Source organism: Lissotriton helveticus, chromosome 6, assembly GCF_964261635.1.
Source record: "Lissotriton helveticus chromosome 6, aLisHel1.1, whole genome shotgun sequence".
In the NCBI taxonomy this organism is placed as follows: Eukaryota; Metazoa; Chordata; class Amphibia; order Caudata; family Salamandridae; genus Lissotriton; species Lissotriton helveticus.
This window is the reverse complement of record NC_136067.1, coordinates 337,717,858-337,789,946: the sequence shown is the minus strand read 5'-3', so window position 1 is coordinate 337,789,946 and position 72,089 is coordinate 337,717,858.

Genomic DNA, 72,089 nt, shown 5'->3' with positions numbered 1-72,089 from the left:
GATGCGCATGTGAATAACCCCCCCACGTTAGAAACCACGCTAATGGCCATGCAACACACATTACAATCCATTGAGGGTACGATGGCGGGTTGAACCATCGGCTTAATCATATGTCGTCGCAAACTAGAAAAAAAGACGGCACACGTGGGGGAAGTGGAACAGAAGTTGTCGGCGGCGGAGGACAGCTTGAGCACGGTGGCGGACAAAACCGTCAATATGGAAAAGGTTCTGGCTCTAATTCAAGATAAAAATGAGGATTTGCAAGCGCACTCTCGGCGCAACAACCTTCGAATTACTGGGCTGCCAGAATCAACCAACGTTGGGAAAATGGAGACATTTGTTGGACACCTGATTTCAGACATTTTTGGAAAGGAACAATTATCCAGCATGTTTATTATAGAGCGTGCCCAGCGTTCATTAGCAACTAGGCCGGTTCCGGGGGCACCTCCTCGCCCTATAATAGCCCGTGTGCTCAATTATAGGGATAGAGGTACTATCTTGCGCCTGGCCAGGAAGAAAGACACCATTGTACATTTGGGTAACACACTGGTTCTTTCCCGGACTTCACGGTGGCAGTCCAGGAAGCCCGGAGAGAGTTTGGAGCAGTGAAACACATTCTGAGAAGTGAGGGTGTCCCTAATGCCTTGTTGTACCCGACCCAATTGCGGGTCGGAACTGTCGAGGATAATAAGATCTTCTCTTCACCAAAAGCAGCCCTGGAGCATGCCAAGCAATTGAAGCGACGTAGGCAAGACTCGGAGGCTGCACTTGAGGAGGTGGAGCAGTGGGGAGTTCGGCTGGCTGGTACAACAGTCGGCGCCTTGGAGCCTGACAATGGTTTGGTGTTATATTTCTCTACTCTGGCTGTCACGATGCAAAATGTTCATGTTAAGTTTGATTACTATGGTCACGTGCTGGCTATAACTATGGTCTTTGGGATGCATTGTCCTCCTGGTGCTTGTAAAGAAGCATTGGAATATGCTAAAAGAAGGTAGCGCAGGGGACATGATTGGCATCAGGAGACTGTGGAAGCTGAAAGGCTGGATTTTTGCGTTGATATGCCCCCTCTGATATGCTTGTTTGACTGTTTGCTTCTCAGACCAAGGCATGGTGGCTGGAATATTGTGCTCCACGATTGGACTTTGCACTGGCCAGCCAGTACCGGACAGCTGCTATTTGGGACCTGTAGGCCTCCATTAGTACCTGAGACCTCAAAGGAAGATTTACACCTTTATAGTCTCTTTTGGTATAATTGGGTTGGGGTCCTTGACCGGGGATCCTTACTTTCACCCAACTGTATGACATTTGTTATTAAACTAAGAGGTATGGCTGGCTGTCCTAACGTCACAGCGGAGACTATAAGTTTGCTATATGTGGGCTGCAGGTTGTATTGTTTTGTTACTATCGTTTGGTCAACTCCTACTAAAGTGGGAGTGTATCGTCTCTACGCCCCCGCATATGGGTATACCCCGCATATGGCTTGTATTTCTGGGGGGCAGGGGGGTGATGGGTAGGGTCATGGGGTGGCTTCGGCATGTTTGGCGTGCTGAAGTGGGAGGGGGGATGGGGAAGTTGGGTTTGTACTTTGCAATATGCTGGTGCTGGGGGAGGACAAGGATGGTTGGCTGGGGAATGTTACTCATGTACAGCTGTGTGCGGAGCGCGCACAAGCAACTGCGACTGTATTTGAAGGTGTGCTATTTGGTCTCTGTTTTTGCAGGTTACTACTGGGTGATCACTGATGGATAGGGCAGGTAAAATTACTTGGCTTACTTGGAACGTCAGGGGCTTGAATAACCTGAAAAAGACTAGGCAGGTTCTGGCATATCAAAATCGACATAATGTTCAGGTTGCCTTCCTGCAGGAGACACATCTCACAGGGCATACTGCGGCCTCTGTGGCCAAGAAATGGGCTGGGGTGCGCCTTGCTTCCTCCTATTCGTCTTATGCAGGTGGAGTCATGATATTGATCAAAAAGAATGTCCCATTTGTATGCACGCATGAGGAGATTGACAAAGAGGGCAGGTACATAATAGTGCAGGGTAGATTGTGTGGAATGTTGATCACTTTGATAAATGTCTATGGACCAAACAAGGATGATCCTGAGTTCTATACTATATTGTGGAATAAGATATATGCCCTGCCGGAGTCAGCGATTATTTGTGGGGGGGATTTGAATGTGGTGCTTGATCAAGATATGGATCGGAGGTCGCACACCAGTGCGCATGTTAAATAGGCGGCGTATGCAGTGTGGGATGGCATGGGCGATTTGGGACTTGTTGATGTGTGGTGGCTGCGACACCCTGGAGTGCGTGAGGGGACATGTTACACATATGCACATAACACATGGTCCCGCTTGAACTACTGGCTGACGACACGGGATGTTAATGCGTGGATAACAGGGATCCGGCACTTGCCCCACACATTGTCAGATCACGCACCGGTTCTGCTGGACATGCTGCTTCCTGCTTATGCTCCTGCCCCATTTACATGGTAGCTGCAGCTCTCGGCTTTATTAGATTTAGTGTTTCGGGAAGGAATACGGGAGGTTATAGAACATTGCTTTGCTGAGAATTCGGGGTACGTGGAAAGTGTGGGCACTATATGGGAAGCGTTTAAAGTAACTGTCGGGGGGTGCATAGGCCTGCAGGCAGGGGTGCTTAAGTCTTTGTGTGACTCCATGGGGCGGTCGGAGCGTGACTTGGCGGGGTTGGAACGCCAGTATGAGGAAATGCCGGCAGCGGCTACCCTGGCTAATATACGATTGAAAGTGGATGAGTATAATGAACTGACTGAGCAGGAAGTGAAGCACTTGGCTAGGAGTAGTAGGGCCCGGCATTACGATGAGGGTGGAAGACCGGGTCGTGTGTTGGCTGAGAGAATGAAAGAACCTTGGGCTAGGTATTGTGGGGTGCAGTAACTCATGGAGGCTGGAAGATCTCTGACAGACACTGACGAAATATTCAGACAATTTGTTCAATACTACAAAGCAATGTATGCGAGTAGGAAGACAGCTAGTGAGGAGGAGATCACACAGTATCTAGATGATGTGGACCTAGCCTGGCTGTCAAAGGGTCAGCAGGACTTCTTGATGCATTCTTTGACTGACGAAGAAATGAAGGATGGAATAGCTGCTTTGCAGAATGGGAACGGTACAAAAGGAGGTGGTGATGGACGGAGCATCTGAACCAATCAAACACTCACACCCAGTCAAAAGATCTGGGTTTGATCCATCACCGTTCTTTAGCCCACTCTGCCGCTCCAGTTCAGACATGGCTATATGCAAATCAGTCTGACCCTGTGCCTCACGGGAACAGTCCAGCCCGAACTGCCAAGCCATGCCTTCCCTGGACCGGAAACAAGCTTCCGAGGAACGGTTTCTGGCATTACAGCTGTCTTCAGCCCGGCTTGCTTGAATCCAGTGGCAAAGTGAGCAAGGGACTCACGTCTGAGCATACCCTGCCACACTTGTGGCGGCCAAAGCGGTACAAAAGGGGGTGGTAATGGATGGAGCATCTGAACCAATCAAACACTCACACCCAGTCAAAAGATCTGGGTTTGATCCATCACCGTTCTTTAGCCCACTCTGCCGCTCCAGTTCAGACATGGCTATATGCAAATCAGTCTGACCCTGTGCCTCATGGGAACAGTCCAGCCCGAACTGCCAAGCCATGCCTTCCCTGGACCGGAAACAAGCTTCCGAGGACCGGTTTCTGGCATTACAGCCGTCTTCAGCCCGGCTTGCTTGAATCCAGTGGCAAAGTGAGCAAGGGACTCACGTTTGAGCATACCCTGCCACACTTGCGGCGGCCAAAGCGGTACAAAAGGGGGTGGTGATGGATGGAGCATCTGAACCAATAAAAAACTCACACCCTGTCAAAAGATCTGGGTTTGATCCATCACCGTTTTGTAGCCCACTCTGCCACCCCAGTTCAGACATGGCTATATGCAAATAAGTCTGACCCTGTGCCTCATGGGCACAGTCCAGCCCGAACTGCCAAGCCATGCCTTCCCTGGACCGGAAACAAGCTTCCGAGGATCGGTTTCTGGCATTACAGCCGTCTTCAGCCCGGCTTGCTTGAATCCAGTGGCAAAGTGAGCAAGGGACTCACGTCTGAGCATACCCTGCCACACTTGTGGTGGCCAAAGCGGTACAAAAGGGGTTGGTGATGGACATGCATCTGAACCAATCAAACACTCACACCCAGTCAAAAGATCTGGGTTTGATCCATCACCGTTCTTTAGCCCACTCTGCCACCCCAGTCCAGACATGGCTATATGCAAATCAGTCTGACCCTGTGCCTCATGGGAACAGTCCAGCCCGAACTGCCAAGCCATGCCTTCCCTGGACCGGAAAAAAGCTTCCGAGGACCGGTTTCTGGCATTACAGCCATGTTCTGCCGAATGGGAAGGCAGTGGGTACAGATGGACTTCCGTCTTAATTTTATAAGGAGTATGCTGAAGTATTACTGCCTCACTTAACGGCCATGTATGTGGAAGCATTTGAACAACAGCGGCTCCCTGCCACGCTTAGAGAGGCATTGTTTGTTGCGTTACCAAAACCGGGCAAACCCCCAGATAAGTGCGAGTCTTACAGCCGGCTGTCACTCATGAACACTGATGTTAAAATCCTTGCTACTGGCGACACGGCTGCGCCTGCTGCTTAACGTTATGGTTCTCCTGGACCAATCAGGGTTTATTCCCATATGGTCTACTGCCCATAACTTGAGAGCCTTATTTGCTGTCCTGCACTTGCTTAAACCGGACCTACCAGCGGTGGCAGTCCTGTTAGACGCTGCTAAAGCGGTCGCATGGACGTACATGTTTGCTGTGCTACACCGCATGGGGTGCCCTTCTTTTTTGCCAGCTGGATACATTTACTATATGCGGACCCAGTGGCCCAGGTGCGGGTTAATGGCCATGTCTCTGAGGCCTTCCCAATAAAAAGGGGTACTAGGCAGGGGTGCCCACTCTCGCCTTTATTATTTGCTCTTGTTTCGGAGCCCCTCGCATGTGTGTTACGGCAAAGACTAGCTGGTTCAGCGATGCGATTCTTACAACGGCCATTAGCAGTATCAATGTATGCTGACGATATGGTACTGTATGTAAGGGAGCCAGAGCAATATTTGGAACAGTTCATCCGGGAATATGTCCATTTTGAATGGCTCTCCGGTTTAACTATTAATTGGAGTAAATCCATAATACTGCCTCTCACGCAAGGTACAACACCGTTTGTTCTGAACTACCCCTTGGAGTGGGCGTCTGACCCTGTACGGTACCTTGGAATTTGGGTACATCAGGACCCGAAAGAAGTTATCAGGGCTAACTATGGGGTGGCGGTATCCAAACTTGAGGATCAGGTGGCTAGGTGGATACGTTTGCCCCTTTCTTTCGCTGACAGGGTTGCCCTGATCAAGATGGTGGTACTACCTAAATTTTTATATTTATTTATCAACGTCCCGATCACTCTGACAAGTCACTTCTTCGCCACACTACGCTCCCTATTAATCACGCTTGCATGGGTGGGTAAGAAGCCCCGCATACGGTGGGAAACGCTGATGAAGCCCTATGAACTGGGTGGCTTTTCGGTACCGGACATGCATTTATACTATCTCTGTGCACAGGCACACTTCGCCTCGTATTGGCAGGTGGCGCCACCATTCACTCCACATGTGGCGGTTGAGGCTGGCACAGTACACCACTTGCCACTCGAATCCATATTCAGTGTATGATAGAGGTGAGGTAGATACAGTACAGTGTGCGGCTCGAGCATGGGCGGAGCTGGGGAAAAGAGCAGGGCGGCTGCCGTTGTACGCTCCTGCAATGCCTTTGTTGCATCATGCCGACATATCAGTGACAGGTGAACCTGGGGATCTTAAACTACTACAAAATGTCGGGGTGCGTGTCATGGGTGATGCATTTATAGGAGGGACTTTTGTCAAGTTACAGAACTTTCTAAAGGATGGGGTAAATGAAATCATGGCCACGTTTATCTATACCAGACTTCGGGCCGTCATGCGTAGTCTGTACCCAAGCTTTCCTGAGAGCCGGCTGCCCTGGGGGCGTTACAGCTTCTCTATACAGTCGATAATAAGACCAAATTAGTCTCCCGGTTATAGTATACCTCACAGCTAGACGAAGGTGCCCCGGTGTCTCCTTCAAGGGCTAAGTGGGATGAAGGTCTCCCAAATCCATTGACGGATGGAGAATGGGAGGAAAGCTGCAGGATGACGGGGAGTTTTGCTGTGAATGGCAATTTCAAACTCATAAATTATAAATTCCTCCACCAGGTGTATTATACTCCTGCTCAGCTGCATAGATATGGGCTGAGGGACTGTCATTGTTGTGTGCGCTGCGGGGTGGAGGGAGCTGATTTTGTGCATCTGGCATGGGCTTGCTCTAGAATATTTGCATTTTGGGAGGGCGTGACCGGGGTGCTGTCTGCCATGACAGGCGTTCAGATTGAGTGTGATCCTAAAGTGTGTCTGTTGGGGGTGGTATTCAAAATCCCAGCGGGGGTGCACAAGTTGGTGGTGCTATCTTTGCAACTAGCTAAGCGCAGGGTCGCCCTTTGCTGGGGTGGGAGGCAGGCACTCAGACCGAAGTGGTGGTTACAGGATCTGGCATATTGTCGGGACCAACTTGCTTGCTACTATGAGGGGTTGCCGTCAGCATCTCGACCACGGGACATCTGGGAACCTTATACCACATATATGCTGGCGCAGGCAGATGACGATTAAAAGAGTACTATAATTGCATACAGCGTACCGTGTGCACGGCATTGCTCTTCTTGGGATAGGAAGCCTGATGCTACTGCTGGCTCTTGATTAATGGAATAGATGCCCTTACCTTGTAAGTGATGATGTTAGTATTAAATATGAAAGATATGCTGGATGCATTGATACAACCCCAATAGATATATTTCCTGTCAATGATACTAATACCTGATGTATGTAACTATGGCCACTTGATTGTTCATTGAACTATATGGGAAGGAAATGTATACGCATTTCGCCGCTGTACTGTGTTTTATTTTTGCTGTTAAAATGATAAATAAAAAAAATAAAAAAATTAAAAATTGTTGTCAGTGGGCGTTGGCAGAGTTGACAAGAAGTTTTTCAGTGGCCCCGATCCAGCTGTGACAGGGCAATGATGGTGATGATGTATGGTGGACATGGTGAAGGTGAGATGCATGCAATGGTGGTCGGCTCAGGAGAGTTCGGTGTTGTGGCTGTAGTTGAAGTTCCCACTGGTGGAGAAGACGGGGTCGAGTGTGTGTACGGCTATGTGGATCAGTGCAATGACTAGCTGCTTAAGTACAATTTTGGCGATGTTCAACAGGAGGAAGGTGGGGTTCTGGTCACTGTGGTTGTCCAGGTGGAAGTTGAGGTCTCCAATTAGGAAGTAGTCGGTGGGCGCCAGACCCTGGGGTGCAATGAGGTCTACAATGGGGTCGGTGAAGGGATGTCAGGGGCCGGGGGGCCTGTAGAGGAGGGTACCATGAAGGATTGTGTTGGGGTTGGTCTGGATCTGGATCTGGAAATTAAGGTATCTATGGTTGCCATTAGGTCATTAGTGTGCGTGGTCAATCAGAGTGGACTTTTGTGGATGATGGCAATGCCTCCTCCTGGGTGGTCGGGGTGGTCCTTGTGGATGATTTTATAGCCATTGGGGATGGCGATGTCCAGTCCAGAGCAGAGGTTAATCCAGGTTTCCATGAAGAAGGGGATGTCTTGAGAGGTGGCGTTGAGGAGGTCCCAGATTTCTGGTGTGAACTTGGTCCTGGTTGCTTCCTTCTGCATTCCGGTGTTTTTATTTCTTCTATTTCCTTAGAGGTGTATTTGTAGTCTCTTTTTGCCTCTAGAGGCCAAAAAGTGACATTGGGCTGACTAACTCGAATTTAATTGGCTTGCCGTCACTTTTTTCTCTCTAGCGTCAGGATTTTTATCGCCGTGATGCTAGTGTTAGCGGCAATTTTCACTGCCACTAGCTGCTCCTAACGCCATGTAATGACATATTGTAAATACGTTGCTAACATGGTGATGGAGTTCGGCGATAGTCAGTGGTAAAAAAGTGCCTCTAAGCAACATCAAAACTGCTTAGCGGCTATTCTTGTCAATATGGCCCGTAGTTTTCCACATACTTTATGCTTTCTTCGGGTCAGCAGCCGGAAATCAGCATTTTGGCATCTTCCCTTAGCAACTAGCCCTCCGCCCCTGCATGGTACATTATTCACTTTTACCACTAATTATGCCTTTTGGACCAAGAAAGGGACACTTGTGCTCTGCCCTTTTTGCTACAAGTATGGGCAATCAATGCCCCTTTGTGGAAGCTACAGAAGGTATGCTACTTTCCTTTCTTCCTTCCTGTTAAAATGTGCACCACAGAAGTGGAAAGGATTTTTTCTCTCTCCTGTTACTTTGAACAGTGTCTAAAATCATGTAGTTTTGAAGTTGAAAACGTAAGAATGAAGTACACAGAACGTAGCATTACATTTCGAACAGTTAGTCCTCTTAGGCTCTGAAACCTCTTACACTCCTGCTCTGTTATCAAATACAGGCATATTTTCATGGAATCAGGCTTGTCTTGAATGTTAAATAACTTTTTATCTTATCAAAGCCCTGCCGTACACAACACTTCTACATTGTTTGGAACACCACCTTTATGTTGGCCACATCGTTTAGATACATCCAAATCAATTATTCTTGATGTGACTCATAATTTTCTCTTCCAACTAATTTGCTATTTGATCTTCCACCTCCTAAAAGCCGTGTAGTTTTAGATGCCTTTGATCCTCGCTATGAGTGGCCAATTTGCTCCACTGGCATTTGTAATGGTAGCTATGTGCTCCATTGGGATTACAAAACCTGCAGGAAAAATATGGGTCGAAAGTATTTCACCCAAGCATTTTGCCTGAAAGCAGGAGAAATGTCCAGGGAAATATCCAGCTACAATTTGGAAATAATATGAGGGAATCAACATGAAGCAATGATTCGAACATGTTATTCCCATTCCAGATATTAAACTCATAATAGCCCGGTACAGGTGTCAAATGTAGGTGCTAGATCAGTAATACGCACCCAGTAATACCATGTCTTTATTACGAGGTCACTTGTAATGAGGTCTTACTCTCACGATTCCCATCCTTGTTAATTGACAAATATGGGACGATTCAACTGATCCACCTTTGCTATGTCTTCTCTTGTGTCAGTAGTTATTGAAACACATTGGTCTCTGTTCACATCTTCTATAATTTCTGTTTTGCCAACTACTGTGAAGCATATTCAGTCAACACATTCTGTATGTCTCATCTTAATTATTTCATAGTTCTTGTGTCAAACACCATCTCGTACTTTGCAAGTTGTTTCATGCATGAAAGAATATTTCCACAGCTTGGACTAGATATTACATTTTCTCATTGTAGGACCAGAATATAAATTCCCACACTGAAAGTAACACAAATTCTTCTATCTATCACTTCATCCTTCTTGGTGCACTTCTCCATACCATTCGTTAGGACCTTGTGCCTTCGCCATTGTTCCAGAAGTCTGCTGCACTGGGAGAGAAGGAGTGGCTTTTTTTTGATGTCATCTCTTTTTAGCAGATGTCTAGAATTCTGCAACCCCACACTCAATTTCAGTGCCAAATAGTAGATAATTTCTTTTAGCAAAAATATCGCTTGCTTTGCTGTATGCATAGTCTACCTTTTGAAAGCAACAGGGGTATGATTCCTTCAATTTAAGACCATCTTGGTTTGTATTTTTTTGATAGGTGTCTAAACCTATCTGCTGCGAATCTTGGGAGAATGGGCCTGAAGGCTGGCCAGTCACTTGCAGTATTAACACCTGCATGCACAACCTACAAAGAAGTTGATTAAATTTTGTTTTGGGAGTGGAATTGTCTGAGTCTGAGCATTCTTGTCACTTGCTATTGATGGTAGTGGTAAACCAAAAACCTGGGAGTGGTAAACCTAAAACCTCAGTCGTATGACTGTCACTGTAGATTACAGGCTTTTCTGATTCAGAGCTCTGACATTCACGATCAGCATTATATCAATATAGCAGTATTGGGATATCATCCTGACAATATCTCTCATTCCGGTTGTGCCAGTAATCACGATTTAGGATTAATCTTAAAGCTGTTTTGTAGAGACAAGTGTTTGAGCAAATTGTTTTAACTAACAAAATGCTTACATTAATGATGTGTAAAGCTTATTAAACATCAGCTTAATGCAAATTTGTAGTAGGAACTCATACTTACATGTTCTAGGCCTGCAAATAAATAAAAGTGCTGTTTTAAGTTAGCTTAACTGTCAATGCCATGCTAATTGAAAAATAGTGCATTAACTCTGAAAGACCTGTTTTCATATATTGAATAGTTGTTTGCGAACAATGTTTTTCTCTTTTTTTAAGATGTATTTTTCGAGAAGCTTTCTATTAGCTAGTGAATAGACACTTTGGAGCATATTACCAACAACTAGCGATATTTATCGCTAAATGTGCTTAGCGACTTTTTTTAATGCTGCCTATCGCTGGATATTTTAGCGGAGAAAACATGCTATTAGCAACGTTTTTCTCCATTGCGCTAAAATATCCAGCGATAGCGGCGTAATGCAAGAATATAGCTGAGAATACAACGATATTATTGCATCAGCGTCGAAATGCTCTTACCCATGTTATCCACCTCCCATTGGATAACATGGCTAAGAACTGGTCAGAGCAGGCATTAGTTTTTGGCGATAGCGGGAATATTTCCATTGCAACACCAGCCTTGTCAATAGGCGACAGCGACGTTATCGACTGCTTTCAGTCGCTAATGGGTTGGGTACGCCCACTTTGCATGTCATTAGCGATAAATATCACTGACATGCAAAGCGGGCCCCAAACCGCTCGCTATCGCCTTCAAGCTGTCGCTAACCGCTGTTAGCGACAGCTTGATAATAGGGCGATCGAATTTTCGCCGCTTAGCGGCCGTTGCATATCGCCCCCCTTGATAATATGCCCCTTTGTTTGTATTAGAGAACTGATTGTGAGTTTTCACCGGGAGGAGAGAAGGTGACCGGAAGGATGATTCATGGGAAGAACTGTCTGGAACGCAAAATATCAACTATTTGACTTTCTACGGTTTAATGTCTGAAAGTCTATTGTGCCTGTATGGCAACATAGGGAGTTTGCCTAGTCCCAGGAGTTAACTGAAATCCTATTAAAGGATGAAGAAAAGCAGAAGAAATAATGTTGCAACATAGAATATTGTGTGCTTATATTAGCATGTGTTCCTAGAGTAGCAGCTGGAATCCAGGATTCCACCACTGACTCTGTCTGGAGACTCGCTTTTGAGTTTCTGATGGCTTAAATTTAGTTGCGTGCTAGCTGATATCTTTGAGCTGAGACTACCTTTTGGCTTGTTATGCAAAGGCTTTATGCTTACAATCTGATTCTCTCAATAGTACTCTTTATGGGTACCTGAACTGACACCTTTTTCTCTCATTATTCCAAAATAATTTAGAATGGGAAATGTTCTTTTATGGAACATGCTTTCAGCATTATTACTAAATTAACTGTGATTCTAACAAAGATTTTTTTTTCCATTTTGTATCCAAATACCGATTGATGGATTATATTATTATTATTATTATTAGGGTTTTGTACAGCGCGTAGTAACCCGGAGGCATCCCAGCGCTGAGATCCAGACACATCATGAGGATAAGTACCGGGAAAGGGAGGGGGAGGGGGGATAAGGGTCAGGGGAAGAGATGCGTTTTGAGTAGTTTCCTAAACCGGAGGTAGTCCGATTCCAACCTTAGTTTGCGGGGGAGAGAGTTCCAGAGGGTGGCTGTGTTCACGGAGAAGCGCCGTATGCCTGTGCGCGCCCTTTTCACTCTGGGAACTGTGATGAGGTATTCGTGGTCGGAGCGGAGGGACCTTGTGGCCTTGTAGGACCTAATAAGGGTTTTGAGGATGGGGGGGCCTTTGTCCTGTAGGAGTTTGTGGGCCAGACAGAGAGCCTTGAATTTGACTCTTTCTCTGACAGGCAGCCAATGAAGGAGCTTCAGCGCTGGTTTGGCCGAGGATCTAGCTGGGGTGTTAGTGAGAAGCCTGGCTGCAGCGTTCTGAATCCTTTGTAGTTTGTTGAAGGTGGCTTCTGGATCTCCCAGATATATAGCGTTGCTATAGTCCAGCCTAGAAAGAATGAGGCCTTGGATGATCAGTTTCCGGGAGGTGGGAGGGAGCAAAGGCAGGATTTTCCTGACTGATCTAAGGAGCCCGAAGCAGATCCCCGCGGTTTTCTTAGCCTGGGTTTTGAAGGACATATCTTTCTCGATCCAGATTCCCAGGCTCTTGATCTCAGCTTTGGGGGCGGGGGGGTTCACCCAAACAGGAGGGCCAGATGTTAGGGGGGAGAGATGGTCCATTCTGTCCGAGAAGCAGGATTTCCGTCTTGGACCCGTTGAGTTTCAACGCTGAGTTGTTCATCCACCCCTGGATTTTGGAAAGACAGCTGTGTAGATTCGCTGGTTCTTGGTTGGGGTGAGATAGAGACACCACCAGTTGGGTGTCATCCGCGTAGCTGATGATTTTCACACCGAACGGGGTGACGACCTCCTCCAATGGGGACATGTAGACATTAAATAATGTCGGGCTTAATGAAGAGCGCTGCGGTACTCCACATTGGAGGAGGACTGTTGGAGAGCGGGAGTCGTTCTCCCAGACCTGGAAGGAGCGGTGTTTTAGAAATGATGCTAACCAGGCAAGGGCAGTGCCCTCCACGCCGCTATCTCTGAGTCGCTGGATAAGAACCTGATGGTTGACAGTGTCAAAGACCGCACTGAGGTCCAGGAGGATCACTGCCACTGATCCTCCTGCTTCCAGAATGAGTCTGGCCTCCTCCACTGCCGCCAGGAGGGTGGTGTCCGTGCCCTGGCCTGGGCGAAATCCAGTCTGCGAGCTTTTCAGCCGGTTGGTAGACTCCAAAAACTGGGAGAGCTTTTTGTTTACAAACTTTTCAGCGATTTTACTGATGACGAGGTGGAGGGAGATTGGCCTGTAATTGGCCTAGTCAAGGGGGTCTAGTAGAGGCTTTTTTAGGAGGGCCTTGACCACAGCTGCTTTCCAGCTAGGGGGGACCTTACCCTGGAGTAATGAAGAGTTGATGAGGTCAGTAAGAGGGGGGGCGATCGTGGGTGCCACTTTTTTGAGCATACGGATGGGCACCGGGTCGTTGGGGGAGCCACTTTTGATCGAGGCGAGCGTGGGCAAAACCTCTTCAATAGTTACAGGGCTGAGTGTGTTAAGGTGGGAGGTGGCCGGGTCATATCTGCGACAGCTCTCATCAGGGAGGCTGTGATCGACTGGTGGTAGAGTGGCGAGGATTTTCTGGATTTTCTCGTCAAAATACTTCGCTAGTTTTTGGCATTTGTCCTCAGAGGCGTTAGGATCTGGGAGATTCCCTGGCGTTGGTTCCGGGACCTTGAGAAGTTCTTGTAGGATGGTGAAGGTTTCCCTGGCAGAACAGGAAGAATTTTTTATTTTTTCGTCATAGAATTGGATTTTGGTGTTGCGAAGCGCGAGTTTGTAAATTCTTAAGGAGGTACGGAAGGCGTCTTTTTTGGCTGCGGATTTGTCCTTCCTCCATGAGCGTTCCATCCTTTTACAATCCTTGCATAGTAGGTTAAGCTCAGGGGTGTACCATTGAGCCGGATTTACTCTTTTGATTTGTTTCACAGTACTGGTTTTGGGCAGGAGTTTGTCCAGAGAGTGAGTGAGCCAGGAGTTAAACTGCACATCTGCAGTGTCTGGGTCAGGAGCTGGGGGGGGAGAGAAGTCATGAGCGTGGATGCCCATTTCTCTGGCGAAAGTTTGCGCCAGCATCTATCGGTAACCCGGGTCTCGGATGTTTGGGGTTGCGGAAAGGAGAGATGCCAGTCTATGGGGATCAAGAAGTGGTCTGTCCAAGGTAGAGGGAGGGGAGTGCCAGTTTTAAGGTTGTTGGTGTTTGTAAAAATGGGGTCCAGCAGGTGTCCTTTCTCGTGAGTGGGCTCATGTTTAACCAGTCGTGTGCCAAAAGACGTGAGATCGAGATGAAGTTCGGAGGCAATTACGTCCTTAGGGTCTAGTAGATGGAGGTTGAGGTCTCCCAGGATTAGAAAGTTGGAGGTTGTTGCTGCCATGAGGGAGACAGTGTCAGCCAAAGTGCTAGCGAACTTGGCTGGGGCTCCAGGTGGACGGTATATCAATAGACCAGAAAGGGAGGTTACAGGTGACATCTGAAGTGTGAAATGACAGCTTTCGCAGTCCTCAATATTGCCATTGCTCGTTCTACAGGAGAAATGCTCTCTGAATACTATAGCCAGACCACCTCCTCTACCGAGGGGTCTGTTCTGGGAGTGGATTTGGTAACCAGGTGGTAGGGCATTAACGATATCAGAGTCGGTATGAGGGGTGAGCCAAGTTTCCGTGAGGAACAGAATGTCAATGGCTAGTTCCTGAATGAGAAGGTTTATCTCGTAGGAGTGTTTGGGGAGGGACCTACAGTTAAGGAGACCAAGCTGAGGGCCGTGGCCCTCTGCGCCAGTAGGGGCTGGATTGCAGAGGTCACAGTTGGAATATGGTTTATCTCCTGTGTAAATGTAATGGCAGTTAGTATTTTTTGATGGGTTCAGGGCATGGAGCCGGGCTTGTGAGTAGGTGAGGCGGCTGGTGGGAGAATTGGGCATAGTGGCCGGGCCTAGGGCCGGCCGGGCCCGGACGGGCCCAGACGGGCGCGCCTTCGGCGTGCTGACGGCGCGCCCACTGCGCCCGTCCGCTGCGCGTACGTGGAATGCACATTTTTTATAGGGGGTTAGGGGCGTGACATCGTGAAAGTGGGCGTGGCCGGAGGACAGGCTCGCTCGCTGATGGCGGCAATGGAGATTCCTATCCCGCGGCAGCGTTTATCTCGGCTGCGCGAGTGTCACGGGGTGTAGACAAGTGCCCCAACAGAGAACAGACAAGGTGAGAATAGTGAGTTTTTTAAAAGCAATTCAATACACAATATTTAAAAAAAAACGATTTTGGCGAACAGAGCTCCCGGCTGTGCCTCAGGAGTGTAGGATCTGATTTGAGCTCGTAGGCAGCTCAGTTAAGTAAGCGGGGGGGCGTGGCCTCGTGAAAGTGGGCGTGGCCTGAGGACAGGCTCGCTCGCTGATAGCGGCAATGGAGATTCCTATCCCGCGGCAGCGTTTATCTCGGCTGCGCGGGTGTCACGGGGTGTAGACAAGTGCCCCAACAGAGAACAGACAAGGTGAGAATAGTGAGTTTTTTAAAAGCAATTCAATACACAATATTTAAAAAAAAACGATTTTGGCGAACAGAGCTCCCGGCTGTGCCTCAGGAGTGTAGGATCTGATTTGAGCTCGTTTGAGCTCACATTTGAATGCTGAAATCTAAAAATTAATGAGGAATGAATAAACAAATAAAAGACTCAAAGCATTGAAAATAAAACCCTTTAACTCACACTAATTATTTTTATTGACTGAACTAAAAGACTTTAATGATTGATTGCTATGTAGATGATTTCTCCTTACTTCTCTTTGTCGAGGAACAAAGGTCCATACGACCAGTGGCAAGGTTATTTAATATTTCCCCTTGAAGATTGAGATAAAGAAAACCCCGCTCTATCACAATCATGTCATGTCTGCACAGAGGGGCAGAAAGAGTGCTTAGACTAGTAAAATTTTTACTGAACCAGTCTAGAGTTGAGAGCCTGCATTTTTAACATACGTATGAATACGTCTTGTATACAAACTTCCAGTTTAAGAATACAAATGTTGCAAAATTAGCTGGAGTAGCTTTTGGAGGATCTTATTGAGTACAATTCTGTGTGGTTGCCACTAGCCTGACCACAGGCTACATTGGTCTGCATACTCTACAGTTCACTGAGAAGTTGAGATAATGTTGTTTGGAAGCACACTCACTATCACAATGCATCACACAGTACAAAAAAGAAAGAAAATCCCTCAATCCCTCTCAGCTGGAATCTGAAACTGAGACACTTGATCAGTTAAGAAAAACGCCTCCAGCCATTACTACTCACATTTGTAAACCAAACTACATGTTATAGTCTTTCTGACATTTTCACATTATCTACTTCTAAAAACTACAATGAGAAACTAAACTAATGAATGTGGCATTTTTTGGGGGGCAAACTCAGACTATTTCTCATCACGTATGACTATCCAGGCATGCACTGTACAAAGAGGCACACATTTGATGATTGCCTAGCTTTAAGAGATTTACATGTTCAAAGGCAAATACCCACGTACTTAAGAGCCATGTCACCAGTGATGTTTCTGATGGCTAACATTAACAGTAAGCTTTTCTAGCCTTCTCATGTTCTTCCCTACCGATGTCTTCTGCATGCTCTCTCTATACTCTAAATCAGGAGCATTCAGGAACATAACTACTGACTATATGAATGAGTTCTAATTAGATAACTGGCATGTACATGTATTCAGCATATATCAATCATCACAACCTGACAAAGATCTGGCTCTCCTGAAACCGTGGTGGAGACTAGATGTTAAGCATCCTCACTATGAACACTCTCTTTACCAATGCCCATTCACCTGTCCATTTAAAAGTAAAAAAACACGGCGGTCTCAGATTTTCGTCCTTAGCCCCACAATTTTGGAACTCCCTCCCTCTGGATCTTCGTCTTTCTACCTCCTACTTCTCTTTCAGGAAATCTCTTAAAACATGGTTGTTTGTTCAGGCCTTCAATTAGAGTACCCCTCGTGTATGTTTGCATGTGTGTCTGCTCAGCGCCAGGAAACCGTTGATGAACATGCACTCAAGTAATATTTTTAACATAACATAACCAACCGAATTGGTCCAAATATATATTCTCAAATATTTAAGCACAAAGATAAATAGCCTCAGATTGCTCTTTTTAGTAATACAAAGCTCCCCCAACCCATCATGTTCGTTGCTTTATTGGAAGAGATGTAGTATAGTGTCTTCATTTTTTAAATCAGGAAATCTTATTTAAAATATTGACTTGTCCATTAGACTAAATGTTGTGATTACTCGTAAATCCATACCTTCTTATGCCTTGTTTCTCTACCTGTTGAAAGGCAGGGTTTGTAGATGTGATTTGTTTAGCTCACAGTGGGACATATGTACAAGGAGTTAACACCGTGTTAGCGGCACTTTTCAGAGGCTAATGCGTCAATATTTTTATCGCCGTATTCAACACCAGTTGCTCATAGCCGTTAGCGACAGATTTCAGGTGAAAACGTCCATTATGAAGATCGCCACTTCTGTTAGCAATAATGACATGCAAGGGAGGTGTTCCCGTGCAAAAACGGCCTCTAACCCCACTTTGCGATATTTACAAGGGGATTCTTTAAGTCTGGAGGACCAAAAAAACTGCCTCTAACTGCAGTTAGAGGCAATTTTTTAAGACCAGAAAATAGCTGGTCTTAAAAATGGTAATACCCCTTCGGGCCTAATTTCAGCAGGTTTTGTTGCTGGACCGCGCTGCAAGCAATGTTGCTGCGTTGCCCTGCAACTAAACTACAGGGCAGTACTGGGCACCATCAATAAGACAGTGCGCCTTCCTGGGCCTCACTCATGAAAAGTGTTGCAGCGCTCCAACAAGACAGCTCTGCACAGCTTTTCACGACCCCCTTCATGCAACACCACGGTTACGATGTATTCACTGGACAGTGCTCCATGACGCAAGTAATGACAGATATGTGTGGAATCCTGACATACCTGTCTGCGCTAAAGTCACGCATTGCTGCAGTCGTGTCACAATCATGACGTAACTGCAGCAATGCATGGGGCCAGCCTATCCTGTGGCACTCGTCACCCTTATGCCTGCCATCATGAAGGCGTAAGGTACTGATGCAGTGCCATTCTTGAGGGGTGCCTGGGTGTCAGGGAAGTTTGAGATCCATTGGTGGCGGTTGCATGCTGCGGTGTCATAGTCTATAAGCGTTGGCAGAGTGGTGGTGCTGAGGGAGTTGATGAGACGTACTTCAGTGGCCTTGATCTAGTTGCAAGGGGGGCGATGATGGCGGTTGTGTACGGTGGGCACGGTGAAGACGTGATGTATACAATGATGGTCGGTCCAGGAGAGTCTGTCGTGTGGCTGTAGTTGAAGGTCCCGCTGGCGGAGGAGACATGCTCAACTGTGTGTCCTGCTATGTGGCATGCTGCAGTGACTAGCTCCTTGAGTCTGATGTTGGGCAGCTACCCCTGGAGGGGATGGTGTTCTGGTCACTGGGGTTGTCCAATTGGAACTTGAGGTCGCCGAATAGGATGTTGTCGGTGGATGGGAGAGTCTGGTTTGCAATGAGGTCTACAATTATTATTACGAGTTTTAATATAGCGCCTGGTTACCATTAGGCATCCCCGCGCTCATCCAGAACAAAACATCACCACACTAAGCACAGGGATTAGGCAGGAAACAGAAAAGTTTTTAAAAGTTTACGAAACCGTAAAAAACTCGCTTCCGAGCGCAAGTATAGAGGGAGGGAGTTCCACAAGGTGGCCACGTTTACAGAAAATCTTCTGCCACCGGTTCTTGCCTTCCTCACCCTCATAACCTGCAGCAGATGTTGATGGTCAGAGCGGAGGGAGCGGGAGGCCTTGTAGGATTGGACCATATCCCCAAGGATAGGTGGACCTTTCCCCTGTAGAATTTTGTGGGCTACGCAGAGTGCCTTGAATTTCACCCTCTCTCTGGTATCGGAGAATGGGTGTCCATGTCCCAGGAGTCCTGCAGTTGAGGGTGCCACAGAGGATGGGGTTGGGGTTGGTCCTGATCTGGAAGTTAAGGTGGTCCATGGTCACCATTTGAGACCTTAGAGTGTGTGGTCAGTCGGAGTGAGCTTCTGTAGTTAATGGCAATGCCTCCTCCTGAATGGTCGGGTGATCTTCGCGGGTAATATAGTAGCCGTCAAAGATGGCGATGTCCGGTCCGGAGTAGATGATGGTCCTGGCAGGCAATGTGGCATCAAGGGTTGATGGCGAGGAGTGTGCTGGCGCCGTAGGGGTGGGGTGTCTGAGAGGAAGGGTCCTTGGTACTGAGCACGGGCCAGGGGCAGATGGACACAGACAGGTTTGCCTATGGCACAGGAGATATCCATTACAAAGCAGGCATTACATCGTAATGCCATTACAACGCAAATCCAACAACGCAGGTGCCTTTACATCGCATTCCATTACAACGTATTGTGAGTTCAGTAATGGAGTAGTTTTCATTTGTTAGGATGGGTATGAGTTTCGGGTGTCAGAGATGAAATGTGGGGTGTATTATGGGACACAATTTGAAATTTGTGGTGTGTGTTGGGGTTAATCATGAAAACTGAGGTCAACATATCGGTCAAATTTGAAAATTGGGGTGTGCATTTTGGTCAAATTTGATTTTTAGGGTGTTTTGGGGCCTCAAAGATGACTTTTAGGGTTCAGGGTTTGCTTTGGGGTACAAGGGTTAGTTTTAGGGTTGCACTCACTGATGTGGGACTAGTATTGTTTACATCTACGTAATCCAACACCTTCCGGACTGTTGCAATATGCCTATTGTTAGTATGCATTGTAATGGAATGTGATATAATGATATGCGTCATAACTCCATATATACCTGTGGTACGCCCGCTGCGCATGGCCGCACAGCGACCGACATTGAGAAGTGCTGCGGGGCCCGGGGGACTGTACAGCTGGGAGGTGGGAAACACTCGATAGAATACTGAATGGGGAGTCGACGCAGGGGTGTGTGTGTGCGCGAGTGTTGTAAATATTCAAATGTGAGAAATCTTACCTCGAGGCCGGGTCCCTTGTCTTCGTTGCTCCTGCTCTCCTGAGTCTGCTTCCAGGAACAGGATATAGGCAGCCAGGCTCCCGCCCCTTAGCCAATCACAAGGCTGCAATGCGGCATTGGGATTGATCATTGGCGCCGGGACAAGGCATTCAGCCAGGGGCTGGAGTTTCTGGCAGGTTCTCCATGCAGGCTGTAATGCAGCCTGCATTGCGAACAGGACAGTGCGCATGACTGCATTGTGTGTGTAGCCTGAGCGGGCCGACCAAACAGTCACTTCGCACTTGAGTGGGCATGCCACTCCGCCCCTGCCCTGCTCCGTGAGTGGAGTAGCCCTACCCACCCTCCCGCAGGCAAATGAAACATGGCACAATTACATCAGGGAGTTATCATCATGTGATGATTGTTCCTCTTCTTGCACTGCTTGAAAGCAGTGGGGCGATGCTCTTCCGCCATTGAGGATGAGCCGAGACTAGGGGTGCGTCATCTACAGGTGCTAGGCATGGGTGACTCGACCACCGGGCCTCCTCTGTTACGTGTCCCAACTTCTTCTTACCTGGACAATGACACTGTGGTGCAACCCGCTAAATTCTCTCCAAATCTGTGACTCAGCCAGCAGGAGCCTCAGCCAGGGGGGATTGCACAAGCCGGGGTACAGCAGTCGTCGCCAAGTCCACTGGTGAACCTCCCGATGCAGTTGATGCAGCAGGGCCCCCCTAGGCGTGAGCTTGCCGCGCTCTCGCAACACAGGTTTGGTACAGCTCAGAGGCCTCACCCTCTACAGCGTCTATCCAGCGCAACCTCATTTGGCCTGTGATGCAGAGAGGCATTGCCCACCATTGGTAATCCCCTCCGTGCACCCCGGAGTAGTGGTGGATCGTAGCTTGCCATGCAGACCTCCCTACGTTGGTTCACAGCTCCAAGGAGTGCAAGGGGGTCTTCTCACACAGGTCAGCAACGTGTCTCAATGTGGCCGGCCAGACTTCACCACCAGGTACGGGCAATTGCTGTCCCTCAATGTCTCCCGCCACAGCTCATCAACTCCACAGCTCCTCTGCATCCCACTCTATGCTCCAGACCCAGGACCTGAGAGGCATCTAGGCTCCAGACGCAGGTCCAGCGAGGCATCCAGGCTCTAGACGCAGGTCCAGCGAGGTATCCAGGCTCTCATCCTGGTGATCCTGGATGTTGGGTGGCTTAAGGGGGTTGTTGATGTGTGCTGCACTTGGTCCTGGCTGCTCCATTCTGCATTTTATATTTTGCGTGTCCTATTTTATATTGGAGGTCGACTGAGAGGCTATTTTTTCAAATAGAGGCAAAAAACTCACGTTGAGCTGACTAACTTGTGGTTTTTTGCCGCTAATGGACCTTTCGTTAGCTTTCGCCCGCTAACACTGGATTTCCTATTGCATTCACGCTAATGTTACCAGCAGTTTTCACAGCTGATCCCTGAAGCTATCGCCATGTAGCAATGTCTTGTAAATATGTCGCTAACAAGGCAATTGTTTTCAGCTGTAAGAAAACTGCTGCTAACTAGCGTTGTCGGTAGTTATCGCCAGTCCTCGTACAAATACCCCAGTGTTTGCAGTGTGATTTGCTTTTGTATCCCTGGCTTTTGTGGTGGAAACAGTACAGGTGCCACAGAGCAAAAGTGTGAACCACTAATTATGAACTGCTCATGCACACATGATAATAATAATATTAATATGTTTATTTGGTAGTTAACTAAAAACATTCAAACAGTTAAACATACAATCCTCAATACTTGTAATCCCATTTAAGCAATAAAATCGTCAACAAAACATACTTTCTCTTTCCCTCTGGGCGACAACTAACACTTTATGTCCTCAGCCCTACAGAGGTCATAGCCAGGCTGTATCAAGGTTTAAAAGAAAAGGTCGGGGAGTTAAAGTGCCTAATACATGTTTTATCTCTTAAATACTAAAGTTATATGGCCAAAATCATCAGTGTAAAAAAGAGATGCCAAAATGAGTAATTCATACTACAATAGCGAACACAACCATCTCTTTTTAGGTAGTCTAACCTGGTAGCCGCAACTGCTCATCTCCAAAGATATTGATCTACAGGGGACAGTATAGAAAGCGCATAATGTGGCACTAATAGATGTTGTTTATGATGCCCCAGATATTTCTTCCAATGCCTTCTGACAATCTAGCCTTGCTACTACGTTGTCCATAAACTTTACAAAGCTTCTGTCTTTTCCCTGGAAGCAATGATTAATGGCTTCCTGACAGATCCGAATATGGAGTTCTCTAAATGCTGGTTTTAGCCAGAAGCATCTTTCCCACTTAAAGCTGGGGCAGGTGCATTGTACGTGATCCAGGGATTCCAGAAGTGTTCGCCCGCGGATACTTCCAGCTTTGGGCCACTTCTCCTACATTGAACAGCACCATATGTAGTTGTAAAAACTTTACTTTATAGTTCTGTGATATAGGGACTGCCATGTAAGATTGTGGTGTCAGCTCCTTATAGGTAGCAAGTACGTATTGATTGTGGGCTTTCGATTGAATGGTCGTAAGATCTTTATTTGCTGATTGCCTTTTTACAGTTTTACCTAAAAACAGTTTGAAGGACCCATAGAATAAATTCCAGAGGGTGGAGAAATTCAAGCTCTTCAGAGATCTTCGGAACCACCCTCTTTCAAGGATATGCTGTGTGGTTAAACAGCTCTTTGACCCGGATTGAATTTGAGATTCTCTACTTCAGTCTTCATTTGATTTAAGCCAGAATGTGGCCTTCTATGACAATATGTGTTCTGTGAGACTGAATTCCAATCTTATCTGGGACCCTTTAGCAGGATTTGGGAGCCTTACCAGATGGCAAAAGTGTCTTAATTGTGTCTTGCTTAACCAGTCCCCAACGTTATCTTGGAATGCTTACAGACCATAGCTACGAGTAGGTAAACATTTAGTAGTGCCAGTAGAGAAGGGCCTCTGATGTTACTCGCTATTTTGCAAAGTCCAACCGCTACCCCATAGGTGCACTTTTGCAGAGCTGTCATGTGGCTGTTTGGTGCGCCGGAAGTTAGAAATTAAACTCCAAAGTATCTATAGGAGTTAGTTGTGCTGATTCTGTGCTCTCCTATTTTCCATAGCCATTGCTGCCTCTTTTGGGTTTGTGTGAATGTGGCAATTTTAGTTTTCTCCCAATGTATTTCAACTTTGTTTTCCTTGCTGTAAGTGCACGTGTTATTCGGAGAGTATTTGGGACCCAATTGCAGATCAATCCAGAAGTACTGTATCATGCGCGTATTGCATCATAAACAGGGTTTGGCTGTTGAGTCAAGATTTTGAATTATTTAGAGCAGACTCAATATCATCAGTCTATAAGTTAAAGGGAGTTGGAGCTAGAATGCAATCCTGTTTTAGTCCTTTATCAATATAAATTCTCTTAGACAGTATTCCTGCACTTGACTTGAACCCAATTGTTGGAGTATAAAGCAATTATGATGTTTAATATTATTGCAGGAAACCCCCAATTACTCAGCTTTGCCATAGCATAGACCTGTTGATGCTTTAAAATTCCATTTATTAATCAATAAAACATGCATGTAAAGAGCATTTACTGCTGATGGTCTTATGGATTAGGAAAGCAAGAGCCATTATGTTGTCTGGTATGGTTCTGACAGTTTTGTGGAAACCTGTCTGAAACCAGGGAATTATATTTGATGTTGCAGCCCATTCCTCTAGATCTTTAAAAACCAATGAGACAAAAAATGTAGCATCCAACCCCCCCAAGGCTATCAGACTGTAATTCGCTGGATCCTCCCTACTCCCTACTCCATTTTTTGTGAATGGGAACTATGAGGTACATTTAGAAAGAAATGGCTCAGTGTGGCACTGCAAGGCATTTAGCTGCGCTGTGCTGCATCATTTAAAAGACACTGGGATGTACTGTATTTACAAGAATACAGTGAACCTCTGTGATGAACCTTGCACTGGCGCTAAAGAGAGCTGCCTAGTGCCAACACAAACACCCATGCGCCATGGTGTAAGGGTGCCTGCATTGCAGGGATGATTCCCTGCAACTCAGGCACCCTTGCACGACGGTGCAAGGGCGTATGTGTTGCAGGGATGATTTTTTCATGTGTAGGAAGGTACAAATTTCTGTACATAAACAATCTCCAAAGGAGATTTGCTCCTTTCTATATGTGCTGCAGAATGCAGCACACATACAAAGAGCAAAACCCAGGAGAAATAAAAGTATTTCTCCACTTAATGCCAATCTTATGCTTGCTATTCAGTTTCATTCGTTCCTGCTGCTGCCTCAGATGTATACATTATTGTAAATCAGGGGCAGCATCAAAAAGCAATGTGTTTTGCTGTGGAACACTCATAGCAACACCTAGGGGTCGATTCCGATCCGGTAAAAAGCGCTCTGAATTGCCGTTCGGAGCGTTTTTCCCGTACGAATCGCACCATGCAACGTCCCCCGTATGTACGACGAAGTACGATTCGTACCAGGAGCTGGACTCCGTACGAATCGTACAAGGACCGTAAGTATGAAATCCCCGTACGAATCTCCCTCGGAACCTGCTGTACGCGACATCTGTACGGTTCGCGGCTGCTTTTTCCGAACCGTCAAGTACCATTCGTGTTGGGTACGCACCGTACGACCCTTTTTCTACGGGAGCTGAAAACAGCCGTAAAAGCAGAGTTATCCCCAAAATAGGTACGGAACGGCCCCCCCGGGTACGGTGTGTACCCCCCATGATCACAGGGGTACACACCGTACCCCTGCGATCATGGGGGGTACGTACCATACCCCGTGATCTTGGGGTGTACGCACCGTACCCCATGTACGCTGGGTGTACGGTGCGTACCCCATGTCCGCTTGGTGTACGGTGCGTACCCCCCATGATCACAGGGGTACGGTGCGTACCCCTGCAATCATGGGGGGTACGCACCGTACGGTGTGTATGTAAATGTGCGATTTTCCGTACGAATTGCCCTTACCTGACGTGGACCGTATGAATCGCGTCCTGATACCCCGGTCCGGATCGTACTTGTCGAGTCGTACGGTGTGTGTACGAGTCGTACGGAGACGGCTCCGGATGCAATTCGTATGGACGAGAATTTTACTGGATCGGAATCGACCCCTAAGTGTACGCCCCTTTCACGTAGATACCTGCGTAAAAGGTTACAACATTTACAAAGCAGTGTTAAGCCATGCAAAGTGGCAACATGTCACTTTGTAAATATAGAGCAGGGCATTGCACCATAGGAGTTTCTTAACCCCTCCGCTGGTAGGCCTCTCCCCCCTCCTCCCCCCTGTGTTAAGCCTTTTTTTTGCTATTTGGGACAGTGTGTAATTAGGCCCCTGTAACTTTTTGACCACATAAGGCATAAGGTATCCACGTAAAATTTGCGTACTTTTCTTCCATCATCATGGAGATTATAAAGGTTCCACGGTTGTGGATTCCCCTGGCGGGATCCCAGAAATTAGCCCAAATACAGCTACATTTTGGGGGTTTTGGGAAAAATTTGAAAAAAGTGCTGAAAATAAAAGCATCTGGGTTTTTCCTTGCAAATGGTATCTAAAACGTGTGTGTGGGGCTGATATCACCATTTTCCCAGCTTTTAGGAAATGACAGACTTTTATAAAAAAAAAAAAACATTTTACACAGTTTTGGCATATTTCTAGGACGTGGCTTATTTTTGCTATTTTTTGTGCTTTCTAACTCCTTCCAGTTAATGGTAGAAATGGGTATGAAAGCAATAATGGAAAGCTATACATTTTAGAAAAGTAGACGCAATTCTAAATTCAGCAAGGGGTTATTTGTGTAGATCCATCAAGGCTTCTTTATAGAAACTAACAGTTAAATATAGGAATTTTTTTTAATTAGTTGATAAAAACAGCCTTTTGTGGCAACATTTTCACCTGTAACTTCTTCTAATCATGACAGCTGTTTGAAAGCGTTACATCCACTAGACCTTAATGGTTGTGGGTATATATAGGACTTGTAGGTTCACCAAGAACCCGACGAACCCAGAGCCAAAAACTGAGCAGCAATTTGCAATGGCTTTTTATTATGTACCGGGTATATAGCAATTAAAGTGGGAACATGTATACAAGGAAAAATTGATATGAAAGACACCAATGTATTTCTTAAATGGGAACAAAATATAGAGTTTAGAAACAGTAGATATCTTCCAAAATTGGGAATACTCATACTAGCATGAGAATTATCAGTCATTTTTCAAATGTACTTCTTTTTTACACAATGTCTTTCAGTTGGAAGGCAGAAATGCATCGAAAGTCAATAGGTAATAGCAGTTGCTTTACAAATCTGCATTACCCTAACTCTTCCGATAAAAATGGTACCTCACTTGTGTGGGTAGGCATAGTGCCCACAACAGGAAACGGCTCAAAACCCAACATGAACACACCACATTTTCACAATGAAAAATTACCCTTTTTTTGCAAAGTGCCTAGCTGTAATTTTTTAACCCTAGCTCTGCCAGCACTTATGAAAACCTAGCAAACCTGTACATTTTGAAAAACTTGACACCCAGGAAAATCCAGGATGGGGTGACTTGAGTGCCTCTCACCAGGTTATGTTACCCAGAATCCCTTGCAAACCTCAAAAATTGTTAAAAAAACACATTTTCCCCACATTTCTCAGGTGGAAAGTTCTGGAATCTGCGTGCATCCACAAATTTCTAACCACCCCGCGTTTCCCAATCTCTTTGGAATAAAATGGTACCTCACTTGTGTGGGTCGGCCTAGTGCCCACGACAGGAAACTGCACAAAACGCAATGTGGACACACCTCAAGTTCGCAGTGAAAAATGACACTTTTTTGGCAAAGTGCCTAGCTGTAGTTTTTGAACATTAGCTCTGCCGGCACCTAGAGAAACCTAGCAAACCTATATATTTTTGAAAACTATACACCCAGGGGAATCGAGTATGGGGTGACTTGACTGCCTCTCATCAGGTTCTGTTACTCGGAATCCCTTGCAAACCTAAAATATTGTAAAAATAAACCACATTTTCCCCACATTTCTGTTGTGGAAAGTTCTGGAATCTGCGTGGATCCACAGATTCCCACCCAGCCTGCATTTCCAGGGGTCTCTTGATAAAAATGGTACCTCACTTGCATGGGTGGGTCAAGGACCCGTGACAGGCAAGGGCCTAAACCTATTGAGGCAACATCAAAATTACCTATCACAAATCAACCTTGCAAGGGGGTCCCATGAGTTTTTGGCCCTGGTCTCGGCGGCATTTATGAAAACTAGACACCCAGGGGAGTCCAATGATGTATGGCTTGCAAGGATCCCCAACGTTTTCCTACCCAGAATGCCATGCAAACCTCAAATTTAGTTGAAAAAAGCACATTTTACACATATTTTTGTGTGGAATCACGTGCTGGCAAAAATGTCATACCCCACAACGTTCCCCTGAGTCTCCCAAGTACATGTTTGAATCAAACCAGAGTCCACACTTCCAGTAGGAAGCCTTGCAGCCTCAGGCTGCAATACCGATGTCTCTTGCTGCACCAACGGCACATCAGTGTCCCTCTCTAAAACAGGCACTTCATCCGCACTGAGAGTACCTTCTTCCGCACTGAGAGTATCTTCATCATCCAATGATTCCATATGGAGAGAAAACTCACTGCCTGAATCTTCCCCTCACTCCTCTCCCTCAGACGCACTGTCAGTCTCATAATCCTGCTCAGAGGAAGTTTCAAGAAGCATACCAACCGAATATATCTCTTTGTCCCACAGTCTTTTTTCACGCATGGAACCATGACGCAGTCGTTACAACGACCGCATTGTGATTCCGCATACCATTACTCCACAAGTCGGAATAACGACTTGCGGAGGGGGGCGCTGTATGTTGGAATAGTATCATTTACTATTCTAACTACATTCTGTGCGGACACTAGGGAAGGTGTTGGATTTTAAACCCAACACCCCCCCTCCTTCCGCAAGTCGTTGTTCCGACTTGCGGAGTAATGGTATGCGGAATCACAATGCAGTCGTTGTAACGACCGCGTTGTGATTCCATGCGTGAATTTTTTTTGACATGAACATTGTTTACCATACCAACCACCTGCTGAGCAGTCATTCTATGGCTAGCCATAATTCTAACTAATAAAGGTAACTTGTAATAAACAAAATGCGTCTTTATCAGAAAGACCTATATACTATATCACTCACTTGCCAGAAGCAGCTAGACTCACCAGGACCTACTCTGCACAGACACAGTAAGGATCAACAATATCCCACTGAAAAAGAAAAAGAAAAGAAAATTACACATAAGACAATGCAAAACACATTGCAAAGAATTTCATGCTGAAAACACTAACTAAATATGCAGCCATTATGACACCACTTACAAAAAATTCATTCATGCATGACAATAATACTAATTTGGAGCAAATACAACAAAAATGTTTTTCTTACCAAAAAAATGCAACTACGCAAAACTGCAGAACAACCACTGCAGAATCCGCAAACAGGATTCAAAAGCTTTATACTAGAATAAATAATATGCAAATAATGAACTAGTCCCCATACTATGCAAAGGTGGTAGGTGGGCCTAAAAGCATAAGGCCGATCTGCCCTCACAGGGAGCAGAAACAGCCCAAAAATTCACCCTCACACCCAAGGGGTCACTCCCCAACACCAACATTTAAAAGGCCCTGGTGTCTACTGGCTTCTGGACCCCTAGGGAACAGATGGGCCTGAAAACATATGCCCGATCTGCCCCCAAAAGGGCAGAAAATATCACAATAAATACCCCATAAAGGCAAGCGACCGTTTCCCAAGGGTCAGCTCCCAACAACACAAAAACAATCCCTGGTGGCCTAGTGGGCATACAATAAAATTATTTGTTTATTTGGGTCGTTCTGCCCTTCTAAGGGGTCAGAAACAGCCCACAAAAATGCTACCCAAAGGGGAGCGACCCTTGCCGAAGGGGCCGCTCCCCAAAAACATATTGCTCCCCCAAGGGGAGCGACCCTTGCCCAAGGGTCCACTCCCCAACAACAACAACACTAAAACAATGTCTGGTGTCTAGGGCGGCAGAAACAGCCAAAATAAATGTTCCCCAAAGGGGAGTGACCCTTGCCTAGGGGGCCGCTCCCCAAAAACATAATTTAATTAAAAAAATATCCCTGTTGACCTAGTGGGCACAGGAGGCAGACCCACCTAAAGACATTGCTCCCCCAAGGGGAGCGACCTTTGCCCAACGGACCGCTCCCCAACACAAAAGGGCATTTACAACAAAAAAAACATCCCTGGTGGCCTAGTGGGCACACACCTAATTATTTTTATATTTTTTATCAGATCTGCCTCACCCCCCAGTGGGACAGACCCAACAAAACAAATTGCTCCCCGAAGGGGAGCGACCCTTGCCCAAGGGGCTGCTCCCTGACACACAAAGGGCTTTTACAAAAAAAAAAAAACCTGGTGGCTCAGTGGGCACCACAAACCTTTTTTAAAAAAAAATATATCCAATCTGCCCCCCCAAGGGGGGCAGAACCAACTACACATATTTCCCCCTCAAAGGGAGCGACCCTTGCCCACGGGGCCGCTCCCCGACACAATTTGGGCATTTAAAAAAAAAAAAAATGGTGGCCCAGTTGGGGCACACATACCTTTTTTAAATATTATGTGCAAATGATCTGCCCCTCCCAATGGGGGCAGACCCAACTGCACATATATCACCCCCTAGGGGAGTGACCCTTGCCTAAGGGGCTGCTCCCCGACACAATTTAGGCATTTAAAAAAAAAAAAAAGCATTCCTGCTGCACGACTCGCGCCCCAGGCATGATCATGCAGCAGGAATACTTTTAAAAGACATCGGAGGAAAGTAAAACCCTTTCCTTTCCTCCTATGCCCTTTAAAATATAACCCCCACCCTCCACGAGGCAAAACTCACCTCTTTCTTTCCCGACACGATGGAAGCAAATGGCTTCCAGCGCGTCGGGAAACACAAAGGAAACCTCCAATGATGTTGGTGCGCCTCGTGCGCTGACGTCATTGATGATGTGGAGGGGGTGGTGGGGGGAGGAAGGAGAAGGGCTTTCCCTGCCTTCCCCGGTGCATACACAAAGATCGGTGTCCCACGGGGGGGAGTGCCAGCGATTCCCCTGTGGGTGGGTGTCACGACGGCTGGGAACCGCCATGAGCACACTGTGTGTCATGACAGCTCCTAGGCATTGTGCGCACTGAATGGGTTAAAAAGTGATGCAACAGGGACACAATGCCCTTGTAAATATGCCCCATATACATCCCCAGCCATGATGGTGGTAAGACACTAGTTAATAGGACATTGTTAAAGATAATGCTCATTGCCTTACTTCAGAAATGTGGCTTGGTTTTAAAAATTTGAGGTAGGCAGGTCATTAGGTCCTGGTGCCCGACTGGTTCTCCCTTTTTTAAATGGTTTTCTCGACTTCTTACTGCACTATCTTGAGAGAGCTCGAAGAGGGCCGAGCGCTCATTGGAAGCGCCCTTGTGGGACACTTTCTATGGGAAGCCAGAAATAAATGTTGAGGTAGTGGTGTGGTTTTATATAGACCAAATATATTAATTCTCCCACGTGCTGCTGTCCAATTTATTGTGCCTCATAGGATTATATGAAGCGGTGAGGGAATTCATCCATCTCCAAAATTATCGGGTTTTATCTCGGGTTATATTCCGCCTGGCAGCTTCGGCCCAAAAAAAAACGTCAACACATTTGCTGCTTCTTTGCCTCTTAAAATCTTGGTAGCATTTCAGCATTTGTACAAGCTTGGCTTGTCATTGTTCATTGTCTTGGCTTTCTACGCTGCGTGTCCTGACCCATGTGGCTATCTTCCTTTTTTCATTTCATAAGCTGGTGGTATACCATGAGGATATGGGGTCTGTCTTGGTTACTAAGTAATCAATCTCTTTTTGCCATGCTCCTCTTAGCAACTAGCAGATATCATGCCTGGCTCTGTCCCACGTTGATGGACTAAAGAGTTGGTTATCCACTGCAATCGGAGATAGATAATTACATCCGCCATCCCAGAAAGCTTGCCTCCACACAGTTCGCTGTTTCTCTGCATTATTAAATGTCATTGGACCAGTGCCCCTTACGATTGAGATTGTAGTAGTACTATGGGCTTATGTGGGATCATGCAGTGTTTTGAAGGCTCTCAGCCTCTCTATAGCTCTTGCCCTATTGAACTTGGCAGGAGAGTGATGTGATTGGTCGCCTTTTCATAGAGGATGGGATATCATGCAGCTTCCATCTATTCCTCAGTTGGACAAAATATCCTTTTGGCCCAAAACAGTGAGACCTGCCTCCATAAATTCCAGCGTCAGTTCTGTAGTCTCATCCACCTTACCTTCTTTCTGTGGCTGAAATGCTACTTTACTTATTAATTGTGCTGATAGCGTAGGTCTTTTAAATATTTTACAATATTGCTATGGTTTTAGTAGTCTTGCGGGCATCATGAATAGTATAATTGTCTGAGTAGGATTATTGTGCCTCGTGTAAATCTGTCTCTTCTTGGGGTGTAGCATCATAGAGTGTTGCTCTGAGTCAATGTGCGGGGCTGGATTTGGCAGGGTCGACAATGCATTTATAGATAGCTAGACTGGACTGCCTGGGGACTCCTTTGTATTCGTTGGGTTGGAGTTATCGGTGACTATAGCAAGACTATTTGCATTTGGAGATTTTCTACTGTTTTGATTTGCTGCGGTCATGATTGGTCGAAAGAATTATTTTTATCAAAGGTGGGCTTGAATACCTATTTGCCGTGGGTGTGTTAGTTTCTTCCGATTGGTCACTGGAAGGAAAGCTTGGGGAGGTACTGGTTTTCTAGCTGGCACTTTCCTGGTGATGTTGGTGATTGGGAAAATTGACTTCTGACATGTTACCCAACGTGTTAAGACAGCCTGATTCTTTTATTTTTAACTTTATTTTTCGTTTTCACAAAAAATAGACAGAGAGATAGTAAACAGGCCAGATGTTACATATATTTATACATCATTATTTCGGATTCTTTGAGAGCTCAGTAGCTCCTCAGTGACATGCTGACAAGAAAATAAACAAATGACAAAAATAAATTCAAAAACATATATACAGTGAGAACCACTCAATTTACGTTAGGAATCAATAACGATTGGAGCAAGACAGTAGAGTAACAAAAATAGGGGAGGGGGCAAGCTTTAGTCGAGAGTGTCTTGACTAATAGTGCATAGGGAATGGTGTCAGCTAGCGCACAAGGAAATGTATTTGGGGAAACACAAGCAAAAGACAGTAAGGACGGGCAAAGAGGTTGCCAAACGTGTTTAGGTGTGGAAGAGGAGTTTGCAATGTAGCGTAGGCTTCACTGGGCATATCACAGTATGGTATGCTCTAAAGACATGTCACTGTGGTAAGGCAACGTGCATTGCCCCAGCCGAAGGCAATCTCTCGCTTAGCTCATAACAAAGCAATGGCTGAGAACCGGCGGAGGGTTTTCAGGAGAGAAGAGATGTTTTTCTAAGAGGGCCACAAGGGGGGAAGGAGTGAGTGGTAGAGAAGTCATGTGCGATAGGATCTCGAAGACTGCTGTCCTGTATATGGCATTTCTTTCTTCACTTTGCATTAACAGCAAGTTCAAAGACAAAGAAAAAACATGTCACTGAACTACAACTCCCATGAACACTAGGAGTAACCATGGTCGCCATCAGTCCAATCATAATACATTCCGATAGTCCATATAATATTGCCGGTGATGTAGTCCTTCCTCTTCTTCACTGGAGGTTAAGCCCATTGGACCTTATTCCGTTTTAGCATTTGAACCTAAGAATAAATGCAGAAAGTGTTAAGAAATCTTCTTTAGACCGATCTTATCATAGTATCCCATATACAAGGCAACTAAAATCATATCAAGAGAAAATCATTATACAAGAACAGAAAATCGATAGTAAGCACGTAACATTATTGTCGCATGTTCAGCCATTAATGTACTATGTGGAATTGGGCAGCTTTATCAATCATGTCAATACATCATATACAAACATAACAATACACCACAATATAAATGTCATATGAATGAAGTCAGCATTTGGTGTTTTGCATTTGGGGCACAGAGAGGATCTGGATGGGTCTATTTTGGCAAGACCAGCTGACATTGTGCATGTTCTGTGGAGGATTCAGAAATGGAGAAGTTTAAGGTGGTGGTTGGCAGCTACTAATTTGGTTTGCATGCACCAAATTGCTCAGTCTCTCTCTGTAAGAGGGTAGCAGAGGTCCTGCTCCCAGAGTTGTCAAGGGTGCGCTTAAGAGTCATACTGGTGTGATAGAGCCTGGAGACTAAGAGGCTTATTTATGAGCCCTTGCATCACTTTTGCACCTCCGGTCCGTCACTTTTTGTGATGCACCAGTAGGGTAAAAAATGCGCCATGTTGCATCATATTTACAAAGTGACGCATCTAGGTAGAGGTGTCACTTTGTAAACCCCTGCCCCACATTATACCTGCTCCAGGTATAAAGTATGCAGGGTGGGCGTTCTGATGCAAGTAAGCCTCGAAGAAGTAACGCCGTGAAATCTATAAGATTTCACTGCGTCACTTCTAGGTCGCAAATGCGTCAATATCTTACACCTGCATCACAGCAGGCATGAGACTGATGCAGGCACATTTGTAATGGGATGTGTCCATGTGAAATGACCCATTAATGGGGTTGCGTCACTTTCGTGACACACTCCAGCAATGCGTAATTGTTGTGCCAACAAATACGTAAGAAATGTTGACGTATCTGTAACTCCTTGCGACATGATTTGTCATACTGTAAATATGACACACCCAGCATGTCGTAAGGAGGGCACAATGAAAAGTAACGCAGCAATGTGTTACTTTTCATAAATGAGGCCCTCTTTCTTTACAATCAGGATATTTATTAGTAACTAGCAGCCTGTCCCGGCGTTGTCCGGGTACGAAAAAGAATGTCTTAAATGGCTAGAATAGGCAAGGCAAAGTTTTTTTTAAAAGTTCATGGCATAGTACATTTATTGTTTCATGCGACTTGCCTGTGCGGCTGCTCAGAACCCCACTTTCTGTTGCGCGGAAGGTGAGCGTGTGCTCTGCGGTTTGTTGTTCTTCCCGCAGAATGCGAACGTGTGTGTCCGCTTCTGCCGACGCCCCTGATCAGTCCTGGCATGCACACTGAGGGCGTGTGCCTTAGTAGGTTCACGCACTCCCCAAAGACTTGCTTGGTGCACTTAGACGCCCCACATAGCGTCATTGCCAAACGCCACAACTCCAAGGATGCTATTCCCCCTCTCCGCAATCCTTCGGGTGTCTCTGAAGGCACATGCCCACAACAATGCTAAACAATACGCCCACCTCAAGACGTGTCAGAACGCTATTCTCACACAGAACGCTTTTCTCTCACAGTACGCTTTTCGCAAGCATTGCTTTACAGCAGAACGACCACGACCACAACGGACTACTTTGACCCAAAACGGTCTTTTTCACTTGTAATGTATATATTGGGCTGGTGTAGAGCCTATGTCCATCTGCTTATACTCACCTTGCCAATGCTGTATTGGGTGTTCTGATTGGCGCTGTAGTTCCGGAGCTTACCCGCCTCAAAGGTTTGGGCACTCTCTTTATAATATTAGTATAGATGTGAGTGGTGTGAAGTCCTTGGGTGCCAGTGGGCAGGAGGGAAGCGGATCATGCCAATCAGTCTGTGAAAAATGAATTGATCCATTTGAGGCATGATAAATATTAGCATCTGTTGTGTGGAGATAACGTGACTGTTCAAGAATAAATCACCAAATATGTGGAGACTGTGTGTAGTCAGTGTATGCTGCACTCATTTTTCCAGGGTAAGTGACATCCAAAAGATAGTGAACCTCTGCAATACTGGGGAGTATAACAGGTTCCATCCCAGTACTCCGCTGAGTATCTGGAGGGCCCAGCACATCGTGGAAGGTGTTTGTATGTCTGATGGATCAAGTCTGAGGCTCTGTGGTAGCAGGGCTGCCAGCGGGGTGGGTCCGCCAGGTTACGTTTGGTTTAGTGTATGGTAGGCAGGCATCGGGATGATGGCAATGCTGTGCAAACTGCCATTGTGCAACTAGGAAGTAAATATAAAAATCTAGAATGCTGAATCCACCACGCTTGTACGGTAGAACAAGGGTATCCCATGCCACTTGGGGCCTGTGGCCAGCCCAGACCAAGCAAATCAGTAACCCACAAAGGGTTGTGAAGAAAGAAGTGGATAATGCGGATGTTTTGAAACAGATAAAGAAAGTGGGGTAAGCTGACCATTTTTATAATGAGAATACGGCCCGCCATGGACAGGGGGAGGTGTATCCAGCGCTCAATCTGGTAGGGTAGTTTGTTGCCAGTGGGCCGAAATTGAGCTGAAGGATCTGCACCTTTCTCTTCCACTCCATCTACCATTAAATATGGTGTACCACAGGGTGCAACGCTGAGCCCCACTCTTTTCAATATTTATGTGTCCTCTTTGGCAGAGATATGTGGAAAGTGGGGCATCAGTATATCTCCTATACAGATGATACCCAGCTGATGGTTGCTTTAGATGGACACGATGACACTAGGACCAGACTTACCAGCTGCCTGACAGAAATGGCAGCATGGATGTCGGACCACTGATTGAAATTAAATGCATACAAGTCGGAAATTCTACTGTTTGGGGGTGCTCATCAAGTTTAGAACACAACCTGATGGCCCTCTACCTTGGGTCAACCTCCGGCTCCCAAACAGGTGGCAAACAACTTGGGAATTCCCGTGGATAACACGCTCACCATGTAGAATCATGTACATGCACTCTGCGGGAAAAGTTTTGCTATCCTAAAAATGCTAAAGAGAACATTCCAGTGGATCCCGCTGGAGGGTAGAAAGACCCTGGTCCATGTACTGCTTATTAGCAGACTGGATTATGGGAATTCTCTTTCTGTCAGTATGGTGGACTACCTGTTTTCCCGACTCCAGTTAGTCCAGAATGCGGCTGCTAAGGCAGTATGCAATGTGAAGAAGCCTAGTTTAGCCTCGGAATGCATGAATACCCTACACTGGCTCCCTATGAGACAGAGGGCCATGTTTAAAGTACTGCATCATGCCGGACTGAAAATTATCCAAGGCAGAGTTAAGTTTTATCTTCCCAATTGGAATTTGTGATAATTCCATCAGGCCAGGGCAACCACTAAGCGTATTAAAAAGTCTAGACTAGGGGGCCGCTCTTTTTCATATTGGGCGTCAAAATCTTGGAACGAACTTCCATCTGAACTTCGACTTACCAATTGCTACCCGCTATTCAGGAAAAAGCTGAAAACACACCTATTTCCCAAAGCTTGATAAGTTATAGAATCCCCCTCACTACTGTATTTCTCACCTGTAAAGGGTTGTCCGTCAGCGCCGTGATATCCATTCACATAATTGTTTCGTTTTATAAATAAATAAAATAAAATAAAAAATACGTAGAATTAAGCCTAAATATTTGGTTGATTTAGTGCACCATGTGAGAAGGTACTCACAATGGGGAGGATCTGTTATATTGGTAAGAGGGAATAGTTCATATTTCGTCCAGTTGATATTCAGACCTGACAGGGTACCAAAATGGATTATCTCACAAATGAGAGGAGCCAAATTGTCCGGGGGTTTATTAACTAACAGCAGAATGTCATCGGCATGCATTGAGATGAGAGGTGGGCCCGGACTAAAATAGAGGCCGTGATGTATGTGCTTCTCTTGTAGGTGGTGGACCAATGGGTCCATCGCAATAATAAACAGCAACAGTGAGAGTGATAACCCCTGTCTGGTGCCTCTCAACATCAGGGTCCGATAAAGAGCCTTTGACCCATATGCGAGCAGTGGGAGTGGAGTACAGAAGGGAGACCAAATCTGTGAATTGTGAAGGGATGCCAAGTCTTCGAAATGTGGTATAAAGAAAAGACCGTTCCAGAGAATTGAAAGCCTTCTTTGTATTCAAAAGGGCAACAGCCGGCGTATCTCAGGAAAGGTTCTGTTCAGCACCCAGATGGAACGTAGGTTTAATGATGTGGATCTGAGCGGAGTAAACCCGTTTGGATGGGAGATATGATCTGTTCTAGCAACAGTGAGAGACTGTTGGCCATTACTTTGGCCAGGATTTTGTCGTCGCAACTGAGTAGGGACAAGGGCCTACAGGGGGTACACAGAGCCTGGTCTTTGTTGGGTTTTAAAAGCAAGCATATCACTGCTTCTCTCATGGGGGACGCCCCTTGTCTACGGCATCAGTGTAGACTTACAGGAGATGAGGGATTAGGATTCCTTTGAACGCTTTATAAAAAGCGCAAGTGAGGCCATCCAGTCTGGTTGATTTAGAGCCATCCAGAGAGTCTATGGCAGGGAAAAGTTCATCTGAAGTGAAAGGTTCAGCCAGAAATTGAATTTGGCCTGTGGTGAGCCAGACCATTGCTATTTCTTTGAAATAAGCCAGATGTGTTGTGTCCTCAGGGTCAAGGTGTATGGTATATAAGGATCTGTAGTATGAGATGAGCACCTGTAGAATATCGGCATTCTCCGTGAACTGGGAACTATCAGCAAGGTGTAGTCTGGTAATGCATTCTCGCTCTTGGGGAGGGCGAAGGAGGCGGACCAATGTGCAGACAGGGCGCTCGCCCTTGCCGTAACGGCGGGCAGTCGCATATTTCCTGAGGTACAAGGCCTCCATCTCCCTCAGGTCCCGGAACTCTGTCAATAACCAAGTTGTTTTACATATATAAGTTGGGTCAGGGTTTGGGGATTGATCGAGGGCCATTAAATCTGCCTCTTTTCGAGTCAGGTCCCAGCGTATTGCCCGGAGGATTCTGACATGTTTTAAAATGCAGACCCCACTGATATAAGTTTTACAAGTTCGCCATAACATGGTCTGGGTGTTAACTGTGCCAGTATTAAGCTTAAAGTAGTCAAGAATTGCTTCCTGCAGTTCTGAATGGAACACCGTGTTGAGTAACATTGTGGATAGAAAAGACCATCTGAGTTCCCAACCACACACATAGGGCAGTGTGAGAGCAAGTCTGACCGAGGCTTGATCAGACAACGTACGCTGCATATCTTAATATCATGTATACAGGGGCCGGTGGTTTTGGAGATGTGCCACTAATCAAGATGAGTCCATATCATATGTGGGGCCGGTTAAAAAGTATATCCCATGGTGTTTGGACAATGGGTGTGGCAGGCTTCTATGAAAGAGTAGTCATCAGTTACATCATGGAAGGCTCACAGTGAGTGGGGTTTGCCACTGGAGCAGTTGCTGATGATGTCGAAGTGGGGGTTGAGTGTTAGATTTAGGTTGCCACAATCTATTAGCATATCAGTGTGAAAACGGCCAAGAAGGGCCGATAGGTCATTAAAGAAGGAGGGGTCATCGACATTGGGGGCATATATATTTAATAGCAAGACCCATCTTCCCAGTAGAGTGCCTGTGACTAAGATGCAACAGCCTTGTGCATCAGCAATTGTGGTGTGGTGATGAAAGGGGAGACTTTTGTGAAGCATTATGCAGACACCTCCGGAATAGGAACTGTGATTAGAGAAATATCTATAGGTCCCCCAGGAGGCAGTGAAAGTGGGCAAGGAATGGGGGATATGTGTATACTGTAGGAAAGCCACTGTTATACTGTGATGGGTCAAATATAGTATCACCTGTTTACCCTTACGAGGGTTGCTAATACCTGCAATGCTCCAAGTCCTCATATCATTCAAATAACTAGGTAACATCATGCTTATCTGAGTCTGTGTGTAGAATGCCGTTAATCATGTTTGGCCTTGGAAGAACACTGTAGCGAAAGAAAAAGAAGAGAACAAAATACAAAATTCAACAAACCCCATTTCTTCCCTCCCCTCACCCATACTCGACCAGGAGGCACCAGTGAATCCAAAATATAACTGTAATACAAACATAGAACCCTACATTGTATACGAAGTACTACCTAGGTGGGTGATGGACGCCAAAAGGAGCCAGTGCCCATTCTGAAATACAATCTGTGAAAGTTACTAAAAAAGAAAAAGGGGGGATACACAGCAAGGATGTGTCTTGGGGGAATACAGAACAAGAGGAGGAATGAGGATTTCCAAGTGTGACCGGAGTTGCATCATGGAAACTCAGCTGGGGTGGCTCTGAAGAAGAGCGTTCCTGAGGGACATGAGCTAGCGAGGGTCTGATGGGCCCCAGCTATTTACAAAAGGATAGATGGAGATCGTTGTGTTCTGATATTGAAAGGTAGATCACTCTCGGGCCAGACGGAGTGCGGCATCCTAGTCTCTGTAGTTTAGGAGCCGTACTACCATAGGGCGTGGGGGGACTCCTGTGGAGGGACCAGGGCCCAAGGATCTGTGGGCCATATGTACGACTAAGTGTCGGAGCTTGTTGTTAGCCTCCTGGGCTTAACGACACGCTCCGCCACTTCAGAAACTCAAGACTGCACCATATTTACAAGAATGTGGTGCAGCCTTGCCTTCCCCCTACGATGCTGCTAAGTTTAACAACTTAGCGCCAATGCAGGCACACTTGCACCAGAGTGCAAGGGTGTCTGTATGTAGGGGAGGATTGGTTATGTGGAGGAAGGTGTCTCTTCCTGCACATAAACAATCATAAAATGCAATTTTGTAACTTTCATGTGTGCTGCTTCATGCAGCACACATGAAAGTTACAAGTTGGCATTTAAAAAAAGGCTTGTGTATGTACAGGATGGGACACCTTCCTGTACATAAACAAACCATGGCATTTTTCTTTTTCCATGTGCGCTGCTCAAGGCAGCACACATGGAAAAAGAAAAAACGAGGAGAAATAATGCATTTCTCCTTGTTTTTCCATCTTAAGACCAGGGTTTTCCTGGTCTTAATTGGCTCTGCCTCCTATGTACGCCACCCTTGTACATAGGGGGCAGCGTCAAATACAATGAGTGTTGGGGTGAAACGCCCACCACAACACCCACTGCATGCCCCTTTAACGCTAAACATAGCATGAAAGGGTGTCTTATGTACAAGGGAGCCGCTTCGAGCAATGCCGGGGAGCCGCTTCGAGCACCGCCACTGCCACTGCTCTGTAGACACAGACTGCATGTCCCAGGAGCCTCTCTTTTAAACAGCCCAAACCTGTGATCTCCCGGGGGCTACAAAGGACCTCGCCGCTTCTGCTACGCTGGAGCCGCTTCGAGCAACGCTACTGCCACTGCTGTGTAGACGCGGACTGTATGTCCCAGGAGCCTCTCTGTTAAACAGCTCTCACCTGTGAGCTCCCGGGGGCTACAAAGGACCTCACCGCTCCCGCTTCGCGGGACGGGAGCCGCTTTGAGCAACGCCCCTGCCACTGCTGTGTAGACACGGACTGCATGTCCCAGGAGCCTCTCTGTTAAACAGCCCTCACCTGTGATCTCCCGGGGGCTATGTATGTATGTATGTATGTATGTATGTATGTATGTATGCATGTATGTATGAAGAGGTACTTGTATAGCGCACGACTACCCGGAGGCATCTCGGCGCTTGTACGAATACCGCTGAGGAACCCTTCCTGGCCCTTCCCTGTGAAGTGCCCACTCCTGGGCACCCCCAAGGTGAAGCCAGGCATCCTAGCATTGTTGGGGCCGTTGTGGAGATTAAGCAAGCTATTTCCCAGAGTTGCAGAGTGGGACTCATGATTAGAATAGGCACCGAGGTGAGAATTATCAGGTTCGAGGAAATTGAACCCAAGTCACGCCGAAGCGGGAATTGAACCCTGGTCCTTCTGCATCAGGGTCCGCCGCTCTAACCATGAGCCACACTTCTACACAGAACCTCACCGCTACCGCTTCGCGGAATGCGTGCGGGCGCATGCCGGGCGAAGCCCGGGCCAACGGCGGGCCCGTTTGAGCCCGTTCGAGCACGGAAGAGGACGGGACGGGACCCCCCTCTAACCTCTTGACATGGAAACTATATAAGGTCGGTGTACGCACTTTTGGGCCGTAACACTGCTGGTAATCAAGTTGTCGTTATATATTGCGGCCCCGTGTTGCACTATTGGAGCAACTGCTGTGTATCCCCCTCAAATTAAGATGACGTGTAGAGGAGGGAAAGACAGGAAATCTACTTCTGGTGGGACGATAGTGGGCTCATTGGACCAATTCTTAATTAAGGCATCTTCTGTATTGGCCCATGTGATCGAATTGACTGAAAGGCGGTTGTCATTAGACCCCATCTTTGATAAACGGTCATCTTTGGGCAGGCTGGCCTACGCAACCTCACCTAAATTGCCTCCAATTAAAGCCGCTGATTCCGTTCCTAATATAGGCAATGGCATCCAGCAGCCTGAGGATGTAGGGGGCCAGCACAGTTCACCGGCTTGTTCCGGATATTACAGTAGACACCCCACAAGTTCGTCCAACAAACCAAGAGCATGCTAAAAATGTAACGCAAGGAGCTCAAACGAGGTGCAACTTAACCCTGACAGCGGCGGCCAAATGGTGTGCGCCGGACCCAGCCACCAAGAGGAAGCACGGAGGAACCTTGCAAGGGAACAATATAGCTAAAATTTCAAAAAGCACCAAGCCAAGGTTCGTCAGGGGTGCGTTTTGGCACCAACTTTATTTTGCCTCTACATCAATGGGCTCATAGATCATTTACACGGAATTAAAGACAGCGACACCCCCAAATTAGTTTCAGGGAGGGTGCCCGTGCTGATGTTTATGGACGACACTCTGTTACTGTCCAAAACATCAATGGGCATCCAGCGTACTCTGGATGGCTTTGCTGGTTTCTGTACTTTGAGAGTTCTGGAGATCAATCTATCCAAGCCTAAATATATGATCTTCAACCCTCCCAGGACTACTCGTCCAAACCCAGCACTAGATGGCACTCCCCTGGAAAGAGTGAAGATGTTCGAGTATCTGGGCATCACTCTATCGGAACAATTTGAGTGGGAGACCCAGACTGCTAGGGCATCCTTAAAATTATCTCAAGTAGTGGGGGGAATATTGAAAATTTATAGATTGTCCAAACACAAGCCAGTTGCTCCTAGTGTTGAAATCTGTAAAGTACAGGCCAGGGCGGCCACTTTATATGGGGCCGTACTTTGGGGGCATTCTAGCCCCGCCAACCTCATGAAGGTAGAGCATGCATTCATGAGGAATTTTGGTTGGACTCCCGGAGAGTACGCCTCTTGTCCCCCTCCATATTGATTTGGGGCTTCTACCCATTGAAGAAGAAGCTGCGATGAGGCCATTGATGTATTGGAGAAGACTTTGAGTAGTCCCAGAGTAATCTTCTTACAGAGAGGAATTTAGGGAGGTACTACCAACTTTGAGCAGCAGGAAAATCCCATGGCTCAGTCACATAAGAGTACTCTGCAATCGATTAGGAAGGTCTGAGCTCTGGGAAGTTCCGGGCACAGCGTGCCCTTTAATAACTAGGGCGGACTTGGGGCGCCATTACAGGCACCATAATCTGTTGACTTTGCAAGCAAGTTCCACTGTTGGTCGCTCGACATCAGAGTTTTTCCAAGTGAAAGTGGATTATGGAAAAGAAGAGTTTCTAGACTTGATCTACCCACCTGCGGCTAGGAAATTATATATGCAATTCAGAATAGGGACTCTCCCTCTTGAGCCGCTTATTAGCAAATTGGACAGTGAAAAGAATATTGAATGTCCCGCGTGTAAGTATAAGTCAGAGTCGGAAATTCATGTATTTTTCATCTGCCCTGCATATTTGGAATAATGGAAAAGATGGGTAATTCAAATTTGCAGAAAATTGGGTTTCAGACACTGTTTGCAAGCTTTTAGGGTTTTAAAGTACGACACCCATCCCCCTATTGTTTTTGCCGTCTTGCGTTTTCTCAACGCGATGTGGCACAAGCGTAGGAGCATTTTAAAGCAACTAACTATGGAACTGCATACTTGTTTTCTATGAAAGGGATTATTATGAAGATATTGATGTACTGGACATTTGGAATTCGTTTTTAACCTATTCAGTTCTCTAGATTACTTTTAATGAATTTTTCTGTCTTAAAACTGGGATGGTAGAAGCGTTATTTTAATGTGGTAAATGATTGTAAATATGATTGTTTTATACTGTTTAATGTTATTTATTAACTTGGTTGTTGTTTGTATATATGCTACAAATGTGCTTTTATGGTCTGATGTGACTGAAAAAAAGTAACGGTGGGCGGCCAGCTACGCTCCGTGCACGGAGTGCACGTAGTGCCGTCTCCTACGCATTTTGCGTAGCAGGCGTAGCCAGGCGGCACTACGCGCGCTCCGCAGACGGTGCGTAGCTGGCCGCCACCCGCCTCCCTCCCGCCCTCCCTAAATACTTTAAAAAAAAGGATAGAAAGCTTTTAAAAACACTTACCTTGTCCGCCGCGTCCCCGGGGCTCCCTCCCGCCGTCCCTGGATTCGCTCCGCCATTTCGGATACTAATGCGCATGCGCGGGCGGCCGCGCATGGCCATTTCTCATGAGGAATGCGCATGCGCGGGCGCCTGCGCATGCGCATTAGTATCCGAATCGGTGGCGGCGCGAATCGCGGGACGGCGAGAGGGAGCCCCGGGGACGCGGCAGACAAGGTAAGTGTTTTTAAACGCTTTCTATCCTTTTATTTCAGTATTTAGGGAGGGCGGGAGGGAGGCGGGCGGCGCGGAGTGGGGCTACGCGGAGTGCGCGGGTGGGCGTAGTTTTGCGCCCACTTCGCGTAGCTCCGCGGAGCCCCACTCCGCACACTACGCCCAGGGTTAAAATAAAGTTACCGACGACAAGGGAGAGTTAAGCCACAATACGTGGCTTAACGCTGCATGTACATAAGGCAAGGCCCCTATCACCACGGGAACGTCACAAAAAGTGACGTTCCCATGGCGATAGGGGCTTGTACATATGCCCCTGTGTGCCCTCTCAATGATGAATGTGGACAAAAAGGATTCAGAGCCAAAAAGTTCAGTGAGGAGAGATTCAACAAACAGTTATGGGGTGCATACTAGTTATTTCCGTAATGCCCGTAATTTGAATATTATTGCAACGTGACCGGGCTTCCAGATCTTTGTTCTTAATGGCTACTGCTTTTGGGAGGCGCTCCATTTTCTCTAGATGGCATGCCCTATAGGTTGTGTTGTCTTCAACTCAACTCCAGACACGTGCTCCTGCACAGTATCCAGACGATGACCATGTCATTCCAGGCATTCCCCCATGCGGTTTAAGCAAGAAACCAAGTTGTTGGTGAGGGGAACTTTGGTGCAAAATCCAGCCTGTAGCTCTGCCAAGATCACTGCAGTGCCATCCAGTGGTTCAGGGGGATGCACGGCAGTGAGGTTTTCTTCTGTGTCAGATGAAGCCCCGAATCTGTCATTTGTCTTGGGGGGCTCAAAGGTGAGTCTCTCGTTGTGTTTGCTTGTTCGCCCTAAGTTGGCAGGGTATGCCCAGACTTGGGACCCTCGCTTACTTTGCCACTGGATTCAAGCTAGCATGGCTGATGAGGGCTGTTAGCCCGAAACCTGTCCCACGATGCTTGTGTCTGGTCCAGGAAAAACATGGCTTGGCAGTTTGGGCTGGACTGTTCAAATGAGGCACAGGGTCAAGACTGATTTGCTTATAGCTGTGTCTGAACTGGGGTGGCGAAGTGAGTTAAAGAACAATGATAGTTTCAACCGAGAGCTGTGACTGGGGGTCAGTGTCTAAAAGGTTTTAGCACCCTGTCCATCATCTCCTTGTGTTTGCTTTGTTTGGGGTCCCCCGGCCCATGACTGGTGCGTAGCAGATTGTTCAAAGGTGTGTAAAGGCAGGGGAAGCTGCAAGAGAGACAGCTGGTCTACGATATTTGTGTAGACAAGAGGAAGGTACTATGTCAAAAAACAAAGTGGGGCCCAGTCTCTGGTGGGTCCTCGAGGGGTGAGGAGGTGGGGGAAGGACCAAAAATCTTGTGGATTATGAGGGATCCCCTCTGCAAGCAAAGAACGGGGGGGGCAAAGAAATAAAACAAGTATCTCACCCAGTAGAGAAATAGACCTATGGGCAAGACCCAATATGCATGCCACTGGAGTCAAGCTAGCCTGGCTGATGAGGGGTGATGCCCTGAAACCAGTCCCAGTAGGCTTGTTTTCAGTCCAGGGAGTACCTGGCTTTTCAGTTTAGGCTGGACTGTTCCCATTGGGAACAGGGTCATGGCTGATTTGCATATGGCTGGGTCTTAACTGGATTGGCATGGGGGGCGCAAAAAAATGATGGCTTTAGACCCAGATCTCTGTACTGGGGTGAATGTTTGACATTGTGCAACATTATATCCATCAATTGTTCCCCTTTGCATTTGTCACCCTGAGTGGGACAGGTATGCCCGGAAGTGGGTCCCGTGCTCTCCATGTCACTGGAGTCATGTAGCCTGGCTGATTAGGGGTGATGCCCCGAAACCGGTCCCAGGATGCTTGTTTCCGGTCCAGGGAGGACCTGTCCTGGCAGTTCAGGCTGGTCTGTTCCCATGGGAACAGGGTCAAGACTGATTTGCATATGGCTGGGTCTGAACTGGAATGGTAAGGGGAGCAAAAAAACGATTGATTTAGGCCCAGAGCTCTGTACTGGTGTGCATGTTTGACATTTTGCAACATTCTGTCCATCAATTGTTCTTTTTGCATTTGTCACCCTGAGTGGGACGGGTATGTCTAGGCATGGGCCCGTGCTCTCCATACCACTGGAGTCAATCTAGCCTGGCTGATGAGGGGTAATGCCCCGAAACCGGTCCCAGGATGCCTGTTTCCAGTTCAGGGAGGACCTGGCCTGGCAGTTCGGGCTGTACTGTTTCCATGGGGAACAGGGTCAAGACTAATTTACTGGGTATGAACTGGAATGGGTATGAACTGGAATGGCATAGGGAGCAAAAAAAGATTAATTTAGGCCCAGATCTCTGTACTGGGGTGAATGTTTGAAAGCGTGCAACATTCTGTACATCAATTATTCTTTTTGCAACCTCTAAGGCTAGCATTGAAGTGATTTTCTGAGAGTCTTGCAGTTGATAATATTTTGCCATGTAAGGGATCATTATCTGTTGCTTTTATTGATTTTAAACCAGGGGCATTGTATGAGAATACTATTGATGAAATTGCTCCCCCTCTGTTCCCCCTCTGTCAAGAAAGCTATACATACAATTTAGGTATGGATCCTTAACTGTAAAAACCTTCACTGGGAAGTGGCAAGAAGAAATGGTCACTGTTCATGATCTTAGTATGGGCCACCGAGGGAGCCTTGAATCACTTACTCAGGTTTTGTTTTTTTGCCTACTTCATAACCAGCTTTGTGCAAAGTGGATTGTTCCCCTTTGCAAAAAACGTGCACTAGGAAGCACTAGGAGGCGTTTAGACTACTGTCTAGCCAGATTGTTGTCTTTTGCCTCTTGCGTCTTATCCTAATGGCAATGTGGATAAGACGCTCAAAGCATGTATAAAGTAGCTCGCACACTGGTAGCTATTTATATTGATGCATAGGGCTATGTTTTGAGTTTGAACTTCATCTAGTGCTGCTACTTTTAGTTTTATTATGGACCCCACTGTTGCAATACTGTTATCTTGTTGTACTGCTGACAGCACCCTGTTTGTGTTTATTGTGGTATTTTAATGTGTTCTTGGTAGTCTATTTCTTTTTTATCAGTTGATAATTTAAAGATTTGGTTGTTCGATTTATTATGTTTTTTTTATATCCAAAGAGTATATACTGATATTTATGATGGTTATTATGTATGTATATGTGTGAGGTTTTCTTTTATGATCTATAGTGATCAAAATAAAGTCTTTTGATGGTGATGATGGTGTCATTTACTAGACTGACGAGGCAAATGTCTTGAGGCTTACATGGCTAGCTTAACTCCTGTATCTTTTAAACCTGCAAGCAGACCTGTCAAAATATTTTTGATAGAAGGTAAAACCAACTTTCAAATATTAAGTAAATAACCACTAAGTAGACCTTGTAGCCCGCAAGGTGGGGTAACTGGTACTTAAAAGTGGAAACTGTAAGAATTTAATTTTTGCAGGTTCCTACTCTGACCAGAACTCCAAATGAATGGTATTTTCACTGTTTGGGCTGTAGCTGATTGTATGACGGAAAAACTAATATACAGTTACATGTTAATGCAGTGTAATTTGGTTGGAATAAGCTACAGAGACATTGCAACAACTATTATTAATGTTTGTTAAAAATCAATTTCACTGGTGAAGTTATTTTTTTCAAATACTTTCCCTGCATGAAGCTTCGGCAGCTAATTAACATTGACATGTCTGTAGCTTGCCTGTCAGTGTAACTTCGATGAGGTGTGAACTACTGCTCTCAGAGCAGAGACAATGGCTTGTGCCTAGCATGATGACTCGGGTGAGTAATGTGACCCATCTTAACCCAAGCAGGAAACTTCTGAATCTCCAGGGACTTCACTAACTTACAAAAACAAAGGCATGTATTTTTATAGTTTAGCGATAAGGAACGTCATTTTTCCAACAGTTATTAAGGATCAGGCCCATGACACTCACTACGTTTTGCAAACTCCTAATCAACTACTTTTTATGTCCATGCCTGACTACTCATTTTGCTCTTTTTGCTCTGCATGGGTACTCTTATTTATTTCACTTCCCAACATTTTTGATAACCTTGTTTCTTTCCTATTCTACTTGCTTCTTGTGAATCCACAGTTGTAACTATACTTCGCCTAAGGCCATCATTGGTTCCAGGACTTCATGACTTGAGGCAGGGATTATTTTCATCCTGTCTCTAAGTCGGAGGTATTGGCTCTCCTTCGATTTGGCAATTTCACTGCTTCTCCTTTTGACCCTCTTCATACAATGCTGGTAAAACCTGTTTCCCTCATTTGGGATGTGTTTTGGTCTCCTATTTTGAACCTTTTAATTTCACCTTGAATTTTTTCATCTTCTTTCAAGCCTGGCGCTATTCTTCAATATTACAGACCCCATCCATAGATCTCACTAATCCTTTTAATTTCAGAGCAATCTCTTTGCTTCCATACCTTTCCAAAATTGCATTTCTCAACTTTTTACTGTTCATCATATCCTTAACCTCTTAACCCCTCTAAATTCTGGTTTTAGTTGGGTTCCTTCACAGAAATTGCTCTGCTGTTTGCCTCAAACTTCCAGCCATAAGAAGCATCCTAGAACCACTTTTCTCCTTTATCTTTCTTATGTCTATGACACAATTGATCACTCTATTCTTCTATTCTCTCTTCCCTCTTGGTAATTAAGGGTATTTACGATTTGGTCTTCTGCATACCACTCCCGGAGGTCATTCTCGGTCACTAGATTCAAATTGGTGTTCAAGGGTCTGCCTGGAACCTGCTAATCCTTTCACTTTACACTATTCCTCTCTGTTCTCTATTATCTATGCTCCAGATTCAGACTCTCAGTTCTATGCCGGTTATTCTCAAATCATTTTTCTATTTTCTTCAATTTCTATTTCCGTTCAGAAACATGTTTTCTGTGTACCTAGTGCAATCTACATTTTTTAACTCCATCAATTCAGTTTTTCACAGTTCGCACCTCTTGTTCCACTCTGTTTATCACTATTTCTTAATCACCATCTGGTTGTAAATTGAGTTATTTAGACTACGTACCACAGATTGCTTCAAATGTAAAATCTCTGTAGTATAAGTAAACTCAAATCCCTTATTCCTCTTTCTTCTAGGAAACTCTTTCTACAAATTCTAATTGTGCCCTGCTTCAATAACTGTTCATCTCTGTGTGAGGGTCTGTTCAAATACCTGACTTTTACTCACCAACCTATACAAAAGGCTTTTATCTCTTCTTCTCCACTCCTGTACATCTTTATTTAAAAAATCTCATAATTTTTCCTTTCATTGTAAATTACTTTTTTGTGTATTGTGTTTCAATGTTATGATTTTTGGGCGTTTCCATATTTGTGCTCCATGTCTTACTTTACACTCTACCCAGCCCTTCAATGTAATTGATGATTTATGCTTCAGCAAGGTTTCGCTCCCATTAGAGATTTTGAGAAAACACCGGCTCTTGTTGTCTGGGCCAAATTAAAAAGCCCAGCCCCCGGTGACACGTTTTATTTACATGTACATAGAAACATACAAGGCTTGACTATTGATTTGCAAGTAATGAAATATCCTAGGCCTGGGCAGTAAATTCCGTTCTGGTCGCGGAATTTGCAGAATTTGGGTTATTTTGTGTTCCGCAGAGAATGAGGAATTGCCAAAAATTATGCGTGAGATTTTTCCCCCCGAGCACGCAAACAACGTTCGCGAACAGGAAAAAAGCATCACGAACGAGCTGAACAAGCAATTCCGTGCGTTTACGGAACTCTACGTGCTCACGGAGATTTTTTACAGTTTTGTGGAGCTTTGCGTAGAGCGACTAAGCAAATTCCGCCCACCCCTAAAATATTCCAGAGTATTGATCATAATCGCTTGTTATTGGAAATTGGGATACAAGGTCTACCCAATATAAAGAAATGCTGGACATTTGAGAGAGCTTTGCTATTAGATCAAGGATCTATCGATCATATGACGCAGTAGATTCCAGAATTTTTACATTGGAACTGGGATAGTGCCACATTTGGAATTGTTTGTGACATGTTTAAAGCTGGTATAATGGGGAGACTATGAGATATTTGATAAAATGGGAAAATTGGCAGGAACACTTTCTCAGGAGTCTGCAAATGGAGTTGGTCTGGTTAAAGTAACTGCACTCAGATTTGGAAGGTAACAATAGATGGGGGGTAGCATTTTGCAGCATATTGCACTGGATAAGGCACAGGCACACAGTTTTTCCCAATTATAAGATACAGAGGGAAAAGTATTATGAATGTTGCAATAATATTGAAAGTGTTTTAGCATTGAAGGACCGACAAAGGGAGGCTAAGAGTCTTATTTCAGTATCTTTGGGTGCACATGTTGTGTTCACATATGGTCAAGATGAGATAGTCATTGTGTTTCAGAAGTATTATCAATTATTATACTCCAAGGACTACAATGACACAGTAAATGCAGTTAATTTAATTTTAGATGCAGTACATATGGAGTTTTTTTTTATAGGAAAAGAATTGATATGGAACTGTTGGTAACTGTCTTGAAATTTCTAAGTCTATTAAGAATTTACCCAATGGAAAAGCAGAACTGTCAGGTGGGATTCTACTAGAATGTTATTCCTGCTTTGCCTGTAAATGTTACCTAAGATGCTTATAGTATTTTAGGCAGCAGAGCAGGGCCTGGGGTTGCCTGAATCTCTTGAGCCATATCATATTTTACAATCTTTCTTACGAAAAGGAAAGCTGGGACAAACACAGAGTCTTATCGACCAATCTCTTTGATGTGAAGATTCATTCTAAAATTATCACTACCCGTATGAATAGGGTTATTGTGAGGTTAGTTTCACCATGGCAACATGGATTTGTTCCCAGGAGGGGAACAATGAATCATATTAATCTGGTTAATGAGTCATTTGATGCCACATAAACTTATAGGATCTCCTCTTGTGATGATGTTGCTTGATGCAGAAAAGAGTCCTGGGGTTATCTGTGGGCACTCAGGGGTAGGATAAAATTTGGCCCTAGGCTTGTAAACTATATTGTGATGCTGAAATATAATCTCTCAATATACATGTTCAATGTTTCTTTCAATGACTTTTTCTCAACCATTAGAATTACTTCTTTCAAAAAACAAAAGCATGCACCCTAATTTTCAGTGGAGAATTAAAAGAAACCACCAATCATTTCTTCTTTTTCAAATGCACTGAATCTCAACCACTTTTTTTCATAACTCCTACTTTCAAAATGCCATTTCGTTTCCACAGCCCATCTGAATACAACCACATCTATGGGACTATTCCATACCAAAGACTACATCCGTGAGGAGTTACTACTAGGAGCTGAACCTGCCCTTAACAGCCTCCGACCTCGCCGCACCCACTTCGCGGGTGCCGCAGCGCCTGTTGGTCTGTGGGGCTGCACGCCCGTGATCCAGGGATCTGTGGACTTATCGAACTGGTCTGAGGCAGACAGCGGGGCTGCGAGCGTTGCAGGGACTCCATTTCCCAGGAGTCCCTGCGTGACCGATTGCCAGCTTCCGGTCCGCTCTCCCTGTTGTCCCGCCCACTGCCCGTAAACTCCTCTATATCCATGGTCTAATCTCCCGCAGCGCGGGACGCAGCCCGGGGCGAAGACCGGGCAAAGAGCGGGCCGTTTTAGGCCGTTAGAGGCCGATTAGGGCCGGGCCGGGCCACACCTCTAACTCCCGTTGTGATTTTAGGCTTATTATTAATATTTATTATTCCTTCCATTTTTTACCATTATATTTATTACCATGTCCCCGAGAGGAACCAGAAGTAAAACCGCGGGAAAAAATAAACAACTCACCGGCCCTATAGATAGCTTTATCACGAGGGCAAATTCCTTTATTGACCAGAGTATTTCACTTATCGAACGTAGAGTATCCCAAGACCTATCAGAGGCTAGAAGATCCTCTATGGGACACCTGGCAAATGTAGGAACGCCGGTCTCCCATAGAGATCGAAGACAGAGTGAGGACGGGGACAAAAGGCAAAGCCTTCCAAATATAGTTGACCTATCGGTCTCGCAACTCTCGGAAACACAATCAACTTCAGATCTAGAAAAGACTCCAGATTTAGCCCCGCAACTCACCCCGGAAGAGGTAAGACAGGCAAGAGGGAGGAGGGAGGGTGCAGTAAAGAAAAAGAAACCTATAGATACAAGTAACACAATAACAGCCAAATCAACAGTATCTCTAACTGAGATAATAGAGAATACACCTAGCTCCCCTCTGCTGGAAAATCAGAACAGACACACGGTGATGATACACCATATTCATGATATTTCACCTCCTACTAGCTTAGAAATAGCACCCAATGCTCCACAAACAAATGAGGTAGAACACAACTATAACATCGAACTTCTAACAAAAATTGGAGACCTGTTACAACAAACTTTTACACCTATACAAGCTAGATTCACAAAGATAGAAACAGCGATAGCCGAACTCTCAGCCTTGATCAAACCAACTCAAAAACTTAATCTAATCCAGGAGCCACAAAAAGCAGCGGCAGCTAAGCCGCTCCGTTTAACCCCCACTGTCCAAGTGAAAAACTCGACTCCATCGCTCCCAGTAGTAGCTAAGTCCACAAACTTAACAGCGGACAAGAACAAAACAACAAAAAATCTACCTTTAAATCCCTCAAGTACAACAATCAAAACCCCTCGTGAACATACAAATATAGGTATGAAAACAAAACAATCTCAAACAAATAGAGAGAGGGAGAGGCAACCGCTGGGCATAATACGCCCGGTCATCCTTCCGCCAGAAGCAAGCCCATTTGTTGTTATCATGACTGGCGTCCCAGAATTGGTGGATCAAAACTCCGAACCAAACTGGTCACTTAGAAATAAGATCCAACATTGGCTCAGTATAAATCGCCCACCTCCGCCCTACTGTTCAGCTAGAATTCTGATGGTCAGAAGAGCTCCCTGGGTGGGTCATGGAAAAAAACAATACAGGGCGACTATATCTTAATCCCTTTTGAAGACCCAAGAGTAGTCGAGCATATCTGCGCAGGGGAGGATCTTAGCTTAAATTGGGGGATCGGTACAAAGCGTCTCTCCTCTTTCTACCCACCAAGATTTTTGGACGGTCCCTCTATAAACGAAGAACCCTGGTACACAGTGGGTCCTCGCTATCGGGGAAGAGGAAGGGAAGAGTGGAGAGACCCACATCAGAGGGGGAACTATAGAGAACCATCTCGATGGGAGGGTTGGAATGAAATACCATTAACGAACAGGTACAGTGGCCTAGAGTCAGTGGACTGACCATTACAGCCAGAAGACTCAGAGAGCCAAAATTCAGAGAAGTCCGACACCTCTCATACCTCCCAAAGTGGTAACACTCCTAGTAGTGATTCTTCACTTCTGGGAATTGTTTCCAGGAATATTGCTGGACTACGCCCAAAGATTGAAGATGGGAGTATCATGAACCTTGTAGGTAGACACCAAATAGTCTGCCTTCAGGAGACATGGTCACCGACAGAACTTCACCTTTTGGGTTTTAAGACGTACTTTTCCCCAGCATTGGTGGGGCCCAAGGGTAGACCAAAGGGAGGACTAAACATCCATATAGCCAATACTATCCAGCAATTAAAAATAACGATTATTGAAACGGATGAAAATTTTCAGATTCTCTGTCTCTCCCTACCCAAAAAAGAGTCAGTTGTCCTCATAAATTCTACAACAACCTTGAGGAACAACAGCTCCTGAAGGTGTTAGCAAATTTACATGAGAAACTATCTACCCTAAGGCAGAAAAAAGGTGAAAAGGGCTCCGTTTTTTTCATATGGGCAGGGGATTTCAACCTACATCACTGTAAGCATCTGGGGAAAAATTGCGCTGGGATGGTGACGGAGGAGGGCAATCCCCTCATTCACTTTAGTCACACTAAATTGGGTATTATGATGAATGACTTCCTATCAGATCTGGACCTCCAAATAGCTAATACCCTAGACAATAGCACTAACCACCTAGAACCAACCTATGTGGGAAGGGGTTGTTTTACAACGGTCGATTATATTTTAATATCGGCTGGTCTCCAAGCTAGGGTTAACCATTTTGAAGTCATCCCAAACACCTTAAGCGATCACTCAGCTCTCAAACTGGAATTGAATTTAATCCAGCAACAATCTTTACCCCAAAAAATAGCAAAAGCACTGAGTCAGAACAATATAAATCTGGGTCAACTTAATGGATTCACAATAAAATGGGGGAAGATAAACCCTGGAGAACTCACCGAAGAGCTGATAAAAGCGACATACCCCCAGATTATGAAATGTCTAGACTTAATGGCGGTAGATGAGGAAGTCCTTAGCAACTTCTCTATAATTATGGATAAAATTAAATCCTTACTTACAAAAAGATCAACTACCCGACCCTTGAGCAATAAAGGCTGGTTTAATCACAACTGTACCCAGGCTCATTCCAAACTTAAGCTAGCATTAAACAAAGATGATAGGGATCCCCATCAAATTGCCACTCTAAGAAAGGAATACCTCGCAATACGGAAGAAAAGAAAGGCGGAACTAAAACAGGCCCTGTGGGACGAACTCCACTCTAGTGCCCAAGAAAGAAATAGCGAAGCATTCTGGAGAGTGGTGAGAACCCCATTCTTGGCAGATGAAAAAACTCCAAAAATTGAAGTAGCCATAGATGAGACAGTATGGGTATCACATTTCTCCAAAATCTTCCAAAATCGACCAACAAATCAAGAATCTGAACGAGAAACACTCCCAGACGTGACATATCCCATTCAAATAGAGTTTGATATCTCGGAGATCCTTCTGGCCCTAAAATCAAGTAAAAATGGAAAAGCTCCTGGGCCGGATGGAGTCCCGGTTGATCTCTATAAACACAACACGGACCTCTCGGCCCCTATCCTTACTAGGGTATGTACGGCAGCCGCTAAGAAAGGACTTCTGGAGTCTTGGACAAGGTCTGTGATGGTCCCGATCTTTAAAAAGGGAAATCGCCAGGACCCTGCCTGCTACCGCCCGATATCCTTGTTGGATTCGTTGGGCAAGATAGCAGGCAGGGTAATCCTGGAGCGACTCCAGCAGTGGGTGGAGGAGAGAGGAATTTTGTCTGATTTACAATTTGGTTTCCGGGAGGGCTTCGGGACAGTGGAACAGGCCCTAAACCTTTCTATCATTATGGGGAAGTACATACATGCAAAGCAGGACAGACTCTACATGGTCTATGTGGATCTGTCCGCCGCATTTGATTGTGTCTCCCATAAAAAACTATGGTCCGTGCTATCACAAATGGGGGTGGACTTGCCACTTTTAAACTTCCTGAGGGAATTGTACTCCAAGCCTTCCGCGAGAGTCCGTTTTGGTACAAAGGGTGAGCTAACGACGTCATTTGGAGTGGAGCGTGGAGTCAGGCAAGGATGTGTCCTGGCTCCCTTCTTATTCTCCCTCTATACTAACAGCTTGGAGGTTGAGCTTTTGAGGGGTGCCCAGGACCTCCCACAGGCAAAACAACACCCGATTCCCGCTCTACTCTATGCGGACGATGCCGTCCTGCTGGCACGGACTCCCCGCGAACTTCAGAAGGTACTTTGTAGATATTCTTCTTTTATGAGTAGTCTTGATCTCCATATAAATGTGACCAAGACCTTTGTAATGACGGCAGGTACAGGGAGGAAGCACCCTAAAGACTTAGTGTTAAAAAACAAAAAAATAGAATTTACATCTGATTATTGTTACCTGGGCATCACGATAGACGACAAATTGTCCTGGAAAGTGGCAGTCGAGGCCAGGAAACATTGTTTTAAGAGAGCCATAGCAGCCCTTGTGTCTTTTTCGCAAAAACTGGGCAAGCGACCACCCCTGGAACTATTAAAAATCTACAGAGCCAAATGCCAGTCAACAGCACTGTATGGGGCCAGCGTCTGGGGCCATATAAGATGTCTCTGCGCTACAGGTTGCAGAAAATGAATTTTTTAGGTTCCTCCTGATGGCCCCAAAGCGATCCTCAACATACGCGTGCCACGCTGAACTAGGCGCGCCATATGTTGAGGATCTAGCAAGAATTCAACCATTGCTCCTATGGCGGCGCATCTGGACCTCGGAAAAAAATGCATTAACTAAGAGGATAGTGGCAGACGCCATGACATTAGACCACTTTCAAAAAATTAAATGGCTCGCCTATATTAAGAATTTTTTCACTGATCTAGGATTGGAGATGTATTACTCCACTCCAGAAAAGATCAGTGAAATTTCTAAGAAAGAGCTAAAAGATCTGGCCCTAGGTCACTTGGAAAATCTGAGGCTCCTCTCTGAAGCAGGCAAACCCTCTGTCCATCACGCCATAATGGTCCAGACCACTTTCACTATCCAGCCCTACCTAAACCTTGAAATAAGTATTTTCGATCGTTTTCTTCTGACGAGATTCAGATTAAACCTATTTCATAGGTTAGTAGCTTTCCCTGTAATGAACGCTTGGGACTCGACCATACCCCTCTGTCCTTGAGAGGAAAAGTCAGTACAATCTACCCTACATGTAGTCATGTTCTGTAAATTTTATAATGAACATCGTAAATTGTGGTTAATGTCTTTGTTAAAATCTTGGGGTTTTAAACAGTGTCGTCCTGCCATGCTGTGTCTACAGATTTTAGACACAGAAATTACTTGCTATCATGTTCTTAACTTGTTGAAATGCATATTCAAACATAGGAAAAATTTGTAAAGTAATGTCTATCAATTAGTGCACTAAAAATGAACTGTGAAAATAATCTCAGTATGCTAAATTGTATTGTACTGTAAAATTTTATGCTCACAATTTTTAAACAAATTATTTTTTTTATGTATTAACATTGCTTTTATGGATTTCTAATCTTGAAATTCCGAATAAAGAAAGTATATATATATAACCACATCTACCTTCAAGATGCCAAAAGTCTGGATTGTGGATCATAGCTTTGTTCACTGGAGTGAAAATTATGCAGCAAACAGAGGTATTCCCAACCTTGATTTACCAAATGTGGATATTATGTGGATTGGCCAGAGAGGATTGAGATGTTACCAATTGATACCATTAGTAAAATCCTTTATGCATCTACCACACCCTGACCTCATAATTGTGCACTGTGGTGGAAATGACCTGGGCACTTTGACTGGGGTAGGTCTGGAAATGCTTTTAAAGGACATCTTTGGGCAATTGATGTCACTTTTTACAAACACTGCCTTGGTATATTCTAATATATGCCAAAGGCAAAAATGGAACTGGTCCAACCAATTTTGTCCACAGATTGAGAAAGCAAGGAAACATGTGAAAAAATCTGTTTCTGCTTTCCTCAGAGACTATGGTATGGGTTCTGTATACCACAACAATTTGCGTTACAACATGCAAGGCATCTATAGGAGAGATGGTGTACATTTTACAGATGAGGGGAATAGAGTCTTCCTCTTGAATTTTAGACTCTACATCGGTACTTACTTGTTGGTACAAAAAAACACCCACATAACACAACAGCTCTTTTCAGAGCTACCCTACCTCTAAGCACTCTAAATTATTTTTTTACTTTTTTCACTGTTTTTGCCCGTGGTGCGTTCAGGGTACGCATACCGGGAAGCGTACATGGGAACGCACCCAGCGCTTACCCCGTTAAAAAAATTTTTAAAATAGTTTTTTTGCCCTTCAGGGCCCTTCTAGGCCCCCTTCAGAAAACCTAGTTGGTCAGGGGATATCTACCCTGCCCCCTTTTAATCATTTCCCCCTTTATTTTTTCACCTCTTGTATCTCGATTCTACCGAGACACAAGATGGCGGACTCCTCGGACTGTTTAGAATGTTGACAGACACCCGAGAGCCAATCAGCTTTCCGCTCGCGCACTCCCGTGGCGCGCCGGGTGTGCTCCCCGGTACGCGTACCGGTAAGCTCTGGAAGAGCGCATATAGATATATAATGTTTTTTAAGTTAATTTTCATAAAAACCACTGGAGCAATTTTCACCAAATATAGAAAAGGCACTTCTGCGTACCAGTCCCTACAATTTTGCATAGTTTGGTGTAATTGCATTCAGCGGTTCGGGCTGTAGCCTTGTCTATTCGTCCTATGGAAATTAACATGGGGAAAACACGTTTTGGGACCCCCCTTTTTCTTGGCCCCCACATGACGAATCCCCCCGTAACTTCCAGGGAAGAAGCGGAGCGGAGCTGGCCTAAATTTTGGAAAATTACACGCATATTCCTCAACCGGTGCCAAAGTTATTCCCAATAGAATGTTGCGGATTTCCTATGGTAGCTAGGTCCTAACTATAACTACCTACTGGTGACCGCCAGTAGGTAATATATATATATATATATATATATATATATTGTCACTACAAAATCCAACACGCAGTCCTGCGAAATTAGAAGCAGCACTCACAGGGGGGTACAAAGCCAAAACTTCTTTATTTGGCAACCAGCACACACAAGACGCGTTTCGGCGATGAGCCTTCGTCAATTGCCGAAGGCTCATCGCCGAAACGCGTGCTGCTTCTAATTTCGCAGGACTGCGTGTTGGATGTAGCGACAATATATTGGATGGGCACACCCCCACCTAAAGGAGCACCCGCTCGTGAGTGCAGCAGGCTGGTGTATCGTTGGGAGCAAGCATATATATATATATATATATATATATATATATATATATATGCGTCCCTGTACGACAAAGTACCAATGCACTCCACGCGGTGAAAAAAGCCAACAATCCAGAAGTCTGCTTTGTAAATAAGGATTTATTAACACATTTTAAGCCATGAGCAAGGCGGCTTCGCGGAAACACGCAGGGTGTTTTCATGGCTTCAAATGTGTAAATAAATCTGCGTTTTTCACTGCGTGGAGTGCATTGGTACTTTGTTGTACAGGGACACATTTGGATAAACCGGGCAACCTCTGACTCAGAGTTGCACCTCGGCATGACGTTTCCCAGCATCTTCGGAGCCGGAGGAAGGTGTATATATATATATCTATATATCTATATATATCTATATATATATATATATATTCACTGAAAAAACCATAGGTTTCAGGCCTTATATAGTTAGGAATTAGCATTTAAAAAAACCTTTGAAATTCACTGAAAGTCATTTGAGATGTCATCAGTGATGTCACTGACCATGTCATGAATGATGTAATATGTGACATCATCAGCAGTGGATTGCGGGTGCGCGATATATACTTAGTACAACTAGCTATATAGGAGCAATTTCAATGGTTTTGTATGAGTAAAATGTCCAGCTAACTATAACACCACTAAAACTTATAGTTTTTTGAGTGAATTTCAAAGGTTTTGTAAAAGCTAATTCCTAACTATATAACTCCTGAAACCTATGTTTTTTTCAGTGAATTTCAAAGGTTTTTTTAAATGCTAATTCCTAACTATATAAGGCCTGAAACCTATGGTTTTTTCAGTGAATTTCAAAGGTTTTTTTAAATGCTAATTCCTAACTATATAAGGTCTGAAACCTATGTTTTTTTCAGTGAATTTCAAAGGTTTTTTAAATGCTAATTCCTAACTATATAAGGCCTGAAACCTATGGTTTTTTCAGTGAATTTCAAAGGTTTTTTAAATGCTAATTCTATTAGCGGATAACGTTTAAATATATTAATATCCTAGTGGGACCACCTGAGCAGCCCTAAGGGGTCAGGGTGTCCCTACCCTGCCCCCTTTTTGTGTTCTACACGTTTGTTTTTCTGCTTTCTTGTGCCTAATTCCTAACTATATAAGGCCTGAAACCTATGGTTTTTTCATTGAATTTGCAAGGTTGTTTAAATGCTAATTCCTAACTATATAAGGCCTGAAACCTATGGTTTTTTCAGTGAATTTGCAAGTTTTTTTTAATGCTAATTCCTAACTATATAAGACCTGAAAGCCCACCAGGAATCTCCAGTATGCACCAGGGGACTGCATTGCAGAGAGGTGTAATTAAGCCACGGCCCTTTTTACACCTCTCGTTCGAACCAAGGCACAAGAAAGCAGTGAAACAAAGGTGTGAAACTCGCAAAGGGGACAGAGTAGAAACACCCTGACCCCCTAGGCCTGCTCAGGGGGTCCCACAAGGACCCCCAAGGCAAAATAAAGAATTTGGTTTTTTTTTTTAAAGTCGCGGGGTACAAAAAAACAATAAAAAATATCAAACAACAATAAGAATAAAAAACTGTTCTTTTCAGAACTACCTCCAATTTATATAAAAATGCTACATTTTTAAAAAACTCAGTCTTTTCTTTTTTTCTCCAGGGTACGCGTACCGGTACGTGTACCGATACGTGTACCGGGGCGCGCACCCCCTTAAAAAAAAAAAAAATGAGTGTGTGTGTGAGTGGTGTGTGTGGGTGGGGGTGTGGGTGTGGGGTGTGTGTGGGGGGGGTATGTGTGTGGGGTGTGTGTGTGTAGGATGTGTGGGTGTGTGTGGGGTGTGTGTGTGTGGGTGTGTGTGTGTGTGGGGGTGTGTGTGGGTATGTGTGGGGGTGAGGAATGTGTGTGTGGGTGTGGGTGTGTGTGTGTGTGAGGTGTGTGGGTGGGGTGTGTGGGGGTGTGTGTGTGGGGGGTGGGGTGTGTGTCAGAGGTGTGTGTGTGGGGGGTGAGGTGTGTGAGGTGTGTGTGGGGGATGTGTGGGGTGTGTCTGTGAGGTGTGTGTATGTGTGAGGTGTGTGTGGGTGGGGGTGTGTGGGGTGTGTGGGTGTAGGTGGGGGTGTGGGGGTGTATGGTGTGTGTGTGGGTGTGGGTGTGTGGGGTGTTTGGGTGTGGGTGGAGGTATGGTGGGGTGTGTGTGGGGGGGTGGGTGTGGGGTGTGTGTGTCGGGGTATGTGTGTGGGGCACCCCCTCAAAAAAATAAAAAAAATAATGAGTGTGTGTGTGGTGTGTGTGTGTGGGGGGGTGGGTGGGTATGTGTGTGGGGTGTGTGTGTGTAGGATGTGTGGGTGTGTGTGTGGGGTGTGTGTGTGGGTGTGGGTGTGGTGGGGGGGTGTGGGTGTGTGTGTGAGAGGAGTGTGTGTGTATGTGTGTGTGAGGTGTGTGTGGTGTGTGTGTGTGTGTGTGTGTGTGTGTGAAGTGTGTGTCAGAGGTGTGTGTGTGTGTGGGGGAGGTGTGTGTGGGGGATGTGTGGGGTGTGTCTGTGAGGTGTGTGTGTGTGTGTGTGTGTGTGTCTGAGGGGGGATGAGGTGTATAGGTGTGTGTAGGTGTGTGGGGTATGTGGGTGTGGGTGGGGATGTGGATGTGTAAGGTGTGTGTGTGGGTGTGGGTGTGTGGGGTGTTTGGGTGTAGGTGGGGGTGTGGGGGTGTGAGGTGTGTGTGGGGTGTGTGTGGGAGTGGGGGGTATGTGTGTAGGATGTGTGTGTATGTGTGGGATGTGTGGGTGTGTCTGTGAGGTGTGCGTGTGTGTGTGTGGGGGGGAGGTGTGTGTGTGATGTGTGAGGTGTGTCTGTGAGGTATCTGTGTGTGCGTGTGTGTGTGTTGGGGGGGTGAGGTGTGTGTGTGAGTGAGTGTGTGTGTGTGGGTGTGGATGTGTAAGGTGTCGGTGTGGGGGTGTGGGGTGTTTGGGTGTGGGTGGAGGTGTGCGTGTGTGAGGTGTGTGTGGGGAGTGTGTGGGTGTGGAGGTGTGGGGTTGTGTGCGTGTGGGTGTGTGTGGGACGTACTTGTAGGTACCTAAAACAGCCACAGAACCAAAAGCTCTTTTCAGAGCTACCCTACCTGTAATCACTCAAAATTATTATTTTATTATTTATTATTATGATTATATAATTTTTTTCACTATTTTTCCCCATGGTACGCTCCCCGGTACGCTCCCCGGTACGCTCCCCGGTGCGCGTACCGGGCTCTCCCCCCACGAAAAACGGAAAAAATAATAATTTTTTTTTTGCCCCGCGGGACCCTTTAATGGCCTTCACATCAAACCTAGGGAGTCAGGGGGGGTCTACCCTGCCCCCTTTTGGTCATTTCCCCCTTTGATTTTTGCCACCTCTTGTGTCTCAATCCTACCGAGACACAAGATGGCGGCCGCTGCGGACTGTTTCGAATGTTTACAGACACCCGAGAACCAATCAGCTTCCCGTGTGCAAGTCATGTGGCGCGCCCGGAGCGCTCCCCGGTGTGCGTACCGGGGCGCGGCCATAGATATATAAATTTTTTTGAACCTAAATTACTCAAAATCCTCTGGAGCACATATCTTGAGACATAGCAAAGGCACATCGGGCTACCAGTCCCTACAATTTTGCCAAGTTTGGTGAAAATCCATTCAGCCGTTCGAGCTAAAAGTGCGACAGACAGCCCTATGGAAATTAACATGGGGAAAACACGTTTTGGGACCCCCCTTTTATCTCGGCCCCCGCTTGACGAGTCCCCCCCAAACTTTCAGGGAAGGACCGGGGCGCCGCGAGGCAAAGTTGCTGAAAAATTCAGGCAGATTCCTCAACCGGCGCCAAAGTTATTCCCAATAGAATGTTGCGATTTCCCTATGGAAATCAATCCTAACTATATATACCTACTGGCGACCGCCAGTAGGTAATATATATACATATATATATATATATATATATATATATATATATATATATATATATATATATATATATATATATTACCTACTGGCGGTAGCCAGTAGGTATATATAGTTAGGTTTTTTTTCCTATGGGATTTTTGAAAATTCTATGTCGAATAACTTTGGCGTTTGAGGACAGAATGGCTGATATTTTCAGGAAAATTGAACATTTTGTTTCTGAGCAGCCCCTGAAAATTTGGGGGGGTTTCGTCAAGGGGGGGCCGAGAAAAAAGGGGGGTCCCAAAACATGTTTTTCCCATGCAATTTTCCATAGGGCGGTTGGCCTCACTTTTAGCCCGAACGGCTGAATGGATTTACACCAAACTTGGCAAAATTGTAGGGACTGGTAGCCCGATGTGCCTTTGCTATGTCTCAAGATATAGGCTCCAGTGGTTTTTACGAAAATTAACTTTGAAAAATATATATTGGGCTACATTGGGCTATATATATGTTGGAGCCCAAATGTAGCCCAATGTAGCCCAATGTAGCCCAATGTAGCCCAAAGATGGCCACCAGAGACAAAAAAAACAAATGTAGCCCAAATATCAGCCAGATGTAGCCCAACTATAGCCCAATGACAGAATGTCCCAGAGTGTTCTAAAGAACAACTAGAGTGCTAACAGTCCTACTTATTATAAAGGTATGGCACAACTGAAGCCATCTTGATTGGAATAAAGTGGTAACTCTTAAAACATTTAATTTAAAAAGGAACAAAATGAGGGGGTTCATTTTGCCATACAAAGTATGATTAGCGAATACATGACGAAATCCCGCATACCATCAGTCCGCAAAAAAAATCCTGCATGTACTATTAGGCCGCAAATTAAAATAACGAAAACTTTTAGAACGAATATGCCTTTAGCATACACTAAACAACTAAACTACCCTAAACCCTAAAACACTACCCCCAGCATGACCCTACACTACACAAACAGTACAACACTACCCTAAACCCTAAAACACTACCCCCAGCATGACCCTACACTACACAAACACTACAACACTACCCTAAACCCTAAAACACTACCCCCAGCATGACCCTACACTACGCAAACACTACAACACTACCCAAAACCCTAAAACACTACACCCCAGCATGACCCTACACTACGCAAACACTACAACACTACCCTAAACCCTAAAACACTACCCCCAGCATGACCCTACACTACACAAACATTACAACACAACCCTAAACCCTAAAACACTACCCCCAGCATGACCCTACACTACACAAACACTACAACACTACCCTAAACCCTAAAACACTACCCCTAGCATGACCCTACACTACACAAACACTACAACACAACCCTAAACCCTAAAACACTACACCCCAGCATGACCCTACACTACGCAAACACTACAACACTACCCTAAACCCTAAAACACTACCCCCAGCATGACCCTACACTACGCAAACACTACAACACTACGCAAAACCCTAAAACACTACACCCCAGCATGACCCTACACTACGCAAACACTACAACACTACCCTAAACCCTAAAACACTACCCCCAGCATGACCCTACACTACGCAAACACTACAACACTACCCTAAACCCTAAAACACTACCCCCAGCATGACCCTACACTACTCAAACACTACAACACTACCCTAAACCCTAAAACACTACCCCCAGCATGACCCTACACTACGCAAACACTACCCAAAACCCTAAAACACTACACCCCAGCATGACCCTACACTACGCAAACACTACAACACTACCCTAAACCCTAAAACACTACCCCCAGCATGACCCTACACTACGCAAACATTACAACACTACCCTAAACCCTAAAACACTACCCCCAGCATGACCCTACACTACGCAAACACTACAACACTACCCAAAACCCTGAAACACTACACCCCAGCATGACCCTACACTACGCAAACACTGCAACACTACCCTAAACCCTAAAACTCTACCCCCAGCATGACCCTACACTACGCAAACACTACAACACTACCCTAAACCCTAAAACACTACCCCCAGCATGACCCTACACTACGCAAACACTACAACACTACCCTAAACCCTAAAACACTACCCCCAGCATGACCCTACACTACGCAAACACTACAACACTACCCAAAACCCTAAAACACTACACCCCAGCATGACCCTACACTACGCAAACACTACAACACTACCCTAAACCCTAAAACACTACCCCCAGCATGACCCTACACTACGCAAACACTACAACACACCCCATACACCCTAAAACACTACCCCCAGCATGACCCTACACTACGCAACCACTACAACACTACCCTAAACCCTAAAACACAACCCCCAGCATGACCCTACACTACGCAAACACTACAACACTACCCTAAACCCTAAAACACTACCCCCAGCATGACCCTACACTACGCAAACACTACAACACTACCCTAAACCCTAAAACACTACTCCCAGCATGACCCTACACTACGCAAACACTACAACACTACCCTAAACCCTAAAATACTACACCCCAGCATGACCCTACACTACGCAAACACTACAACACTACCCTAAACCCTAAAACACTACCCCCAGCATGACCCTACACTACGGAAACACTACAACACTACCCTAAACCCTAAAACACTACACCCAGCATGACCCTACACTACGCAAACACTACAACACTACTCTAAACCCTAAAACACTACCCCCCAGCATGACCCTACACTACGCAAACACTACAACACTACCCTAAACCCTAAAACACTACCCCCAGCATGACCCTACACTACGCAAACACTACAACACTACCCAAAACCCTAAAACACTACCCCCAGCATGACCCTATACTACGCACACACTACAACACTACCCTACACCCTAAAACACTACCCCCAGCATGACCCTACACTATGCAAAAACTACAACACTACCCTAAACCCTAAAACACTAGCCCCAGCATGACCCTACACTACGCAAACACTACAACACAACCCTAAACCCTAAAACACTACCCCCAGCATGACCCTACACTAAACAACCACCACAACTCTACACTACACTAACACAACACTACACTACACAACACTACACTACACAATCACTAACCCACGAAAAAATTAACACAAACCCACTTACCTCTCTCGTCATCGTGGTTTTCACAACGCAAATGCATTTACCATACATGCCTTTAAAACGTAATTCTTTGTAAAGGCATGCGCGATAAATGCACATGCGTTTTGAAAAAATGCGGGATAATGGTATGCGAGGTCAATGACCTTGCGGGATAATGGTATGCGGACTGAAAGTCTGCGGGATAAAAAATGCGGGAAAATGGCTGCAAACCATGATTAGCAGCAGACTTCCCTGGTGAGCACTAGCTTTACTACAGTGATCTAATGAGCAACTAGAGTGCTAACATTCAGAATTTATGGCAAATGTGCGACACATCTGAATGCCTTCTTGATAGAACCAAAGTAAACAAGCATTGAAAATGCAATAGATCTCGCCCTCGTTTAAGTTAAAGCCATTCTGTTTGTAATGAGGTGGCTTTTTAGCTTTGCTTTTATTAGTGTTTTTAAAACTTTCATGTAAATAACATGCATATGTATGCATATATGTATATGTATGCATGCATTTATATTTATATAGATATGCAGATTATATATGTTTATATATGTATATTACCTACTGGCGATAGCCAGTGGGTATATATAGTTAGGATTTTTTCTCTATGGGATTTCTGAAAATTCTATGTCTAATAACTTTGGCGTTTGTGGACGGAATTGGCTGAAATTTTCAGGAAAATGGCACAGTTTGTTTCTGAGCAGCCCCCGAAAATTTGGGAGGTTTCGTCAAGGGGGGGCCGAGAATAAAAGGGGGTCCCAAAACGCGTTTTTCACATTCATTTTTCCATAGGGCGGTTGGACTCACTTTTAGCTCGAACGGCTGAATAGATTTACATGAAACTTGGCAAAATTGTAGATATGGTTTGCCCGACGTGCCTTTGCTATGTCTCAATATATGTGCTCCAGTGGATTTTGAGAAATTAACGTTTATAAAAAATATATATCTGTGACAGCGCTCCGGTTAGCGCCCCGGTTCGCGTACCTGACGCGTACGGAACTTCGCGAAGCAAAGCTGATTGGCTCTCCGGTGTCTGTCAACATTCTAAACAGTCCGGAGCGGCCGCCATCTTGTCTCTCGGTAGGATCGAGAGACAAGATGTGGTGAAAAACGAAGGGCGAACTGGGCAGCTAACCGGCAGCGTAACGGGAGTCCGCCATCTTGTGTTTTTGGAGCGTCCGGTTCGCGTACCGGGTAGCGTCCCGGTAAGCGTAACAAGGGGAAAACCAAGAGAAACAGTAAAAAAAAAATGAAGGGAATAGATTTCCAGCAAACTTGGCAAAATTGTAGGGACTGTTTGTTTGATGTGCCTTTGCAAGGCCTCAAGATATGTGCACGTGTGGATTTTGTCTAATTAAGGTTAAAAAAAATATATATATCTGTAAGCGTGCTCCGGCACGCTTACGTTACGGGTTTTGTTTGCGCTGCAGAGCCGATACGTCACGGTTATGCGACGCGTCATGAGGCGTCTCACGTGGCTACGTGATACGTCACGTAATAAAGAATATATTTTACAGCTATAGATATTAGCTTTTAAAAAACCAATGAAATTCACTGAAAAAACCATAGGTTATAGACCATATATAGTTAGGAATTTGCATTTACAAAACCTTGAAAATTCACTGGAAAAACCATAGGTTAGAAACCATATATAGTTAGCTGGACATTTTATTGACATAAAACCAATGAAATTCCATATATAGTTAGTTGCACTAACTATATATCGCGCACCCGCAATCCACTGCTGATGATGTCACATATTACATCTTTCATGACATGGTCAGTGACATCACTGATGACATCACTGATGACATCTCAAATGACATCACTGATGACATCACTGATGACATCTCAAATGACATCACTGATGACATCATGACACACCAATACCAGTTACTACATACGCACTCACTGATTCCTACGTCTACACACACATTCACTCATTCACCCATACAATCACTCATACATACAGTCACTCATTATTACAACACTATCATATGCACTCATACACCTATGCAGACACTCACACACTGCCACTCATCCATGGAGTTACTTACACACCTAGTCAGTCCTGTAAAGAATCAATCACACTTCCATTTCCTCATCTATACAGTTAAACACAGAACACCATACTTCAGTGACATCACTGATGACATCTCAAATGACATCACTGATGACATCTCAAATGACATCACTGATGACATCATGACACACCAATACCAGTTACTACATACGCACTCACTGATTCCTACGTCTACACACACATTCACTCATTCACCCATACAATCACTCATACATACAGTCACTCATTATTACAACACTATCATATGCACTCATACACCTAGTCAGTCCTGTGAAGAATCAATCACACTTCGATTTCCTCATCTATACAGTTAAACACAGAACACCATACTTTTTCACACATATACTAACACATACTTACTCTCTTATACAATCACTGATACAAGTACACATTGATATGCACAGAGTCACACACCTCCCAGCCAGCCACACACACACTCAGTCTTCCATACATCCACTCATTCTTCAATATGTAAAACATATTTAAACTTTACAAAAACACACAGACACTAGATGATGTCATCAGTGATGTCATTTGAGATGTCATCAGTGATGTCATCAGTGATGTCATTTGAGATGTCATCAGTGATGTCATCAGTGATGTCACTGACCATGTCATGAATGATGTAATATGTGACATCATCAGCAGTGGATTGCGGGTGCGCGATATATAGTTAGTGCAACTAACTATATATGGAATTTCATTGGTTTTATGTCAATAAAATGTCCAGCTAACTATATATGGTCTCTAACCTATGGTTTTTTCAGTGAATTTTCAAGGTTTTGTAAATGCAAATTCCTAACTATATATGGTCTATAACCTATGGTTTTTTCAGTGAATATATATATATATATATATATATATATATATAAAATTTCTATGGCTAAATGAAACCCCTCATTTTGTTCCTTTTCAAATTAAATGTATTAAGTGTTACCACTTTATTCCAATCAAGATGACTTCAGGTGTGCCATACTTTTGTCATAAGTAAGACTGTTAGCGTTCTAGTTGTTCTTTAGAACACTCTGGGACATTCTGTCATTGGGCTATAGTTGGGCTACATCTGGCTGATATTTGGGCTACATTTGGGCTCTTTTGTCTCTGGTGGCCATCTTGGGAGACTGCATATCAGAATTTTTTTAATGAAATATAAGAGGATTTGAGAAGTCACTCAAAATGTGCCCTAATTTTTCTTCCTTCAGCGCTAATCATAATTCCTATGGCAAAATGAAGCCCCTCATTTTGTTCCTTTGCAAATTAAATGTTTTAAGTGTTAACACTTTATTCCAATCAAGATGACTTCAGGTGTGCCATACTTTTGTCATAAGTAAGACTGTTAGCGCTCTAGTTGTTCTTTAGAACACTCTGGGACATTCTGTCATTGGGCTATAGTTGGGCTACATCTGGCTGATATTTGGGCTACATTTGTTTTTTTTTGTCTCTGGTGGCCATCTTTGGGCTACATTGGGCTACATTGGGCTACATTTGGGCTCTAACATATATAGCCCAATGTAGCCCTATCTATATTTTTTCAAAGTTAATTTTCGTAAAAACCACTGGAGCATATATCTTGAGACATAGCAAAGGCACATCGGGGTACCAGTCTCTACAATTTTGCCAAGTTTGCTGAAAATCCATTCAGCCGTTCGAGCTAAAAGTGCGACAGACCGCCCTATGGAAATTAACGCATAAAACCATTGAAATTCCCACGTTATAGTTAGTTGGACTCACTATAACTTGCGCGTGCAATGCACTGCTGATGACGTCACATATTACATCACTCATGACATGGTCAGTGACATCACTGATGACATCACTGATGACATCTCAAATGACATCACTGATGACATCATCCAGTGAATGTGTATCTTTCTGAAAAATAAATATTTTTTATATATGTATATCTAAAGGTTGATGGAAGAATAAATGGGTAAATAAATGTCTAAATGGATGTTTTTTTTGTGTAAAATTGATTGGTTAACTGACTTATTAAATGTATCTTAGTGAATACATATATTAATGAGTAATGTTTAAATATTTAAATATCTGTATCTGTGTCTCACTTTGTGTATAAGTGGCTGCATGGGTTGGTGAGTAGCTACATGAGTGTGTATATGGGTTATTAGTTGTTGAGTATCAGTATCAGTGTCTGTATGGTTCGGTGGGGGATATTACTTAGAGCACAGATGCATGAATGAGTGACTCACTATTTGTATGTATTTTGAAGACAGCATGTGTGCAAGACTGTATGGGTGGATGATTGTGTGTATGGGTGGGTTAGTGACTATGTGTTTTGATAATTGATTGTTTAAGAGAGTAAATATGTTTCCGTTTCTGTAGAAGTATGTGTAGTGGTGTGTATATAGCAGTATAAGCAAGTAAATGTTTTTTTGATAGTTTATTTGCATGTGTGAATTTGTGTGTGAGTAACTATATGGATGAGTATTAGTGTGTAACAGGATGTATAGGTGTATGAGTACATATGATGAGTAAGTACATGCATGAGTGACTATATAGAACTGTTGGTAAATGAGTGGATGTGTATGTAGATGTTGGAATTAGAGAAGTTTAAAAAAGATCTGGCCAAGTTCTCAACGGAAAAGGTGTACCCTTACACCAGTGACAACTACGTAGCGTCGCCATTTAACCAGAAACGTCATCGAGGAGGCTCTACATATGCCACCTCGAATTCTGATGGCAATTCCAGCGATTCTGACACATCACAAAACTATAATGGTCCGACTCCTCCAAGGGGTCGTGGCAATAGAAGGGGACGGAGAGGTAACTGTTCGAACCATAACCAAAATCAGTTTCAACCCTTTTGGCAGCCAGGTCCATGGATGTATGGCCCAAATTTCCCTCCCCAAATGTGTTCTCCTTTCTTCCCTAATCAGATGCAACAAGCCCCAGGAGTCCCGCCTTTTTTAGGGTTTGGCCCCAGGACGAACAGAGGCAGGAGAAGACAAGGGAATGGACCTCAGGTCCGCTGGTCAACACCAGTACAGACACAACAACCGACTATGGATCTGAGAAACGGCAAGAGTATACCCAGGGAGAATGCAGGAACGAGCAGTGCGACAAACCAGCCAGTCTCGTGATCAATCTTAGCTCCCACCCTTTATCGGATGATGAAGAGAGTCTCCTCAACCGAGGGTTAGGTTTTGTGGCCACGAATGAAGGTGACCATTTTACAGCACAAATTGAACTAGCCAAGCTGTTCAGAAAGATCAGGCTTCATTACTTTTTTGCGAAACATGATTCGATCGACTCAACACAATATGACGCCAACACTGGTTTAAAAAAACCATCGACTTTCAACCCTACGGTCATTGGCTTGCCAGCTAGGGTCCAGACTTTTGAAGAGGCTGTGGAAAACGATATCAGCACCCTCTTCAAGACTGCAAGGCCCAGGCCTTATATGAATCTTCCCAAAAAGGAACAATCTGCGTTACGATCTCTAACTTCCAATGAAGCAATCATAATTAAGCCCGCAGACAAAGGCGGTGCGATAGTGTTGCTGGACACAGAAACCTACAGAGCAGAATGCTTGAGACAACTTCAGGATCGGAAATCCTACACTCCACTGAAGGAAGACCTGACGGAGAAGTTAAAAACTAAGATCAGTCACCTAGTAGAAGAGGCCATCGCGGAAGGATGGATTACTCCACAGGAAGGTCAATATCTGTGTACTTCCCATCCATCCATTCCATACTTCTACTGTCTCCCTAAGGTCCATAAACCACAGAGACCACCTCCAGGGAGACCTATAATCTCCGGAGTTGGTTTAATTCTCGAACCGTTGTCGACATTTGTAGACCATTTCTTGAACCCCATAGTAAGAGAGATGCCTACGTATTTGAAGGACACAAAGGATGTCTTACGGCTCCTTCCTGACGTTGATTTCGACATCTCAAGAGACCTTCTGGTCTCTTTTGATGCCGAGTCGCTCTATACCTCTATCCCCCAGACAGAGACTCTAGAGGTCATCGATACCATCCTACAAGGGAGAGATCTACAATCTCGAACACCTGTCCCTTTCATCATGAACTTGGCTGAACTAGCTTTGAAGGAGAATTATTTTAAATTCGAAGACACTACCTAGCTCCAAACATCGGGCACGAGCATGGGTAGTGTCTTTGCTCCTAGTCTAGCTAATCTTTACGTTCATGTTTTCGAACAGACGAAGGTGCTCAATCATGACAATCCATACTATGTATCGCTCCGAGTCTGGAAGCGATACATAGATTACATTTTCGTAGTCTGGAGAGGTTCCGAATCAGATCTCATGGAGTTTCATCGCTGGTTAAATTCCTGCAACATGTATTTGAAATTCACAATTGAATTCAGCAGAACCCAGTTGCCTTTTTTAGATCTCTTGATATTGGCCACCCCAGCTGGCCTTATCTCAGAACTGTACAAGAAACCCATGGCCAGGAATGCGCTTCTCAACTATGAGAGCTTCCACCCGAGAGCATTGAGAAACAACTTGCCCTTCGGACAGTTCCTTAGGCTGAAAAGAAATTGTTCAACTAAAGAGGCTTTTGAGACTCATTCGGCTAAGCTGTCTGAACAACTGCGTGAAAAGAAGTATCCTTCTACAATTATACGACAATCTAGAAAAAGGGCGTCCAATAATAACCGTGACGCCCTCCTGGATTTGGCTGTCCCAAAAGAGAAGTCTGATAGGATGACTTTTGTGAACACTTTCCATACTAGATCGAATCAGGTTCAAAAGATCATAAAAAAACATTGGTCAATTCTGAACACCGGCGGGGACACATTGCCCTTACCACTCTTTGCTTTCAAGAGACGGGCTAAATATAAAAGATCAACTAGTGCATACCCGGCCAAAAAACAGGATGACCCATCAGTTGGGGACCCTTTGGGATCTCCCACCTGTACAAGGACATCATCCCTGTGGAAACTGTTCTGTCTGTGCGCAGACAACTAAATCCACCACAGTGGACATAGGCACAGGCAGGCCGTGGCAACAGATAAAATTCACGAATTGCAACAGTGAGAACACCATCTACCTGATCACGTGCCCATGCTCTAAAAGATATGTGGGCA